This window comes from Musca vetustissima, unplaced genomic scaffold (assembly GCF_032173495.1).
Source record: "Musca vetustissima isolate MV318-11 ecotype Yass unplaced genomic scaffold, APGP_CSIRO_Mvet_v1 utg5922, whole genome shotgun sequence".
Classification (NCBI taxonomy): Eukaryota; Metazoa; Arthropoda; class Insecta; order Diptera; family Muscidae; genus Musca; species Musca vetustissima.
In genome coordinates this window covers 1-72,089 of record NW_026878185.1, presented here as the reverse complement: position 1 = coordinate 72,089, position 72,089 = coordinate 1, and the positions used below count along the sequence as shown (strand labels likewise).

Here is a 72,089-nt window from a genome sequence, read left to right as displayed (position 1 = left end):
ACGTACTGAATTGAGCCTAGAATTATGTCTGCCAAGTTTCGAGAAAATCGGTCCAGATTTAGATATAGCTCCCATGTATAGTTTCGTCCGATTTCATGTAAATGGTGCCCCAAAGTCCTTATATATCTTTCGATTTGCACGAAATTTGGCATAACGTACTGAATTGAGCCTAGAATGATGTCTGCCAAGTTTCGAGAAAATCGGTCCAGATTTAGATATAGCTCCCATATATAGTTTCGTCCGATTTCATGTAAATGGTGGACCAAAGTCGCTATATATCTTTCGATTTGCACGAAATTTGACAGACATAGCCCAACGGATGACCTATTTATATTTGTTTGAAGTCGATTTACATACTTTATGGATAGATCTAGGTAGATTCACATTTAGATAAATATCACATATTTTATTTCATCCAATTTCATGTTAATAGTCCTGTTTAATATACCCATAGTGGTGAAGGGTATCATATAGTCGGCCCCGTCCGACTTTACTACTTTCCTTACTGGTTTTAATCATAAGTTAGTTTAAATTTCACATCTCTATCCGTTTACTCAAATCTAAATTGTACAATTTAGTACACATAATGATGAATTTTCAAAACTACCGACATATCTAACTCCTGCACTCCAACTGTAATATTAATTCAAAATTTTAGAATCTCAGCCCTATCCGTTCACACAAAAACAATTTGTAAACTATTTGGTACAATTTATTACATTTTGTTTCTGTAATTAAGAATTTCCTAAACTATGTCAGTCCTAAATTCCAACAGTAATTTTAATTCCAAAATTCTTGAGTCCAGCTCTATCTGTTCACATATAATCAAATTGTACCTAATATAGTACCATTTAGTACACATATGTTCTATGCTTCCATATCTCAATTCTATATTCCAAAAGCAACCATTATTCCAAATTTTAGATTTCCACTTCTCTCTGTCACCCAAATCTAAATTGTACCAAATCTAGTTCTGTTTAGTAATTTTTGTGTACATTAATACGAATTTCCAAAAATGTCTCTATAGCTCAATCTTCAATAGTAATCTTAATTCTTAATTTCAGGTTTTCAGCTCTATCCTTTCAAGCAAATTCCAAATTAGTACCATATAGTACTTTTCGTACTAATAAGTACGAATTTTCTAAACTACTTCAATCCTACACTCCAACAGTTATTTTAATTCCCAGCTTTATCCGTCTAAACCCAACTTGCACCAAATTTATTACTATTCGTACACATAAGTACAATCCTGTACTCCAATTGTAGTCCTAATTTCTATTTTCAGGATTCCATCTCTTTACCCAACCTGTATTCCATATAAAATTTCAAGATTCTAGCTATATATGTTCAATATATATACAATAAGGACTAACTTTAGTAACGTTTAGAACACTTATAGGTCGAATTTCCAAAAACCCTTTTCTACATCTTTCCAAAAACCCCTTTCTACATCTTTCTATCTTTCCATATGTGACCCACATTCCAAATTTCTTCCCGTTCGCCTAGTACAAAGGGTACCAAATTTGGTACATTTTCGGACTTTTCACAACCTTCTAGTTTGAATTTCCAAAATTTTCCCAGCCTTATCTTACGCCTACACACCAACAGCAACCCACACTCAAGCTTCTAGCTTCAGCCGTTTCGTCTGGGCGATGATCTGTCAGCCAGGCAGTCACTCTAAGCTATTTTATATATTAAGATATGTTTTCATTCCGTTCAAATTCGAAGTCCCTATAATGTATATATAAATATATATTGTCCATCTGTCCAAAATGGCTATAATTCGGATTTTGAATTCTCATTGGTTAGCAAATCGTCCTACTGAGATTTCAATTTTGCTCAAAGGTTTGGACGAGTCCCCATTATTCGATATTTTGGGAATTATGAGGATTTCAACCAATGTTATTGGGTAGCAAATCGTCTTACAAAAAATTAACAATATTGGTCCGTATGTACCGACCGTATGTACACAACCTTCTAGTTCGAATTTCCAAAATTTTCTCAGCCTTATCTTACGCCTACACACCAACAGCAACCCACACTCAAATTTTCAAGTCAATTTTCAGTCAGTCAGTCACTCTAAGCACTTTTATATATTAAGATATATTGTCCGTCCGTCCAAATTCGAAGTCCCTATAATGTATATATAAATATATATTGTCCGTCTGTCCAAAATGGCTACAATTAGGATTTTGAATTCTCATTGGGTAGAAAAGCGTCCTACTGTGATTTCAATTTTGCTCAAAGGTTTGGACGAACCCCCATTATTCGATATTTTGGGAATTATAAGGATTTCAACCAATGTAATTGGGTAGCAAATCGTCTTACAAAAAATGATCAATATTGGTCCGTATTTCAGTTGTATTGACTTTAATTTCAAATTTTAAAATGATCAATATCGTTCTGCGTTTTGGTGAAGTCCGCCATTTACTGGATCTCCATTTTTTGGTGTCTTGGAAGTTTCTTAAAAGTTTTTTAAATCGAATTATATATTGCTTCTCTTTCTTACTAAAATAAAGCTCCTGCGAGTATTTTCCCATATACACTTTAGTGAATTATGTTGATGTTAGAAATTCAAATATTATTGCAACAATTATTTCCGCATAAATTTAAAATAATATTTACCATTTTATTTATTTGTTTCTTTTTTAAAAAACTTGCACACATGCTGCTACATCCGCAACTACATATTGCTCCAAAATTCACGATTATACATTTTTGATTAATTTGTCATAAATCATTAGCATAAGTAGTTAAAATGCGATTACTTTTCTATTGAATTAAAAATCACAAAACCGATAAATCATTCGGGTGAAATAATTAATGAAGCTATTTCGTATTATTTTCTTCCTTTGGCGCTCATCGTTTGATTGATTTCATTGGGTGGGGTGACTCGTGCCACCACCTATTGCTTGGTATTCATTTACAGAATATTAAAATAATTGAATTCATTTGTTAACTTATTTTTAGGCTTAACAAATGTATTTCCTAAATTCAGAAATTACTAAATAAAGGTATTATTTCTTCACATAGTTTTTTCATTGTTAGGTATTTGAAATAATTTGAAAAAAAAAACTATTAATATCTCAAAGCACGTAGCAAATTTTTTGGTAATTCGTCTTACTGTATTCGGTTTCTTCTTCAGTGATTTCAAAAGTTTAACATAAGCGACAACTTTTTTAGTATATAAACATTTACCGTTACCCTAAATAGACATAACAGTATTACACCTTCATCGAAATACATTCAGTTATTTGAAAACTAAACATCCAATTCAAAATGTTCAAATTCGTAAGTTTCGTATTTTATTTTAATTTTTTTGCTGAAATTTAATTATTTGGTTATTTTTTGTGAAGGTCATTGTCTTTGCTGCCTGTTTGGCTTATGCCAGCGCCGGTGTTTTGGCCCCCACTGCCTTAGCTGCTGCTCCCGCTATTGGTTATGCCAATGCTCCTTTGTATGCTGCCGGTGGTAGCAGCCAGGTCGATGTACGTCACAACTACGACGGTACCTTGTCTTCATACACCACTACCCCCTTCGCTTATTCCGGTCCTTACTCAAGCCGTTATGTAGCTGGTCCAGCTGCTTATGCTGCCCCCACAGCTTTTGCTACTCCTGCTAAGGTTGTTGCTCCTGCCACCTATGCCGCTGCACCAGCTCATTTCGCTGCTCCCGCTAAAGTTGTAGCTCCCTATGCTGCTCCTTATGCCACTCCCTTCGCCGCCCAATATGCTGCTCCCTATGCCGCTCCTTTCGCCGCCCCTTACACCACCTACGGTGCTGCCCCAGTAGCCGCTACCTATGCTGCCCCCGCACCTGTCGTAGCATAAGATATTTATTATGAGGTGAATACTTGTTATAAAAGAAATATCTATATTGTTATTTAATTTCGTTTTATTTGTTGTTAAATAAATTAAAATTGTTGTACATAAAATTTGACAATTTTGTTGTTATTAATATAAAAACACAGAGAAGAATGTATGGGAAAAAATGATAAAGACGTTTAATTTTTTTTATTACAAGCGGTTAGTAAAAATAAAAAAAAAATTCTTTTGATTTTTTGTTTTATCTGAAATTGAACATGCAGCTTTTTTCAACGCCCACTGAATTCTTGAAAATTAAAAAAAAAAACACACACCACGTCGACTAAGATCCATGTACTTTTTTATTGATTTTTTCATCAATTATCTGGTATCAAAAAAATCCTTCATCATATTATTTTTATTTCTAAAAAATCTATGCCCCATACATTTTTAGAAAACTACAAAAACACAGCTCCCAGTACCCTGGTTGTCACTTTAGATCGCTACAGGGTCTATGTTCATCAATATTCAGGCACAATTTTTTTAATATTTTTAAAAAATCCACGCACAGTAATTTGTAAAATATTAGAACAAAATATTGAATTAAATCCGCGCATAATAATATTTCCGAATATTTTTTGAACACACCTCTTGCCAACTTAAAAGACGACTCTAACTAAGATCCATGTAAAATGTTTTTAAAGCAAACAGGTCTATGAACATTTGTTTTAAAAAATCCAAACCTACTAAAATTCCAGAAAAATATTTCTTAATAAAAACTCACTACAAATAAGATCCCGAATCCGATTCCTATTAAAAATAATTCCTCAATTAGAAAAATCCCTGAAAAAAAATTTTTGAAAAACTCCTCGCCTAACTAGGATCCCTGATTTTTTTACACAATTCACGCCTCTAAGATCCTTTAAAATATGGCCTGGACATTATTTCGTGAAATGGGACCAATTAGAGGTCAACAGCTTCTCTTTCTTACACCGGCATGTGTTCAGAATCTTGTTTTCCAGGGGCGAACATAATGGGTCTCATGCATAAAAACGAGCAAAAGCGATGAGTTAAGTCAAGCTAGCAATTGCTCGTAAGTTGAGTTAGATCGAACAGGAACTGCTTTTGCTCAATTTCGTATGCATAAAAATGAGTTCAAACCAATTGCAAATACTTGAGCAAATTGAGATCAAACTTCTAATTGTTATAGTGGAAGTGAATTAGAAGTAATAGTAAATACTAATAATAAAATAGAAACTGACGATATATCTTCATTTTTAGTACAACAAAAATTAAAGAAAATAAATATTTACTTTGAAAAAGTCAGTTACCAAGTGTCAAAGAAATGAAGCAACATTTGGAATAGAAATAACGGACTATATTATTATTATTAGGGTTTATATTATTATAATCCACACCATAAGGCGGGCGAAGACCTCCTAAAGTATATGTATTTTCCTGATCAAAATCAATTATATCCATACCCGTCTGTTGAAACCCGAATATTTGCAAATACTTGGCTAATATTCCTCAATTTTTTATTCCGTTTATAACATCTCGAAATATTCACCTAAGACCCCATAGAATATATACACTGGTGACCAAAACTAAAGCAACTGAAATTGCAAACTGAATTAATGACCCGTAACTTTTTTTTTTTTTGAAAATAAAGTTATAGAGAAAGTTTTTTTAAGGATATAAACGTGACATTTATTTCGAAATAAAAATAAATTCTATGGAAAACTACATTGACCCAATTTTGATTTTATTTTTTTTTTTATAAATAAGCAAATTTAGCTAGTAATCGACAGCAAACCCGTTATTTTTGATTACACCTACGAGACATTGAACCTATACGATCCAAAATTTGATCCTTTGATGCACTATTATTCACATCCTGAACCTTTGAGAAGAGGTTATGTTTGTTTGTTAGTGAATCCCTTTGAATTTTGCTATCGATGATGATACAACGATTTTTCTATAGGGTGAAGATCTGATGATTATGTTGGCCATCATAAAATCCGGATTTGAGACTCCCGCAACCAATCGCTGACAAGTTTTGGTTTATGTCTGGGGGTTATTGTCAAGTTTCAACACAAAATATTCATGGAATATTTTTCCAAAATCATTTTCTGTGATAAATTATGTTCACAATCACTGATAATTATTCATTTTAGTGTACGCGAGTCAACTAAGAGGCATGCTCAACAAAAGTTAAGCAAGAGCTCACAAATGTAAGCAAAAGCTTGTTATTATGCATGTGAAAATGAGAACAATCTCATCCAACATCAATTTCTAAGTTCAAACTGAGCAAGAAGAGATCAAACGTGAGCAGTGAGTAAAAGCAAATACATCAAATTTTATTATGCATACGACAAGCACCTTTTACTCAAAAAATCGAGTCCGAGCTCAAGCTCACGTTTTATGCATGAGACCCAATGTGTATTTTACTTAGAAATCTCTTGGTTGTTTTGACCCTCTGAATATTGACCGATTATTAGCAAAACAGCCCTTATGATTATTTGACCAGATTCCCTTCCCCGTGTCTTGTGTTGTGATGTTCGGCATATAATTGTGGTCTATGGAGCTACTTGAAAACAAACGTTTTCTGTGCATTTCATTCTGTAAATATCATCTGACCTTTACCGAAAATGGTAAGCTTCGTCCTTGACCATAATCGGAACCTCATGCAAAATTTCCTTGCCAACAGTGCGACATTTCCTCCCACTAGAGTGGTAATGGTAGATCTAAACAATTTCAGAATAGGTAGATTCGACATCCGAGAACACACAACAATGTAATAGGTATCAATTTAAAGGTCAAGCACACCTCTTTGATATACAATCAACTACTAGGCTCAATATTTTTCAGGAGTAAATATATACGCCCCAGAATACAAATATTGTAATTTTTCACATATAGGTCTAGGCCCATTTAATACGATAGATATTGAACGATCTCTATAAAAAGAGTTATGCTTATCCCCCTTTCTCTGTGTAAGATTTCGTGAGGTTCTGGTAATAACTGCGGCCTCTAGAGCTACCTTAAAAACATACAAAAATAAAGCTTTTGGTCCATTTTTTTTACCAAAAACAATAGGGGTCTTCTTTGGCCAGAACCCGTCCTACATCCAAATGCTCCTTTGTATGCCAGATTTCTTTCAGGATTTTGGATTGTCGGTGTGTAGAATTCCTACCCACGTTGATCTCCAATTGCGGACCGGTAAATGGTAAACTACTTCGTACTTAAACGAAGTGAATGTATATTGGCGTCCTGTATTTGCAGAGATTAGCAAGTGTCCTCCCAGAAATAGGTAAATATTGTTCAATTTATAGATTATTTTGTAGAATATAACCCCAAATAATATTTTTTTTGACCTATATTGACTTTCAATGCAAAAGATAGTGGAAATTTCCATATTAATTATTCCATTCGTTTCTATAATTTGAAATAATATCTTCTAGTGAGATTGACATTTCAAATTTATTCTATCCAAAATACAAAGGATGTACTTTCAGTGCTGCCTTAAAAAAACACCCCCTACTAAAAACTGTAAACGACATTAATTTTTATTTATATTGGGGACATTGAACTAAATTTTCAACGACACAACCTTTTATTTTTAGATCAACTGTGGTTTGATTGCTCTAGTTTTTTTATTTCCATTACTTATTTGCATTGCATTGGATATAATTAAAGGTCATTGATGGATGCAAATGCAGTAGATAGTCCAAAACTTCAATGCACATGGTTCCACTCACAATGTACTCAAATAGTAGGGAAACCATGTTTCACTTTCTATTTACTTTGCTCGTCACGTACGACACATGGTAATTTGACAACAATTGTCTAACCACAAACGATATGAACAAACATGGTTTACTATAAAAGCTTAAATCATGACCCTAAATAGACACAACACAGTTACACCTACAACTGAAAACATCCATCCATCCCCTCCCAAAAAAAGCCAAAAAATGTTCAAATTTGTAAGTTTCAATACAATTGTTTCGTAATTCACTTACTTGTATGACTTAACACTAAATGTATTTTTTGTCTCCACTCATTGAAGGTCATTGTCTTTGCTGCCTGTTTGGCATACGCCAGTGCTGGTGTTGTGGCTCCCACTGCCTTCGCTGCTGCTCCAGCTGTCGGTTATGCCAATGCTCCTTTGTATGCTGCCGGTGGTAGTAGCCAAATCGATGTACGTCACAACTACGATGATACCTTGTCTTCCTACACCACTACCCCCTTCGCTTATTCCGGTCCTTACTCTAGCCGTTATGTAGCTGGTCCAGCTGCTTATGCTGCCCCCACAGCCTTTGCTGCTCCCGCTAAGGTTGTTGCTCCAGCTGCCTATGCTGCCCCTGCCGCCTTCGCTGCCCCAGCTAAATATGTTACACCCGCTGGCGTTGTAGCTCCTTACGCTACTCCTTATGGCGCTCAATTCGCCGCTCCCTATGCCACCTACCCAGCTGGTGTTGCCGCCACTTATACTGCCCCAGCTGTTGCCGGTCATGCCCATGTTGTAGCTTAAGAGCTTACAAAGACAATTGTTATATGTATGTGTAAATAGGCGAATTTTAGTTATTTAATTGATATTGTTTCTTTTATTTTGATTAAATATATTTGTTAAAATATTTTATATGTAAATGTGTTTGTGATGTTTTACGGTTGGACTGACTGAATTGTATATAATTTACCATTTCTCCATACGCAATTTTTCCCATACAGGTAGCACCTGGTACCGACAGAATTAGGATTATTAGTGAACCATTTATATCTGAAATATCTATCTGAGATATATCTAAATCTGAATCGATTTGAACGAACTTTACAGTTAGCGCATAGCTTCGCTGTTAAAAAAATGCCAATGATAATAAGACAGGTTTACACACATCACTCCAGACTCATTTCAGTACACTATGCCAAATTTTGTGCAAATCGAAATATGTATAGGGACTTTGGTACTCCATTTACATTAAATCGGACTAAAATATATATGGGAGCTATATCTAAATCTGAACCGATTTTCAGGACATCATTCTAGACCTAATTCATTACGCTATGCCAAATTTCGTGCAAATCGAAAGATATATAGGGACATTTGTACACCATTTACCTTAAATCGGACGAAGATATATATGGGAGCTACATCTAAATCTGAACCGATTTTCAGGAAACTTAACACACATCATTCTAGACTTAATTCATTACGCTATGCCAAATTTCGTGCAAATCGAAAGATATATAGGGACTTTGGTACACCACTTACCTTAAATTGGACGAAAATATATATGGGAGCTACATCTAAATCTGAACCGATTTTTCCCAATTTCAATAGGGTTCGTCCTTTGGCCAATTAAGTGACCTGTGCCACCTGTACTTTTTTAACAAAAAAACATGGACGGACGGACATGCATTAATCGATTCAGAAAGTGATTCCATGCATATTCTCAAAAGGAACCATGGGTCTATCTCGATTATTTTTGCCTGTTACAAACATATGTACAAAGACATAATACCCTGTACCACAGTGTGGTTAAGGGTATAATAACTGGTATTATTCTAGGCTGAATGCGGTACTCTGTGAAAAATTATATCTCAATCGGGAAACCTTGGGTCTTTGTTATCCTCGCAATATTCTACAAAAACATTGCATATAAAATTTTAAATGCCAAATAAGAAATGTTCACTCCTCAAACCTTGACCTTGATTTTGTCTAACAGTGTAATATACAGATAGTCCAATTAATAATGGACAGATGTACCATCGAAATATCAATACGGGTCTCCACACGGTTCTGGTGAAGGAAGACTCCTATGAGTAATGATCCGTTAAAATTTAGGCGATCAAATGGACTAAAAAATTTATTTTTGTCTGATTTTGTGGTCACTTCAGTGGCCGCAATTATGACCTGAACATCATGAAATAATACATGATGAAAGGCAAAAAATTTACAAAATTTATATGCCGGAGAAGTTACTAGTCTATTCGAGAGGACTTTTAAATTAAAAATAATTAGTATCAATCTAAAGAGACTCGTATGTGGGAGTTATAGCAAATATTTACAGGGTTCGACAAACTTTTTAAACATTACTCCAATAGAGGACGGAAAGGTCGCGCGTATCGCTTTGAAATTTTACATGAAGTTCAGGTTATGGTCAAGAACGACGGCTATAATTTTGGGTGAAGAGCAAATGATATTTATGGGATTAAATAGACCGAAAACTTAATTTGTATGTGATTTTTTAAGTCCACTATATCCCTAAATTATAAACCGAACATCACAACACACGGTGATGGGAATCTGTTTAACTAATTAGAAGGGCTGTTTTGCTAATGATCGGTCAATTATCAGCTTGTCAAATCAATCAAAATATCTCTGTGTAAAATTCACGTTATGGTGTAGATGTTCACCCCGGGGAAAAAAGGTTCGGAAAAGATGCAAGGATAAGAAAGAAGAGATGTTGACCTCTAATCGGTCAAATACCGTAAAATAATGCCCAAGCTTAAAATATAGATTTGCTAAAAGTACCCTGGTCTATCATATGATGCACTTATGGTCGGCCCCGTCCCACTATTCTGCTTCGTTCACTGGTTTTTAGCTACGTTTTGTTGAGTAGGTTCGAAATACATAATGTGTTATTTATGGAATGGTCGTCAGCCCATGCATTCCGTACATTCAATAAAACTACATAACCAACAAATAACATAAATTCATTACCAAATTTAATATATAAAAACAATTTGTGACCACAGATAACTTGTAAATCTTATCACGTTCAAATGCGGAGTAATAGCTTGCATTTGGTAATTAGGCATGTAAATAAGTAACTATAGCATAACAAAATAGTTAAAAATTATATTTTATTATAAAAGCTTTTATCATCGACCAAAAAAGGCATAACACCGTTACACATTCAACTGTAAACAGTTCGATTTTTAAAATACAATCCCATCAAAATGTTCAAATTTGTAAGTTTAGAAGTTATTTACAGTTATTTAAGGCCATACTAATCCAAAATGTAACTATTTTATTTCCACAATTCAAGGTCATTGTCTTTGCTGCTTGTTTGGCTTATGCCAGTGCCGGTGTTGTGGCTACCACAACTTTCGCTGCAGCTGCTGCTCCCGCCGTAGCATACGCTAATGCTCCTCTTTATGCCGCCGGTGGTAGCAGCCAGGTCGATGTACGTCACAACTATGATGGTACCTTGTCTTCATACACCACCACACCTTTTGCCTATTCTGGTCCATACTCCAGTCGTTATGTAGCTGGTCCAGCTGCTTATGCTGCACCAACTGCCTTTGCCTCTCCTGCTAAGGTTGTTGCTCCAGCTGCCTTTGCTGCCCCTGCCACCTTTGCCGCTTCAGCTAAATATGTTACTCCTGCTGGTGTTGTAGCTCCCTATGCCACCCCCTATGCTACTCCTTATGCTGCTCAATTCGCCGCTCCCTATGCCACCTACCCTGCTGGTGTTGCCGCAACTTATGCTGCCCCAGCTGTTGCTGGTCATGCTCATGTTGTAGCTTAAGTGCTACTCTTATGTGTAAATAGTTGAATGTTAGTTATATAAATTGTGTTATTTTATTGAATGAAAATATATACAAACATAAATATATGTACCGTTTTAGAATAACTTAATTAAAGATCATTCCCAGTACAAAGTGTCTTGCAGACAACATTAACAAATCGTGCAAGACAATAGCAATTCCTTGAAGACACTTTGCAGAGAACAATGTGAGATCCTTGACGAAACTTTCACACAAGTGTCGCAGTATTCATGCAAGACAACTTGGGCGACTGGGTAAGCGAAGTTGTCGTTGACGACAACTTCGGCGACAAAACTCCCTACTTTTCGTTGACGACTATCATAGACTATATCGTATACACAGTCGTTGACGACTGAATACCCATTGTCATCAATCATACCCCATTAAAACTTCAAATAAAAATATACACATACATTTTCAATTTATATTTTTATAGCATGTAATTTATTATATAACAAGAAATATACATTGCATTTACGTTTATAATAATATAAATAAACACATTGCCTGAGAAGTTGTCGAGATGATTTTCTCCATTTTAAAATCATCTCTAATGAAAAAACAACATTAAACGCATTAAAATATGAAACGTCCTTCAGATATTACTTACAATATTTTACCAATTGCCATTTATTTGCCCCATGCTAAGAGCAAGAGAAAGCAGTTAAACTTGCCTATTTTAACCAAGAAAACACATTGTTTTCCTTATCCTAAATGTCTTATATATATATTTTCAGAAAAATTCTTCTATTTGTTTCAGTCAATATTTTATAGTACACTCGATTCAGACTATTTTTGTTTTCATATTTCGAGAAGAGCGACATTTTCGACGACATATCATGTGTTTAGTCATGAATGACAGTTCCATAAATTTCGTCAACGTTTCGTTAACGTGGAGCTTATTTTGAGAAGTAGAAAAGTAGATTAAAAATGCGTAATAAAGATACTAATTAATATTAAAATATGACAGATTATCAATTTCACTCTAAATGGCGCCCAACGTACTGTTAATTACTTTTCTTACGAAAATAAAGGCAAAACACTTAAAGAAAACAAAATATGAAAATCTCTATCACATTTAGCAAATTATGAATATTTTGCACTAACATGAACCAACTTGTTAATATTAATGGCACCCAACGTGTAGCAAAATACCACATTTATTGATATTAATTTTAATAAATATCAATTGGGTTTAATAAATAACATGGGTCCTGTAATACCTTTTTATACCCTTCACCACTCTGTGGTACAGGGTATTATGTCTTTGTGCATATGTTTGTAACAGGCAAAAGGAAACGAGATAGACACATGGTTCCTTTTGAGAATATGCATAGAATCACTTTCTGAGGCGATTTATGCATGTCCGTCCGTCCGTATGTCTGTCCATGTTAAATTGTAAACAAAGTACACGTCGCATTTATGATCCGAATTTGATGAAATTTGGCACAGCTAGTCTATTTGACCCAAGGACGAACCCTATTGAAATTGGGATCGGTCCAGATTTCTATATAGGTCCCATATATAATTTCGACCGATTTAATGTAAATGGTTCACCAAAGTCCCTATATATCATTCGATTTCCACGAAATTTGGTATATCGTACTGAATTGAGACTAGAATGATGTGTATACATATTCCTGAAAATCGGTTCAGATTTCGATATAGCTCCCATATATATTTTCGACCGATTCATTGTAAATGGTTCACCAAATGGTTCACGTGATTTCCACGTAATTTGGCATAGCGTACTGACTTGAGTCTAGAATGATGTGTACGTACTTAAGATAGTATAGTTTTATAGTCAAGTTTTGTTGGAATACGTCCAGATTTAGATATAGCTCCCATATAGTTTCGTCCGATTTTAAGCGGGATCCAAGGACCCAAAATATGTCCATAGGAACCAAACGTGCATAAATTAGTCTAACTTAGTATATAGCTTCCATATCTATTTTCGTCCTATTTTAAGTAAATGGTGCACCAAACTCTTCATGTTTTTCAGAATAGAATGACGTAATTGCGTGTTACTTGGGCTTTAAATATTCAACGGGTGCGCGACTGATATTTGCTTTAAATCGGTTTACAGAATTTGGTCCCATTATAACAAACGAATGACATATTTATGAATTGATCTAAGTCGGTTCACATTTAGATAAAGGTCATATATTTTAGTTCATCCAATTTTATGTTAATGACCTTTTTAATATACCCATAGTGGTGAAGGGCTTCATATAGTCGGCCCCGTCCGACTTTACTACTTTCCTTACTGGTTTAATTTGTCGAAGTCATAATGAGACACTCTGACACAAAATCGAGCTCATAATTAGAATCAAAATTCTTAGCAAGGAAATGGACAAAATTAAAAAGGATTTCTCGACTTTGATTTTTTTGTAAAATATTTTATGGCAAAAAATCTGGTCTTGTTGTATTTAATTTACGATTCATGAATATAAAGACGAAAAAGATGCAAAAGAACTCAAGATAGCAGGAGGAAAAGTTTTACAAAAATATTCATCATTCGATTTAATCTGTGTCGACACATTGTAACTAATTTTCTTGTTATGATGTAGGTCGTGATGTAGGAGTTTTGAAAATTTGTCCATCAAAAACAGCTACCATTTAGTATTTCTGGAGTGGTATATTCTTAGTTTGGTGCAAGTGAGTTTTGGCAACTTCATTGAAAATAGATGTTCAAAACATCAACTATATCAGTCACAAATCAATATAAAAAAGAAATTATTACTTCTTTAAGTTATAAAATAACAATTATTTTTTATTAAACATTTAAAAACTATTTTTTGAATAATTTACAAAATAATTGGCTTTACAAGCTCTTAAGCTACAACTTGGGCAGGGGCGGCAACAGCTGGGGCAGCATATGTAGCAGCAACACCGGCTGGGTAGGTGGCATAGGGAGCGGCGTATGAAGCAGCATAGGGAGTGGCATAAGCGTTAGCATAGGGAGCTACAACACCAGCGGGAGAAACATATTTAGCTGGAGCAGCAAAAGCGACAGGAGAAGCATAATTAGCTGGAGCAACAAACTTAGCTGGGGCAGCAAAGGCAGTTGGGGCAGCATAAGCAGCTGGACCAGCTACATAACGGCTAGAGTAGGGACCAGCATAGGCGAAAGGTGTGGTGGTGTATGAAGACAAGGTACCATCGTAGTTGTGACGTACATCAACCTGGCTGCTACCACCAGCGGCATAAAGAGGAGCATTGGCATAAGCGACAGCGGGTGCCGCAGCGGCAGCGAAAGTTGTGGGAGCCACAACAACAGCACTGGCATAGGCCAAACAGGCAGCAAAGACAATGACCTTGAATTAAGGAAATTACAAGAGTTATTCTGAATTTCAAACGCAAACAATTACAAATAATACTGAACTTACAAATTTGAACATTTTGATGGGAGTGTGTGTTAATGAAACTGTTTGCAGTCGAATGTGTAACGGTGATATGCCTTCTTTGGTTGCCGATAAAAGCTTTTATAATGAAATATATTTGCTTCTCTTTGCCTATTGGTCATCAGGTCATTAGCATACACTTATACTATTCAAATGCAGGCTAGTATTCCGAATTATTCGTGATAAGAATTAATTGCGATTAATTACCGATAATACGTAAGAAATACATTTATTAGTGCCATCTGGAGATTATTGATCCATATTACTGAACATGAACAGCATGAACGTTTTTAACTCATCCTTAAGAATATATATTTCCCCATGCATGATTTTAATTTGTTGTACATAAGGAAATTCGATGAAAAAATCTTTGAAGTTAATAATCGTTCAATTGTCAAAAAGTCCAGTGGGCCAAGACTACTGTTTGAGCAATCATTGTAGTAGGACGTAATATATATCAATTCAAATAAAAAGTAATGCTTAATTTAATTTGCAATTTTGGTTCATAATTTAAAATTTGCGAATTAAAACCTATGTAACAACCCTCTATCAAATACAGTCGATTAAAAAATAGGTATTCATGATACTATGTAGATGGGAAAATGTGCCGAGACTCTAGTGTATTCCGATGTGCACAATTATGCATCAAATTGGGTACACCATTGACCTTGAAATTTTGCGGGGCGTTCCATCTTCCATCGACCAAATTGTTACGAAGTGCCACAATGAGTGGCATGATATTCCCAATTTTGAAGATGATTAACCTCGAAAGAATATTAGAATGTGAAAAGTTGGAATAAAATTGAACAGGCTTGCTTTAACAATAATAATGTGCTTTACATTAAAAAATATACTCTTCCTATCCTTGTCCCTCTTATTCGTCCTTAGTCTCTTGAATTGCAAGGCAAGATTTTTTGGCATCCAATTTTTTACAAAAATTTCACCAATAAGGTTTTAGAGAGGGTTCTCAAATTCCAAAATTCGAATTTCGTATGTTTTCATCGTCCTTTTTCACTTGCATACGATCGTAGCTTAGAATTTTTTTATCATGAACAGATCTCACTATGCCAAAAAAACGACAATAAAATTCCAATATCGATTTCTTCGACATTGTGCTACATTTTTATAGAATATATGGATGTCAAAAAATCATGCCTTGTGATAATGACATTATGTTACAAGAAAAAATAGACAAAAAGGCCCACAAGGACTCGAAATAGGAGAAGGATATGTTTTACAAAAATATTCTTCATACCTATAATAGACGTAGACAAAAATATAAACAATTTTTTAAAAGATTTTAGTGTTACAAGCAAAAAACTTGACCTGTAGCGAATTCGTCCATTTGAGTTCCTGATATACCCGCCAAAGGCTTTCATCCACATAAGGAATTTTCATTCTCCAAATCATTAGCTCGATTTTCTAATAAGTTCCCAAAATTGTGCCCTACCTTAAAATATCGTCATGAAAATACGGCTAGAATCTTCAAATTAAGGCAGGACCCTATATTAAGTCCAAATCTATGTATGTAACTTTATTGTAAATTTTCAGACGAAAGGATTTATAACATTTATAAAAAAAATCCTCAATTTTAGAAATATACTTTCAAACACATTAGCATAAATTAAAGCCGCCTCTAATCGTGCCTGAAATCAATAATAGCCAATAAAATTAGCATTGTTGCCCTTTTTTCCAGAGGGCTTGGCAAAGCGTAGAAGAAATATTTGTAACAAATTAAATAATTACAATAATATAAAACTTTCATGTCGCAGCGTGTTATAAATCGTATCACGTTTCAGCCAAATAATTGTTGGCACTTGGTAAACATATGCCAATGGTAGATTATAAAAAACATATTTTTTATTATAAAAGCTTTTATCAACACCTAAAATAGGCATAACACCGTTACACATTCATCTGTAAACATTTCCATTAATCCACTCTCATCAAAATGTTCAAATTTGTAAGTTCAATACCATGTGTATTGTTTGCTTCTGTAATTCCAAAATAACTGTTGTAATTCCCTCAATTCAAGGTCATTGTATTTGCTGCTTGTTTGGCTTATGCCAGTGCTGGTGTTTTGGCCCCCACTGCTTTGGCTGCCGCTGCTCCCGCTGTCGCCTATGCCAATGCTCCTTTGTATGCTGCCGGTGGTAGCAGCCAGGTTGATGTACGTCACAACTACGATGGAACCTTGTCTTCCTACACCACTACCCCCTTCGCTTATTCAGGTCCTTACTCTAGCCGTTATGTAGCTGGTCCAGCTGCTTATGCTGCCCCTACTACCTTTGCCGCTCCTGCTAAGGTTGTTGCTCAAGCTGCCTATACTGCTCCTGCCACTTTTGCTGCTCCGGCTAAGTATGTTACACCCGCTGGTGTTGTAGCTCCCTATGCTACCCCTTATGCCACCCCATACGCTACTCCTTATGCTGCTCCATTCGCCGCTCCCTATGCCAGCTACCCAGCCGGTATTGCTGCTACATATGCTGCCCCAGGTTTTGCCGCTCCCAACCAAGTTGTAGTTTAAATGTCTACAATGGCAATAATTTAATTAGTTAAAAAATAAATAGATATATATTTTTTAATAACTTAAAAATCCATAATTTTTTTATTCCTTAAAAATCTTTTCGATAAAACCAATTTTATTGTAAATCCACGTTTTTGTTGGTTGTTGAAAAACATTTTTTTTGGTGGCAAATAGCACAAAAAGTTAGATTTTCGGTCGACTTCATCCCAAAATTATTAAGTGATCATCACCGAAAATTATAGGCGTTGTCCTTGACCATAACCGGAATCTCATGGAAATTTTCAAAGCGATCGGCGCTATATTCCCGCCCTCTAGTGTGGTATTGGGTTACTAAATAATGCTTGAATACGTAAACATCTGTAAATATTTAAGTGTAACTCCCACATCTGAGTACAAACGACCATATAATTAGTATCAATTTAAAGGTCAACCACTCTTCTTGAACACACTATAAACTTCTCGGGCCTTGGTCCTTCAGGTGCAAATATATACGCTATAGAATACAAATTTTGTCATTCTTTACACAAAAGTCAGGGTTCATTTGACCCGCTAAATATTGACTGATCTTTATTAAAACAGGCATGCTTATTCTCTGGCCCGATCCCCTTCTCCATGCAAAAATTCGCGGTGTTTGGGCCATAATTGCGGCCTCCGGAGTGACCAGAAAAACCGACAAAAATAAAGTTTTTGGTCCATTTCATCCCCTAAATATTAACTGATCTTTTCCAAAAACAATAGGGGTCTTCATTGGTCAGAACATGTAAAAATTTCGTGTTTACAAATTATAATGGACAGACGGACGGACGGACACACATGTCTAGATCGACTCAGCTAGTCGAGATATTACGATCGGTATACTTAAAGGTGGGTCTAGGACCAATATTTCGCGGCGTTACAAAATTTTGGTGCTGCACAAAGCTATAATACACTGACAACATAGTTGTGTAGGGTATAAAAATGTTTTCGGTAAAACCAATTTTAAAAATTTTTTTATTGTAAATCCCCTTTCTTGTTGTTGTTGAAAAACATTTTTTTGGGTGGCGCCAAGATTTTGTAACGTCGGTCGCTCTAGAGGCAAAAATTATTACCCGAACATCACGAAATTTTATACAGCAAATGGGGTCTGACCATTGAATAAGCTGTTTTGAAAATAACAAAATTTGTATAATTTACTCCGAGAAAACATGCCGCAGATGAGCTGTTGACCTCTAGTCGGTCATGAGTGCAAATATTGAGAAGTATTACCCAGGCTCGGAATATAGATATATGATCGGTCTCGTCCGACTATACTGCTCTGTTCACCGGCTTTTTTTATTGCAAATCACCTTCCTTTATGTTGTCAAGGTCACTGGGTATTCATAAAAATATTATTACTTAATGTATGTGATCGCCTGTTAGGTATGTTATATTTCTGTTTATGTAATACTAGCAAACATATATAGAAAGTCTCAATTACATAATATCTTGATTATGGCTCAAGCCAATACAGACACACCAACACATAAATGTCGCCCACTTAATTGGGTTATTAACCCATAAGTCCATAAATGCAAGACACCAACAACCCAACGGCAACTTAAATGCCACACTGCGTTTAATGCCGTTCGCTCGATTATGACCAATTCTTGTGGCGTGGAATTTTGTGGTTTTGGGCACACAACAAATGGTCGGGGTGGCGTTAGGCAGTCACGACTTATTTCACAGTATTTCATTTTTAGGCAAATTATATAGCAGCCGCCACGCACTTACAAATGGAATGGGGGGAAGAGGTAGGCTCTACCCACACCCTGGGCCACCACCACTCCATGAACAAAAATGATGGCATTTAGCTGTGTGCTTTTTGCCAATCTAAGGTATTTGTAAAGTGCAAAGAAGAAATGGACACACACACCCACAAACCAAATCAACCCCCCTCCAAAAAAGGCTAATCAAAAATGGTAACCATTTGCCCAACAGCAATGCAAGTCGCTAACTGAAAGAAAAGGGAATTGTGGCCATTGAAAATAAAGGTGATGTATCAAACTGTGAAAGAGACACAAAAATTATGAAAATATTAAAAATTATTAACAACCACCGTAGAGGAAATATTATGTGACAATGGCTCGGGGGGTATTAGCAGATTTTTCGTATAAATTGTTGACAGAAAATTAATTATGCATTAGTTCCACAACATTTGCATAGACAAACAGTTGTCTTGGGATTTGAACAGTTAATTAAACGGGGATACGTGAAAACAAACACAAGCAGGATGATGCATGTTAAACTGGTAAGATCACATCATTAAAATTAAAAATATATAACCACATTAACTTCCTTTCCCCCTCCCCCATTCAGACATTTGTATTGTTGGCTTTGGCTGTGGTCTTGGCGCAGGCAAAACCATCACTGCCCTATGGATTCCCTCATGGAGTACCTGATCACATTGATTTTGCACCACCAGCTCATTTACATCAAGAGGTATTGGCTGCCCCCACCCATTTCCATCAGGCTCCTCCAGTATTGCCACCAGCCCACTTCCATCAGGCTCCACCAGTATTGCCTCCAGCTCACTTCCACGAAGTACCCGCCCCAACACACTTCCATGAAGTAGCTGCCCCCGCACAATTTGTACCAGCTCCTGCTCCCTTCGTTCCTGCACCAGCTCCTCTACTACCCGCCCCAGCTCCCCTTTTACCCGCACCTGCTCCCCTCCTCCCCGCTGCTCATGCTCACTTTGTCCCTGCCCCCGCTCCCGTAGTACACACCCATGTGTTGCCTGCCCCAGCTCCAGTTGTACCCGCTCCCGTTCAAATTACCAAAATCCTACCTCCCGTCTTCGAAGCTATCCCCTTCACTGCTCATGTGCCCAGTTACCGTGCCATTCCCGGACCCAAGACCACCACCCATCATGTCTCTGTTGGTTATGCTTTCCCTCATGCCCATGCTCACAGTCATGCCCATTTCGCCAAAGCCATAGTTGCACCACCTCATCATCATCACCATGCTCATTTGCATGCTGCCCCCTTGGCCATAGCCCATCATCACCACACCCTTTTCTAAAAGGTTCCCTTTTGTTGTAGTTATGCCCAGTGGCATGCAAAAGGTCATTTTTCAAGGACAGTTTTAAGATAAAGGGTGTTTTTGTGAATGCTGGCCAAAGCTAAATGCAGATTTGGGCTATTTGTATTTTTTGTATTTATATACCAAAGAAATTCAAATGTTCTGTTATTGTTCTTTTTATTAATATTTATAATTTATTTAACCAAATAATTTGTTTATGTTTTTTTAAGTTATTAGTTAATAAATAAATCCAAAGATTATTTATCTTATAATTATAAAGGATATTATTTTAGAAACGTGGCCTTTTAAAGAAAATAGTTTTCTCCAACGAACAATTACAAACAAATTTTTCTCAAAGTCCAAAAAGATTTGGATTTAAAAAAATTACCTTGAACAATTAAAGAAAATAATAATTTTCCAAGGCCTGGTATTTTTCACAACCAACAATTTAAAAAAACCAGTGAGCGGAGCGGACGGTGCCGACCATATAATACCCTACACAACTACCACGAAAAACACACTTCGGATTATAGATCAACGACCCCTCTTTCTAAGTCTTGCATATTTTCCAAAATGTTTTTTCTTGAATTGAATTTTTACGCAATAAAATTCTATGACGTCGTAAAATTCTATGACGTCTGTTGTAATCACTCTAGCGTCTAAACGAATTGAGATAGATCGCCAAAATTTTACATAGAGTCGTCTTTTGTCTGCAGGCAGGTCAAGTTCGAAGATGGGCTATATCGGTCCAAGTTTAGGCATAGCTCCCATATAAGGGTACCCCCCAATTTTCGATATTTTGAGGTTCTTGAGTGCGTTTTTCAACTGAATTCGCCGATATTTGGTGCTTTGAGTTCTTCTTGGGTTGCAAATCTCCCCACTTAAAATGATAAATATGGGTTCATTTTTTCGTATAGCCCCCATATAAGGGTACCACAATTTTCGGTATTTTGGGGGTTTTGATCGAATTTTTGACCCAATTCGCTAAAAGGTGTACTTTTAGTTCTTATTGGATAGCAAATCTGCATAATGAAAATTATAAATATAGGTTCTTTTTTTCGGATAGTCCCCATATAAGGGTACCCCCAATTTTCGGTATTCGCACACATAGTGTTCTTATTGGGTACCAAATTACTCCACTAAAAATTATAAATATAGGTCCACTTTTTCTGGTAGTCCCCATATAACGGTACCCCTAAATTTTCCGTATTTTGGGGTTCTTTGTTGTAATCATTCTACCTAAGGAGGATATCGAGATAAAACATTAGAACGTGAGCTTCGAGAATGGACCTCACCGACTGACCAAATTGGCTGTAATTGAGAACTTCGAATTCATATTGGTTAGCAAATTTGCCCACTAAAAATTATAAATATAGGTCCATATAAGGGTAGCCAATTTCGGTATTTTGGGGTTCTTTGTTGAATGAATGAACTATATCCGAATGAACTATATCCGCTCGCAATTAGGTCTAGTCCCAATACAATGATACCTATATTTAACGTTAAGAAAGTTATTGTGATGCAAAAAATTTAGTTTCGAAATTGAGCTATATCAGTACTCAATTAGGCATAGCACCTCATGTAATGATAAGTTCAAATGTTCGAAATTGAGCTATATCAGTACTCAATTAGGCGTAGCATATACCTCATATAATTTTTTCTGATAAGTTCAAATCTTCGAAACAAAGCCTGTTGTGATGACCTTATATAACTGTAATCTAAATATTGGTCCATCTTAAGGTATCGCCCCCAGGGGTTTACGTATCTCAAATAAATTTTTTCTGTATTTCAGGCATTTAGGCATCTCCTTCATATAATTATACCTCCTGAAGGGACGAATGGAGATACATAACTAAAATATTGGCTTCGAAATTGAGCTATATCGGTCATTAATTAGGCATATCCCCTCATATAATGATAATCCCAAATATTGGCTAATTCCTAGTTATATAATTAATATTGGTCCACCTTTAAGCGTTGCTTAATATAACTTTGCACTCTAAATTGAGGATTTTTTAAACATGTTCCACTCTACCATGCTTTATCAATGTCGGTCCACGTTTTGGGGCTTTCAGATTTTAGGAAAAATTCCCATTAAACACAATGCACATAATGGTTTACATAAATCGGTTTGTAGAATTGTCGGTATAGGCCCACTTTTTGGTATGTACTCTATATTTTCATTTCAAGCTAATTTCAGTACAGCTATGGTGGAGGGCGGGCCGAACTTAACGCTTTTTCACTTGTTTATATTAAAATAGTTTAGGTGATTTGTTCCGTGTCTTGGAGTTGTGCCCATATAGGCGTATTCTATCATAGTATGGGGGATAGTCGGTACCCGAAATACAGAAAATTAAGCTATCTGTTGTAATCATTCCACCTTCTTAAGTTATCGTGATAAAAAAATCGAACCTGACGATAATGAAATAAAATGTCGGCCAGCATTTCGGCATCTTCTGCGTAAGATACCTCCTGAAGGAAATAATTGAGATACGGAACTTAAATATTGGAAATATATATATATATAAATCCCCATTAAAAATTGCTGACATTTATATTTGGTGTACATAAATTGGTTCGTAGAATTATCTGTATAGGTCCACTTTTTGGCATGTGACCTATCTGTTCATTGCCATTATCTGTCAGTATACCAATGGTGGAGGGTATCCAAAGTTCGGCCAGGACGAACTTCCCTTGTTTTTTTAATACTATTTTCGAACCTTAACCACTATAACCTTAGCGTTGTTTAAAAAAATTTTATAGAAAGTTCGTCAAGGAGAATCTTCGAAGGTATAGACGTGAATATTATAGGAAACTTTTTTAAAATACACTTTTGGAGCTAAAGGCGCATATTTTTCTTAAGAGAACCTTTACAGGTATAGGAGTGGATATTTTGACCACTAACCTTTCTTTCATCAACATTATAACTTTTGGTGCATTTATTCCCCTTCAATTTCCGGCCAGCTGTATAAATTATCACTTCAGGTGATATTGACCTCAAAATGGCAAATCATGCTACCAACTGCTTTGATTTCAAAAACAATATATCTTTCAGTCGACATATATGAATATCAACATATTTCGGAAACAGGTCACGGATATATATTAAAATCCAATTATTTTACACCTTTAAACGCAGACATCTTCTAATTTGTAGGCCAATAATTCAATTTTATATTACAAACAAATATTTTAAACGCTTGAAACAATCACTTTTTTCTATTTGCATTTTTTTATTTCAAAAATAAATAATAAAGTCATGTTGTTGCTGTTAAATTGTTTATGAAACCTGGCTGTTGTCAGTGCAAAAATTTAGACTCACAAATCACGCAAGCAACGCACTTACTTTGATTTTAGCCCAAATCCGAGGAAATATGGAACGATTTTTTTTTGGTTACTTGTCCCAAGTGACTCAACACAAACAAAAAAAAAAAAAACACACACATTTTATGCGAACAAGAATTGTTGTCGACACAAAGCTGAATTTGATGGTTTGCTTTGGTTGGTTGTTCGCTTGCTAACCTGTCCGTTTGCCAATTGCACGCAACACTAATTTTGAAAATAAATGAAACGCATACAATCCACGCAATAAAATACCAATACAATTTAGTTTTGTTGTATCTACCCAAAACATATAAAAGTGACCAATCGATAATTGAAAATTCAAAATTACATGCCGTACATACAAAATGCTACTTAATGGTGTCCCAATGTCTGTCGTTTGGCCATTATGACAATGCATACCACTCTTATGCGGTAATGAATGGATGGAACTGATATATTTGAAAAAAAAACATGTTACACTAAGAAGGTAATGGTAATGGTTGTAAACAAAATGCTATACAAAATATGTATATCGGGGTGAGAAGAATGATTAAAATACACTCTTTTTCACGGCGAGAATTCGAATGTTTTCAATTTATCGCGAATGATAAAGTTACAATTTATGAACAAGCATTTGCATTCTCTTGCGAATGTTTGCATTGTACGAAAAATTCACGAACGATAAAATTTCGCTGCAAGTGTTCGTTCTTTCGCGAGCATTTGCTGCTGAAGAACATTCTTTGAAAAACAAATGTTTGCGAATGCTCGCGAGCACTTTTAAAAACAACAACAAACAAAAATATCATAAACAAAGTAAACACACACAAACAACGAAAGAATATGTATGTGTAGCAGAAACACATGTCCAACAACTATTGAGTTTACGAACTTTGTTGTTCTTGTTGTTAGTGTTATGAGCATTCGCGAGAATTCGGGAATGTTTGTTTTCATTCCTGAGAGAATCTCAGAAAAAATTTCAACAATCAAACGAAACGAACGATCGTTGTTGTGTGCTCTCACTCGTTTGTTATGTGTGTGCGAACATTCATTGGCGAATGCTCGTTAGGTAAAGAATTTATCGCCATAAATTCATTCGTAAAATGAGCACAAAACGAAAAGAATGTATTTTGAATAATTCGCGAGCAAATTTTTGCGCACCCTGATTTATATGTACTTAATCAAATATTGCAACTTAATCAGCTTCACTTTTTTGTTTTCTTGCCTTAGCTGCAGTTTCTGTATTTTATGTATTTTAAGGCTTTATTATTATCTATCCAACAAAATACTTTTAATTTGGCATTTCAGATTCAGGTTCATTTAAATGCAAAAAATCGGTTCAGATTTTGATATGGCTCCCATATATATTACTGTCTGACTTTATGCAAATGCCACAGCAAAATTTCGTACAAATCGAAGGATGTATAGGAATCCTTCGATTTGTACGAAATTTGGCTTAGCGTTCTGAATTGAGTCTAGAACGATATGTGGTAAGTTTTGGGAAAATCGGTTGAAATTTCGATATAGCTCCCATATATATTTTCGTCCGATTTTATGTAAATGGTGCACCAAAGTCCCTATATATACTTCGATTTGCACGAAATTGTGGTAAGTTTCGGGAAAATCGGTTGAAATTTCGATATAGCTCCCATATATATTTTCGTCGATTTTATGTAAATGGTGCACCAAAGTCTCTATATATCCTTCTATTTGTACGAAATTGGGCTTAGCGTTCTGAATTGAGTCTAGAACAACATGTGGTAAGTTTCAGGAAAATCGGTTGAAATTTCGATATTGCTCCCATATATATTTTCTTTCGAATTTAGGTAAATGGTGCACCAAAGTCCTTATATATCCTTCGATTTGCACGAAATTTGGCATAGCGTACTTTATTAAGTCTAGAATGATGTGTGTTAAATTTCTTAAAAATCGGATGAGATTTAGATATAGCTCCCATATATATTTTCGTCCGATTTTATGTAAATGGTGCACCAAAGTCCATATATATCCTTCGATTTGCACGAAATTTGGCATAGCGTACTGTATTAAGTCAAGAATGATGTGTGTTAAATTTCTTAAAAATCGGATGAGATTTAAATATAGCTCCCATATATATTTTCGTCCGATTTTATGTAAATGGTGCACCAAAGGCCCTATATATCCTTCGATTTGCACGAAATTTGGCATAGCGTACTGTATTAAGTCTAGAATGATGTGTGTTAAATTTCTTAAAAATCGGTTCAGATTTCGATATAGCTCCCATATATATTTTCGTCGCATTTTACATGAGTGGTGCACCAAGCTCCTAATGTTTGTCCGATTAACACAGAATTTTGCACAACGTATCAAATTGAGGCTTGAATGGCCTTATTGGGTTCATGTTAGAAATATGGGTCCATGTTTCGTTATAACGCCTATATAAACGTATCGACCCGTTTTCATTATTTTTAAAATGTTGGACCAGTCGAAATTAATAGTTTTTTGCTTGTTTTATTAAAATACTTTAAAAAAAGTTTACCCGCTCTAATATATCAGCCTGATATTATGAAATTTTGATTTCGTTAATAAAATATGCGCGATAACGTGCATACGGCGATGTGTTGGGGCAGGTTATGAGCGTTTTAATGAAAACTCGAATTTGTTTTTATTTTTCAGTTTTGTTTTGTAAAGAAACCGAAATTTTCAAATTGAATGACAGAAATATTGGTGACAAGTGAATTGGGGGGATCAGTAATGACAGAAGTAAACCAACAAAGTGTTACAAACGTTGATAGGTATTTCTCTACATATCGATGTGTGGGTGTGTGTGTTTATAAATTTACTTAGGCTTTTGGTAAAGGGAAATGAAGAAGTCCCAATCAAAGAAATTAATATGCAATGAAAGTCGCCGCTAAATATATGTGAATGTGTGCATTTATTTTTGTAAATATGTTTCAATTATTTTAAACACAATTGCATTTATTGAACACTTATGTTTGCTGGATTCAGTTTTTTTTATAAAAACTTATAGTTTCCAGCTGTATTGTCATCATACCTTGTTTGGATTTTCAACTAAACACAACCATTTCCCTTTTCTTTGGAAACCACATCTTCCCTAACCCCCTTCATATTTTCATATACTAACAAAAAATGGCTGCTAAATTTGTGGTAAGCATATACTTTTTTATTATTTCAAAGAAAATATTTTTATAAATGGTGTTTGTCCTTTTCAGATCCTTGCTGTCTTGGCTTTGTGTGCCTCAGCTCAGGCTGGTGTTACCACCTTTGCCTCTTCGTACAATGCCCACAGCATCAATCATGCAGTGGCTTATCCAGCCGCTACACCTGCTACCCCAACCTTGGCAGCACCAGCTGTAGCTCCTGCTGCTCCAGCGGCTAAAGTTGAATATACTGCTCCAGCTGTTGCTGCTCCCGTCAATCCTGTGCCTGTACCTGCCAAGGTTGGTTTTGCTGCCGGCGCCACTCTTCCCTATGGCAGTCCATTTGTTGGTCAAACCTTTGCTGCTCCAGCTGTAGCTCCCTTCACACAATTTGCTGGTCCAGCTAATGTATACCCTGCTGCTGCTGCTCCAGTTCCCGCCACCCTGCCATTTGCCGCTCCTGGAAAATTTGCCTTCCCAGCTCAACCAGCTGCCTTGCCTGTCTTCAATTATGCCTATCCACCCACTGCCTTTGCTGCACCTGGTAAATTTGCCTTCTCTGCCCCCGCACCAGCCCCTGTCTATGGTGCCGCCTATGGTGTACCAGCCGCTAAATTGCCCAATCCTTACTTTGCCTAAATTCTAAATTTAAATTTCATCCCCCTATTCACAAAATAATTTAACTCATTCATTAATTAAATTACGAAAAACAACAAAAAATAAATTTAATTTATTTATTGATAATTGTAATTATTTTTATTAGCTGTTTTTTATTTAAATTTTTATTAGCCACCGGGCAAATTATCATTGGTTTACGATACAAGTTTTTCGTATGTTGTTGTTGTTTCCAATTTCTGCTTGTTTGTCAGTTTGAATTCAAATCTATAGGCCAAGTTCAAGTTTATTATCATTCGTTTGCTGTTGCTGCTTTTGTTGTTGTCGTTGCTTCGTTTTGATCTCCACAGCCACCATTGGTATGCAAATATTGAGCGCATTGAGCTTTTATTTCCACTCTTGGATAGCTTACTTCAGACCAAGAGTCCAATATTATTATCATTATTATTGTTATTGGCGCTTAAATTTCAATAACTCATGGCCTTTGGTTTATTCGAATCCACTTGTCCGGTTATATTTGCCACTTACTTTTATCTCAATTATTGGCATTTATATTCCAAATCAATTGACAGAAATTTGCAATTTATTTATTTGTTGATAACTCTTTTGACAGGAACTCAATTTGTTGCCAATTCAAATGAGATCATGAAGTGAATATAGAAATAAGTGAGCACAAATAAGGAATTAATTTCAACAACAATTTAAAAAAATAAAATAAACATAATTTAAAAAAAGTCCCGCATAAAAAAATCATTTTAAAAATCCAAATATTGACATTTTTTCAAAAAAAAAAAAAAAAATAAATAAATAAATCCCCGCTTTGATATTTCCTAAAAAATATTTTTTTCGATTTTTTTAATAAATATTATTTTAAAATATCCCTGTTCGATATTCATCGAAAAAATATTTGTTTAAAACATGCCTGCATTGATATTCCTTAAAAAAACAGTGAGCGGAGTAGTATAGTTGGACGGGCCGACCATACGATACCCTACACAACTACCACAGAACTCTATCTTTCTGCGGATTTTTATTCCGAGCCTGGGTAATATTTCGTAATAGTTGCACCTTCTTGCCGATTATAGGTCAACAGCACTTCCTTACTTCCTTACACTGATATATTTTCCGAATATTACCAATATTCAGTACAGCCCTTCTAATTACTTGTCCGTATTCCCTTCACCGTGGTTTGCGTTGTGATGTTAGGCTTATAATTGTAGCCTACATTAAAATTAGAAAAAAAATATAAATCCAATAAAAATATAAAAATCATTGAAAAACCAGTAAGGAAAGTAGTAAAGTCGGACGGGGCCGACTATATGATACCCTTCACCACTTTGGGTATATTCAACAGATGAATCCAAGCAGATGTAGCGTGTTTGTTATATCTATATCTGAACCGACTTGCCAAAGACTAATTTATATTACTTCAGTACGTTGTGTCAATCGGCCTAGCAACATCATTCTAGACTTAAGGAAACTCCACCCATTCTCGATTTTAATTTTTCAAGATTTTCAATGGGCTGGTAAATCAATACCAATGCTTGTTAAGGTTTGTAACTTTGCACATATATATTTGAAGATTTAAAAGAGAAGAAAAATTATTTACAAAAAAATTGTGTAATTGTTTTGTTGTTGTTTTTTGTAATTAAAGAGAAGTCCTTATTTTTGATGGCGGGCATGATAACTCCCCACTGGAACATCGGAATCCTAAAATTCCAACGGTGTTAGAAAGAGTACATGTCTGGCTCTCGTATGAACTAGGATTATTGACTTCGCTCTAAAATTTTGTTAATGGCGGACCTTTGAAAAAATATTTTTGAAAAATCGCCGATTTTTGACCAAAAGCCAAGTTAAAAAATATGGAAGATCTTCACAGATTGGCTTTATCCTAGTTCATACGATAGCTATACACTCACAGAGAAACGTGTAAAAAATTGGAATCGATTGGGTTATTAGTTTTTGAGTTATCGTGCCCGCCATTCACAAAAGAGAAAAACGCGTTTAAAGTTATATACTTGATGCTGACACAATAAATCGGCTATATCTTCAAGAGTTCTTGAGATTTTCACTTTTGTAGAGACATTCTTGAATTAGTGTAGAATCGAATTAAATCAAAAAAGAAAATTGACCCCGAGAATGGGGGGGGGGTCCCCTTAATTCAGTACCCTATACCAAAATTCTTGCTAATCGAAAGATATATAGGGACTTTAGTGCACCAATTTCATAACATCGGACGAAAATATATATATGGGAGCTACATCTAAATCTGAACCAATTTTCACGAAACTTTGCACACATCATTCTAGACTTAATTTAGTACGCTATGCCAAATTTCGTGCAAATCAAAAGATATATAGGGACTTTGGTACACAATTTACCTTAATATATAAGAGCTATATCTAAATCTGAACCGATTTTCACGAAACTGGGCAGACATCATTCTAGACCTTATTCACTACACTGTGCCAAATTTCGTGCAAATCGAAAGACATATAGAGACTTAGGTACACAATTTACCTCAACTCGGACGAAACAATATATGGGAGCTATATCTAAATTTGAACCGATTTTTCCCAATTTTAATAGGGTTCGTCCTTGGACCAAACAAATGAGCTGTGCCAAATTTCATCCAATTCGGATCATAAATGCTTTGCTTACTATTTAACATGGAGAGATCGACTCAGAAAGTGATTCTATGCATATTCTCAAAAGGAACCATGGGTCTATCTCGATTATTTTTGCCTGTTACAAACATATGCACAACGACATAATACCCTGTACCACAGTGTGGTGAAGGGTATAAATATTCTCTAAAGTAACCACGCCAGTTTGGCCATTGAAAATATATTTTTTAAAGTAGTCACACCTGTTTGGTCCTCGAAAAAGATATTCGTTTGGTCCTTAAAAAAATAGTATTCAAAAATGCCAGGCATTACTTGATCTATAAAAAATAAAAAAATAATAATATAATAATAATAAAAAATAAACTCCAAGCTTTGGTCCTGGAAAAATTATTATTAAAAAAATATTGAAAATATTACTGAAAGAAAAATTAAGACGTCAAGTAACGAAACGGAAGTTTTTCCACTTCTTTGATTATTTTGTTGTTATTAATGTCTTCATCATTGCAATTACAATTTACCACTCCCAATTAAATACTTACAAAATGTTGTTGCAACAAACTATGCTACTGAAGTGCTATACATTGTTTTTATGTATATCTCAAAACAAACAAATCTACAAAACACACACACACACTCGTTCATACAAACATACCTACATATGTCATAAGTCGGCTAACTTTTCATTCATTCAATCTGCCTGTACTTTCATATTTGTTTCAGGTTGTCTAATAGTTACCTTGTTTTTTGGACTGCGTATTGTGTAATCTTGTTGTCTTTTTTCCAGTTGCTCTAATCCAGTTGTGGACACGCTCCTATAAGCGACATATAGATCGGCCATTGCTCGTGCAATCTTGTAAATGTATTACAAATCAAATATTCCGTCTACATGAAGTATAGAGCATTAATACGCTTGATACTCTTAATGCAGTACGGGGCAGAGGGGACTGTGTGTGTGTTGGGATGGCCAACATTACGTTAACGTTGTCATAGCCACCTAGTATGCATTATGTTAAGGAATAATTCCATTATGTGTGTTAGTAGTTGCAGGTATACATTTATTAATGAGATGTTGCCAAAAGTTTTCTGCAGGAATATTTACGAAAACAGAGTTTCTTAATATTCTGGTAAATGCATTAAACGTGCATGTAGGCTGCCTCTTATTCATCGAATTTGTGGAAACTTTTATGTCTGCTTAATATGATTTACGAGAACCATAACATTTATTTATATTCTCAATATTATGACATTAATGTGATATTCGAAAGAGCACTTTTATTTATTGTTGTGTTAAATATTTGAATTTATATTTTATTAAATTCAATAGAACATCAGTTTTTGGATATCGAATATCAATATTTAAAAGAATATCAAGAACAAACAAGGCGTGGATTTTTAAATAACATTTCTTTCCAAGGATAAAAAAATATTTCTAATATTTTCGTTCAAAAAAAAGTAATTTTTTAATTATTTGTCGTTTTTATACCCTACACAACTATGTTGTCAGGGTATTATAGCTTTGTGCAGCCCCAAATGTTTGTAACGCAGCGAAATATTGATCCTAGACCCACCTTTAAGTATACAGATCGTCATATCTCGACTAGCTGAGTCGATCTAGACATGTGTGTCCGTCCGTCTGTCCATTATAATTTGTAAACACGATACAGGCCACAGTTATGGACCAATCTTCACGAAATTTTGCATGTAGGATGGGTTCTGGCCATTGAAGACCCCTATTGTTTTTGGAAAAGATCGATTAATATTTAGGGGATGAAATGGACCAAAAACATTCTTTTTGTCCGTTTATCTGGTCGCTTTTTCTGGCTCCAATTATGGCCCAAACACCGCGAATTTTAGCATGGAGAAGGGGATCGGGCCAGAGAATAAGCATGCATGTTTTGATAAAAATCGGTCAATATTTAGCGGGTCAAATGGACCCTGACTTTTGTGTGAAAAATGACAAAATTTGTATTCTATGGCATATATATTTACTGGAGGATGTAGACCCGAGGAGTTGATAACATATCCAAGAGGAGTGGTTGGCCTTTAAATTGATACCAAATATAGTGATGTATCTACTCAGATGTGGGAGTTACAGTCAAATATTTACTTACGTATTCAGATATTATTTAGTAACCCATTACCACATTAGAGGGGGAAATATCGAGCTGATGGCTTTAAAATTTTTCATGAAGCTCCAGTTATGGTCAAGAACAACGCCTACAATTTTCGGTGATGATCAGATTAAAATTTTGGGATGAAATCGACCGAAAACTTAATTTTTTGTGTGTTTTCGAATCGAGTATAATCCGAAAATCACAACACAACCCACCGTGAAGATAATCTGTACAAGTAATTAGAATGACTGTACTGAATATTCGAAAAAGTAAGAAAGAGGTGTTATTGACCTCTAATCGGGCAAGAGGGGGCAAATATCACGAAATATTACTCAGACTCGGAATAAACATCCTCAGAAAGTTAGAGTTCGTGGTAGTTGTGTAGGGTATCGTATGGTCGGACCCGTCAGACTATACTGCTCCGCTCACTGGTTATTTCCTATTTTTAAAATATCAGACATCTTAAAAAATGCTTACAGCTATGTACCTTTGTTTTTTTTTTTTTTTTGGTTTTCCTTTTTATTTTCTTCTAAGTGGAAACAAATTGTGAATGGTTCAGCTTGTAGACAATATCAATTTACAACTTTTCACCATCTCCCCTTTTAATTTTTGTTTTTTTTTTTTTTTTTTTTTTTGTAAAATGTCAATTCGTTTATATAATTCAGGGAAAGGTCAACTCCGATTGTTTTACAATTGGGACGCATTCAATTGTCTTTTCCAAGAAAAATCGAATTAAATCTAGCTGGATGGAGAGCCGAGTGACTGGCAGCCTGGCTGGCTGTGAAATTGAAAACACATTTGAAATTTCCTTCTACCATGGCTGTAAATCATGTTGCCACTAGAAACCGGCAGTGGTGAAGACCACTCCACTAACCTAATCCATAGCGACTAGACCAGTTAACCACTTGTTACAGTTATTGTTGGCCTTTTTCTGGGTGGTGCTGTGCTGTGTTGTATGGCTGGATATCAGGCGAATAAAAGTCAACATTACCGGTATTGGTGACGACCGGCACAACGGTGTGGCAACAACGATGATAAAGATGGCAATGATGATGTAAAATTATAAGACATGTTATGCTATTAAATAATATAGGTAACACAGTGGGGCGATGAAATATTTTTTTGTTTTCTATTTATGAATTGATATAAACCTGTACTGCGATGACAAACGTTGACAATAATTTCCTTGAGTAAACATTCATTGGAAAAGTAACCTACAAAATTACAATGAATAAACAAAAAAATAATAATAATTAACTTCCTATTTTGGAATACAAGACTTAAATAATATGATGATAGCATGCTTTTAGGCATCAAATATAAATTATGCACGAATAAATTTGGTTGCGTCCAACATCAGACTGCGTCCAACATCAGACTGTCTATTTTTTTTTTTTTTTTTTTGTGTCAGATTTTCTAGTCCCTCTAGATGCCATTATTATATGCAGAACATCACATATTTTAAACGGTGAAGGGGTATCTGAACAGTAATTTAGAACAGCTGTTTAGATGATAACCGGTCAATATTCCGAGGGTCAAATCAGCAACAACCTAAAGTGGCCACATTTTTATTTTACGGGTTAAATATTCACCTCGGGAAAACAAGATTTGGAAAATATGCCATGGTTAGAAAGTGGAGCTATTGACTTATAATCGGCCAAGAGAGTGCAAATATCTCGAAATTTTGCCCAGGCTCAGAGTATAGAACCGCAGAAATTATAGTTTGGTAGAAGTTGTGTAGGGTCTCACATGGTCGGCCCCGTCCGACCATAACTGCTCCGCTCACTGGTTTTAAAATGTGTTCGTCTATCAAAAAGCATGGATTTTTAAAGTATTTTTCTATATTCTATCAAGAATCGTGGATTTTTTATCATATTTCAAGGCCTATCAAGCAGCTTGAATTTTGAAGTCTTTCACAAGGTCTACTATGAATTGTGTGCTTATTCTTCCAAATATTTGCTTAACGTCTACTTAAAAACATGAATTATTTTTGTTGACAATTTTTTGATTTTAGTAATAGAATTAATTAATTTACCTATTGTCCAAATTTATGTACCCATTATTCTCATTGGAAATGGTGTAGTGGAAAATAAAAATGTGATCAGTTTACATAAGCATACTTTTAGGCATTTCCAGTTTATCCACGAAAACATTTTAATTAAAAAAAATACGCCTTGTTGAATATTGAACCATTAAGGAAAGTCGTAAAGTCGGACGGGGCCGACTATATGATACCCTTCACCACTTTAGGTATATCTCACAGATGAAACCTAAAAGACGTCGAATTTAAATCTGGACCGATTTTCACGAAATTTAACATACATCGTTCTAGACTTAATTCAGTACGCTAAGCCAAATTTCGTGCGAATCGATGCATATATAGGGACTTTGGTGCACCATTTACAGAAAATCGGACGAAAATATATATGGGAGCTATATCTAAATCTGAACCGATATTTACCAAATTTAACACACATATTTCTAGACTTAATTCAGTACGCTATGCCAAATTTCGTGTAAATCGAAGGATATATAGGGACTTTGGTGAGCCATTTACATGAAATCGGACGAAACTATATATGGGAGCTAAATCTAAATCTGGACCGATTTTCACAAAACTTGGCAGACATCATTCTAGGCTCAATTCAGTACGTTATACCAAATTTCGTGCAAATCGTCAGATATATAGGGTCTTTGGTGCACAATTTACCTTAAATCGGACGAAAATATATATGGGAGCTATATCTAAATCTGAGCCGATTTTTCAAATTTCAATAGGGTTCGTTATCGGTCCAAATGAATGAGCTGTGCCAATTTTCATCCATGTCGAATCAAAAATGCGGCCTGTACTTTATTTACAATTTAACATCAACAGACGGACGGACATGCATAAATCGACTCATGCATGTGCATATTCTCAATAGGAACTATGGGTCTATCTCGTTTCCTTTTGCCTGTTACAAACATATGCACAAAGACATAATACCCTGTACCACAGTGTGGTGATGGGTATAAAAATAATTTTTACGTTTTTGGTTGTTGATAAAATATGTTCTTTAAAAAGCCACGCTTTGTTGCTCCATCCAACATATTTGCTTTAAAAATTCCACACCTTGCTGGTCCTTGAAAACATATTTTCAAAATAAAAAATTGTTGAAAAAAATTCTTCAAAACATGCACTCATTGCTAGCCTCTGAAACAATATTTCCTCGTTTAATGGCTTGTGAAAAATATTTCATAAAAAATTAAAAAAAATAATTGGGCACCATTTTTATCTATGGTCCCATTGTGCATCCAAGTAATATCAAACTTTACCCAACAGTTGTGATTATATGGCATTATAAATTATTTTGTGAATACCCTGTTGTTTACCATTAAAAACCCGTTCATTCGGCTTGTTTTTAAACCCACATAGTATTCCTCTATGAAAAACAATAACAACAATCCATCAATGAACACAGACTCTTATTGATTTCCCAGATTTTCACGTGGAAATGGGCTCGTCGATTGTTACACTTTCGCTTTTTATGGAAATGCAACGCCTTTCGGAGCGATGCAGTTGTTGCCAAACACAACGCAAGTGTGGCCAAAGCGGAATCAATGAGTCCATAAAATTTATACTGGAATCCTTTTCGAGATTTATTTTTCGGACCAGTTTTGGGTTGTGTGTCACAATTACTGCAAATATGTGGACGTATATACGTACGTACATACATATGTAAGCCAACTGCTGCTACCTGTTTCGATTTGATGTTATTTGGACCAATTTTATTTAGAGGCTTTTCTTTTGTAGTCGTTGGTAAATTTTTGCTTTTTTAATTAATTACAAGTTGGTGGCAACCAAGGGGGGTTTGTGTGTGTGTATTTAAAGAAGGGGAAAGACGACTATTTATCTGAAAATAAAATTATTCAATTGAAATTGTTTTTACAGCAAATCATTGAATTGTCTTCACTATAAAAACCGCATGATGTCCAATGACAGTTATCACAACACATTGTGGACACCATTGTAACAGAGAATAATCAAAAGCAACGCCACAAAGGATATACCGCGAACAACCGTGTTAATTGTAATAAAAAATCTTTAACAAAATATATTTATTTTTCTTGTTAAGAAAATCATATAAAAAGAATAAAATATGTTTAAATTGGTAAGTCCTTTCAATCAACAAGTTAATTAAAACAATAATAAATTGACAGAAAATTGTGGTATAGTTGTAGAAGTTAAATATTTTAGACAAAAAAGTGGTAAATATGCCGCCTTGTTGGTATTGGAAAACATATTTCCTTAAGAAACTTAAAAATATATTTCCCTTTAAAACGCCTTGTTGACATTTAAGACAAAAACATTTAACAATTCATTTAACAAGAATATTTTCTAAAAATTCATGCCTTGTTTTATCCTTGAAAAAATATTTTCATAAACCAGTGAGCGGAGCAGTATAGTCGGACGGGGCCGACCATACGATACCCTACATAACTACCACGGAACTCAAATTTTCCGCGGATGTATATTCCGAGCCTGGGCAATATTTCGTGATATTTGCACCCTCTTGCCCGATTAGAGGTAAACAGCACATCTTGCTTACACTGACATATTTTCCGAATATTACGAGTATTCAGTACAGCTATTGTCCAGATTCTCTTCACCGTGGGTTGTGTTGTGATTGTTGGCTTTCATTTAGGGTTTATAGATCGACTCGAAAATAACACAAAAATTTATGTTTTCGGTCCACTTCATTACAAAATTATTATCTGATCATCACCGAAAATTATAGGCGTTGTCCTTGACTATAACTGGAACCTCATGGTATTAATTAGTATTAATATAAAGGTCAACCACTCCTCTTGGATATAATATAAACTTCTCGGGTATATGTCCTTCAGGGGTAAATATATACGCTATAGAATACAAATTTTGTCAATTTTTTTTGCCATTTGACCCGCTAAATATAGACCGATCTTTATGAAAACAGACATGCTTATTATTTGGCCTGATCCCCTTCTCCATTGATAATTTCATGTTCGGGCCATTATTGCGGCCTTTGGAGCGACCAGAAAACCCGACAAAAATTTAGTATTTGGTCCATTTCATCCCTAAATATTAACCGATCTCTCCCAAAAACAATAGGGGTCTTCATTGGCCAGAACCCACCCTACATGCAAAATTTCATGAAGATTGGTCCATAACTGTGGCCTGTATCGTGTTTACAAATTATAATGGACAGACAATGGACACAAATCTAGATCTACTCAGTCGATCGTCGAGATATGACGATCGGTATACTTAAAGGTGGGTCTATGACCAATATTTCGCGTCGTTACAAACTTTTGGGGCTGCGCAAAGCTATAATACCCTGACAACATAGTTGTATAGGGTATAAAAATCCACGCTTTGTTTGATCGTCCAAAGAATATTTTCTTTCTTTCCACGCCTTGTTTGATCCTCAAAAGAATTTTTTCTTTCATTCCACGCCTTGTTTGATCCTCAAAAGAATATTTTCTTTCATTCCACACCTTGTTTGGTCCTTCAAAGAATATTTTCTTTCATTCCACACCTTGTTTGGTCCTTCAAAGAATATTTTCTTTCATTCCACACCTTGTTTGGTCCTTCAAAGAATATTTTCTTTCATTCCACACCTTTTTTGGTCCTCGAAAGAATATTTTCTTTAAAAATGCACGCCTTGTTTGGTCTATAAAAACATGTTTTCTTTAAAAAATTCACGCCTTGTTTGGTCCTTGAAAAACTTTTTTCTTTAAAAAATCCACGCCTTGTTTGGTCCTTGAAAAACCATTTTCTATAAAAAATCCACACCTTGTTTGACCCTTGAAGAATATTTTCTTTAAAAAATCCACGCCTTGTTTGGTTTGGTCCTTGAAAAACTATTTTCTTTAAAAATCCACACCTTGTTTGGTTTGGTCCTTGAAAAACTATTTTCTTTAAAAAAATCCACACCTTGTTTGGTCCTTAAAAAATATTTTCTTAAAAAAATTCACCACTTTTTGGTCTTAGAAAAATTATTTTCTTTAAACATCCACCCCTTGTTTGATCCTTGAAAAAAATATTTCCATTAAAAATGATACGTCTTGTTTTGTCCTTGAAAAAAAATTTTCTTTATAAATCCACAAACTTCGAAAAATATTTCCTTTAAAATATCCATTCTTTGTTGGTAAAATATTTCCTTAATAAACACGCCTTGTTTGGTCCTTGAAAAAATCCACGCTTTGTTTGATAAAATTAACGCTTGTTTGGATCTTGAAAAAATAAACGCCTTGTTTGGTCCTTGAAAAAATCCAAGCCTTGTTTGTCCTTGAAAAAAATCCAAACCTTGTTTGTTCCCTGAAAAAAAACACGCTTTGTTGGAAGTTAAAAAAGTATTTTCCTTGTTGGAACTTGGAAAAATATTTCCTTTAAAATAAATCCAAGCCTTTATGGAACATCCATAATATTTTCCTTTTTAGAACTTGAAGAAATATTTTCTTTATATAAATATACGTCACATTATTCCTTGAAAAAATATCTAAAATATGCACGCCTTGTAAGTCGCTTAAAAATATATTTCAACCAGTGAGCGGAGCAGTATTGTCGGACGGAGCCGACCATACGATACCCTATACAACTACCACAAAACTCTATGATTCTGCAGATTTTTATTTCGATCCTGGGTAATATTTCCTGATAGTTGCACCCTTTTGCCCGATTAGAGGTCAATAGCACCTCTTCCATACACTGACATATTTTCCGAATATTACTAATGCTCAGTACAACCCTTCTTATTACTTATCCAGAGGCCAACCACTCCTCTTGGTTATACTATAAACTTCTCGGCTCTATGTCCTTCAGGAGTAAATGTATACAAATTTTGTAATTTTTCACACAAAAGTCTGGGTCCATTTGACCCGCTAAATATTGACCGATCTTTATCAAAACGGGCATGCTTATTCTTTGGCCCAATCCCCTTCTCCATGTAAAAATTCGAGTTGTTTAGACCATAATTGCGGCCTCTGGAGCGATCAGAAAAACCGACAAAAAAAGTATCTGGTCCATTTCATCCCCTAAATATTAACCGATATTTACCAAAAACAATTGGGTCTTCATTAGGCCGAACCCTTCCTATATGCAAAATTTCGTGAAGTTTGGTCCATAACTCAGCTAGTCGAGATATGATATATGATATGAGATCGGTATACTTAATCGTGGGTCTATGACCAATATTTTGCGGCGTTACAAACTCTTGGGGCTGGAAAAAGCTATAATACCCTGACCAGGGACGTACGCAGGGGGGCGGCCCTGGGGGCCCGGGCCCCCCCCGAAATGATGTTTTTTCACAGTAAATTTATATTTGCAACAGCGAATTTTTTCATTTTGTACTACCGGGCCCCCCCGAAATGAAATCCTGTGTACGTTGCTGACCCTGACAACATATTTGTGTAGGGTATAAAAATGTCGCCTTTATAGCAGTGATAGTCCTTTAGAAAAATGTATTTAATTTTCTTTATTATTTTTCTTTTAGTGTGTCCTTGTGTTGGCTCTTCTCTGCAGCTGTCAGACATCACTGGCCGGCTTCCTTGGCGGCTACGGTGGTTACGGCGGCTATGGCCATGGCTTTGGTGGTTATGGTGGACATGGTTATTATGGTGGTGGATATGGTCATGGTTTTGGATACGGCCATGGCTATGGTGCAGCGGTTGTTGCTGCCGCTCCCGTTGTTAAAGAAGTTGTTGCTGCTCCTGTGGTAAAGGAAGTTGTTGCAGCACCGGTTATTACGAAAACAATAACACCGGTAATTACCAAAACAATTGCTGCTGCTCCTGTGATTAAAGTTGCTGCCGCTCCCGTTTACTATGGTGGCTATGGAGGTTATGGACACGGTTATGGTGGATATGGTGGTCATGGCTATGGTGGATATGCCTTGTCTTATGGTCATGGTTTCGGTGGTTATGGAGGTCATTATGGTGGTTATGGCCATGGCTGGTAATTTGTTTCTGGAGGAATGCAGGTTTTCTTAAGAAAATAACTTCGTTATCCTGCTAAGAACAATTTATTTTATTTTTTTTTGTATAATTATTATTTTTCATTTGACGTTACCAAATAATCAAAGTCATATTAATTGTTAATTGTAAAACAAGAACGTAATCAACGAAATGTTTAAGAAAAATATTTTGTTTAATATTCAATTTTTGTTTAGCTTCACACTAACTCTTAAAACATGCATTTTTTCTTGTAAAAACAAATTCATTGTAAATATTTTTACATAACCACATCATATTTGTGACTCGATCAATGATTAGTCATATTATGTTTTATTTTTAAATATCACTTTTAAAGTGCAAATTTATTTTTGTAAATTTTTAATAACTTTTTTTTTGTATTTAAAAATAAAGCTAATTGCACTAGGCATAAGTGCTGCGTAATATTTGTTGATAATGTCGTTGCATTTGATAATACGATTTTTGGATCCATAAATATTTACTTGCCCTCATTATAAATTACATGATGCTGGCATGACAATGATTAAGAGTGACACGAAACACGGTCTTATCCAAGATTTTTGTATATTTGGTTACCATAAATTTTACCGCAATAACTTAAATGAAATTAAGTAGGGAATACACCAAATTTGGATGGTACCGACTAATTGATACACAACAGATGTTCCGAAGATTTTAATTTATTTATGCTGCAAATTTAAAATTTCATAAATATATTTGGTAGCTATATATGAATCCGAACGGATTTCCACAAAAATCAATACACGTTGTTCTAGTTTTGATTAGGTAGGCTGTACAGTCGTCGAAATCATCGATTAAAAATTAAACTACAAAATTGCGATTTTTTCATTGCATCGACTGCAGCCCCTTTCTTGACTCAATTTTTGAATTGGCTTTTATTTTATTGACATTTATTTATGAGTTATTGGTTTTTATTCGCATTAGGGCGAAATAAATACAAGTTATTTCCTTTTCATAGCAAAATATAGGCCATTAAGCTCACTTCATTTCATTCAACTAATCACTGCCCTTACAGGTGAAATTCAAATAATAATAAGGGAAAAAGCGTTAAGTTTGGCCGGGCCGAACTTTGGATACCCTCCACCATATACTGACAGGTATTTGAAATGAAAATATAGGGAAAACACCAAAAAGTGGACTTACACCTACATTTTTACAAACCTATTACGTAAACCATAATACAAACATCAGAAATTTGTAATGGATAATTATACCTTCTGGTACCACCCACACAGGGGATATGCCTAAATGCGGGTTATAGTTCATATATATTTCATTATCGAACCTTGTGTTCTAGTTTTTTATCTCGATATCCTCCGCGGAACAAGTCAGATAACTATTTTAATATAAACAAGTGGATTATATGGGGATTACCCCAAAAAGGAGGCGAATATTAATAATTTTTGGTAGGGAGATTTGTTACCATATTCGACTACAAAATACCAAATTCCAGCGAATTCGGTTAAAAAAAAAACGATCATTTGGAGTACCGTTATATTGGTGTTATCCGAAAAAATGGACCTATATTCATAATATTTTGTGGAGAGACTTGGTACCTATTAAGAACTCAAAATACTAAATTAGAGACAATTCAGTGGAAAAAAAGCGCTCAAGAACCCCAAAATACTGAAAATTAGGAAGTACCGTTATATGGAGGCTACCAGAAAAAGTGGACCTATATGTATTTTGTGGAGATATTTAGTACCCAATAAGAACCCAATGTACCAAATTTCAGCGAATTCGGTAGAAAAATGCGCTTAAGAACCTCAAAATACCAAAAATTGGGAGGTACCGTTATATGGGAGTTATGCCTAAAAGTGGACCGATAAAGCCTATCTTCGAACATGCAGACAAAAGACAAAACTATGCAAACAGAAGACAAACTAATGCAATTTCAGCACCCTATCTCAATTCCTTCAGAAGATAGCGTGATTACAACACACGGTCAGACATGGGTAGATCATCTTAGAATTTTACCCTGATCAAGAATATATATACTTTATAGGGTCGGAAATGAATATTCCGATGAGTTACAAACGGAATGTTAAAATTAATATACCCTCCATACTATGGTGGAGGGTACAAAAAATTAATTCATCTGATCACGGCTAGGGTTCGAACTTAGGTCCTCAGAGCAACACAAATGTTACCAGACCTCTTAACGTTCTGAGCCATCAACACACTTCCAAACATGTTGCGTGAAAAACTACATTTGGGCAGCCAATACGAGTATCTGCCACTCAGGGTGATATTTGTTAAAAATTCTCAAAATATATAAATTTGAGTGGTATCGTAATGTGCCATCAAAAAAATGTGAATAAAATTGATTTGATACCCAATTGGAACAAACATTCGATCTAATAACAATTCGATCGAATTACGGGTTCAAAATCCTCAAAATGCTGAAATCCAAAATCTTCAAAATATATATGAGGGGTATGTAGTATGCCACCCAAAAAAATTTAAAAACATTGATAATTTTAACAGGAAGATTTGGTACCCATTTAGATCCCAAAATATCCAACTATCGTGTAATCGAATAAAAATAAATATCTGATATCTAAATCTGATCAAATAAATTGGATGTGTCAAACACCACTAAGGAGCATAAATATGTACGACCTGAACTTAATGTTCAACAATATATAGACATACAGATGGGCGGACAGAAAGTGATTCTATGTATATTAAATATTATATACAATTATAAAAATACACAATTTACAGTTTGTTGAAGTGAATTGTAAAAATTCCATTTTTTATTACAAAAATTAATTTTTATGCAACCTTTATTTTTACCAACACAACAAAATTAATTACATAGTGTCTATAAAATCACAAATATAAAATAAAACAGATTTAAAATAGATCAAAATCAACCAAGAAATTTTATAAGCTTTTTCAATTTGATATCGCTTATATCATTGACTCTCACATCCATATAGTGTCAATCCACCAATCCATGCATTGCATTTCTCATAGTAAAGAATAAAATATTACATATCAGAATTTCATCACACCTTCACTCCCAAAATCGGAGAACTAAACTTTTTTATGTAAGCTTTTGAAGAAAATTCCTGGAAGTAGCTTCCAATTTTCTGCTGTCGCCTGGTATATGTCAAGGTAAATGACTGTTGCGCTTATGTTATATTTTTCGTGACAGATGACACCTAACGCATTTTGATATTGCAATAGCAGCCACCTGGTTTGCTACTGAAGTTTCGGAAATTTTCCGATTTCATAAGAGACGTTCCTAGGAAAGGCGAGTGTACATCTGCAGAAATTTTTATATTGTTCCAGAAGATAGCAAGACATAAGTGAACAAAAATCAAGGCAACGTAATGGACAAATGAACCCGAAAGTGATATAATGCAATTTTTTATTTATTTTTTCTATATATATATATATATATATATATATATATATGTCTGTGAACATTTGTTTATTCCCTGTGACAACACCCGTAGCAAAAAAACTGTTACGAAAGGAAGAAGAAGGTTTGTGAGTGAAGTATCAAAATAAATGCATTGTATATCACAATGTCATAATTTAATAATTCAGTTTACACTTCGGTAGAGGAAAAAATCCAAATGTCAAATATGGGTTCACCCAAATCCAAATTTAGTAACAGGTAGCACATATTAATATAACATTTCCATAACTACTTACCTTAGCAATCATAAGTAGGGGAGAGGGGGGCATCTTTGAACACTTTTCCCTTTCAAACCTCATAAAATTTTTATACCCTACACAACTATGTTGTCAGGGTATTATAGCTTTGTGCAGCCCCAAGAGTTTGTAACGCCACGAAATATTGGTCATATACCCACCTTTAAGTATACCGATCGTCATATCTCGACTAGCTGAGTCGATCTAGGCCACAGTTATGGACCAATCTTCACGAAATTTTGCATGTAGGAAGGGTTCGGCTCAATGAAGACCCCTATTGTTTTTGGTAAAGATCGGTTAATAATTAGGGGATGAAATGGACCAAATACTTAATTTTTGTCGGTTTTTCTGGTCGCAATTATGGCCCAAACATCTCGAATTTTTACATGAAGAAGGGGATTGGGCCAAAGAATAAGCACGCCTGTTTTGAAAAAGATCGGTCAATATTTAGCGGGTCAAATGGACCCTGACTTTTGTGTGAAAACTTACAAAATTTGTATTTGGACATAGAGCCGAGAAGTTAATAGTTTATCCAAGAGGAGTGATTGGCTTTAAAATTGATACCAATTATAGTGCCGTATGTACACGGATGTGGGAGCTATACGTAAATATTTACAGGTACTTACGTGTACAGATATATTTAATAAACCATTACCACACTAGAGGGCGGAATGATAGCGCGGATCGCTTTGACATTTTCCATGAGGTTCCAGTTATGGTCAAGAACAACGCCTATAATTTTCGGTGATGATCAGATAATTATTTTGGGATGAAGTGGACCGAAAACTTATTTTTTGTGTTTTTTTTTTTTGATTCGATCTATAGGCTACTATTATAAGTCGAACATCACAACACAACCCACGGTGAAGGGAATGTGGACAAGTAATTAGAAGGGCTGTACTGAATATTGGTAATATTCGGAAAATATGTCAGTGTAAGGAAGAGGTGCTGTTGACCTCTAATCGGTAAAGAGGGTGCAACTATCACGAAATATTACCCAGGCTCGGAATAAAAATCCGCAAAACAAATAAAGTTCTGTGGTAGTTGTGTAGGGTATCGTATGGTCGGCCTCGTCCGACTATACTGCTGGCATGTTCAAAGGTGCCCCACCCATGGCATTTTACGGAAATGTATAATAACTTTTTTGTAATAAATATATATGAAAGAAATAACATTAGTTATGTTTGAAATGATTATTGGAATGCAAAAAATTTGTTTAACGAATAAAAACTTTCACAGAATTCTTCCTGCGCCCTTACAACCAAACGAATAAAAGTTTACAATTACACTGCGAAAACCTGGTCACCCATGTACAATTTGTCGACAACTGAAAAAGCTAGCCAAAATGATCTACGCAGATAATGAACAAGATTGCCATATACAAAAATGTGGTAGCGGGTCGGAAAAAATTTAAACCAAGATTTTATGAGCGCTGTTCAAAGGTGCCCCCCTCTCCCCTACGAATTTCCAAAACTTCCCATATACCCCAATATTAATTCTAAATTTCAGGATTCCAACTCTATCGGTTCACCTAAATCCAAATTTTATGAAATTTTTTACCATTTAGAACACATAAGTACAAATGTCCATTATTACCTACATCCTACACTCTAATGGAAATCTTATTATCCAGTTTAAGGATTTCAGCTCTATCGTTTCACTGTAAATCCAAATTGTACCAAATTTTGTGTCATTTAGTACAGCCCAATCCAACACTCTATTGCTTCACCAAAAATGCACATTTCCAAAATTACACACATTCCAAAATTCTACGCTGCAAATTGTATCAAATTCAGTGCCATTTAGTACCCATAAGTATGGACTTTCAAAACTTCAACCATAACCTAATCCTACAATCCAACAATAATCTTATTTCCACATGTCTGTGTTCCAGCTCTATCGGTTCGCCTAAATCCACATTGTACCAAATTTAGTACCATTTAGTACGCATTAGTAGAAATTTTCAAAACTTCCTACATACCCCAATCCAAAACCCCAAAAGTGATTCTTACCCCTAATTTCAGGATTCAAGCCCTATTGGTTCAACCAAAAATTCATACAGTATTTTTCGGTTAATTGAACCTACGGTTAATTGGTTTCCACGCTTAATTGAACCACATGATGGGGCAACAAATATTTCATAGGAAAATACATGTAAATTTTCTCGGATAATTAAACCCTGTTAATTGATTTTCCCGCTTAATTGGTTCAAAATTCATGTCATCAAAAATAAATTTCCCTTTACTTTTCACCGTTAATTGCACAATAATAATTAAAAAATAATCTGCCATTTTTTACATACATATTTGACATAATTTGTGAAAAAGTGTAGGTGGCATCTTTACTAATCCAAAACATGTGTTTATTGCTAAGGGAAAACTTCGAGAAAGCGTAATTTGTATTTGACATTGGATTTTTTTAAATCATTAGTAGTTCCAATTATACGTGATTACTGTAATTGAACCAACTATTCAATTAAGCGGGTTCGGATAATTGGTTCCTCGGTTAATTGAACGAAAATTTGTGCAAATTTTGATGTGCAATTAACCGAAAAATACTGTATAGTACCAAATTTAGTACACATAAGAACGAATTCCCCAAACTACCAACATTCCTCAATTCTACAATACAGTAGTAATCTTACCTGCGCAATCCATATTACAAAATTTCAGTATTCAAGCTCTATCGGTTCACTCAAATCCAAATAAAGTATCATTTAGTACTTTTCAAAATACATTACATACAAACTATCGCTATCCTATACTCCGACGGTAATGTTGATTTCAAAATTCAGGACTTCAGTTCCATCCGTTTCTCCAAATTCAAATTGTACCAAATTGAGTACTGTTTAGTACTTTTCGTATAGATGAGTACACATTTTCAAAACCACCTCCTACTTCTCAACCTTCGCATTCCTCAATGACCCTAAATCCAATTTTCTAGGTCCACCGGTTCGCAAAATATAAATGATACCACGTTTAGTACTTTTCATGCCGTTCTACTCCGAATTTCCAAAAATCTAGCCTTATCTGACACCTTTGGACTAAGAGCGATCCTCACCCCAAATTTCAAAATTCTAGCTTCAGCCGTTTCCTCTGGGCGTTGATGAATCGTTAAGTCAGTCAAAATATTTACACTTGATCCTTGTCGGGGAGGTACCAGAAGGAGAGGACCGATAGGTCCTACCTTCGGACTTGATCTTGGCTTGGTATACTTAGTTGCAAAGTATGGTTAAATCGCACATTCCATTTGCCTGATATTGAATTTATAAATATTGAAAATTTTGACTATTTGTGTGGTAGGTAGCAGAAGGAGTAGACCAAATGGGTCCCATCTTTCGACTTTATCTAGGCTTGGAAAAGATAATAGATTGTACAAAAGATTGATGCAAATCGGACATGTCATTCGCCTGATTTTACATTTATAAATATTGAAAATTTTGACCATTTGTGGGGTAGGTATCAGAAGGAGTGGACCTAAATATTAACCCATCTTTCCCCAAAACAATAGGGGTCTTCATTGAGCCGAACCCATCCTACATGAAAAATTTCATGAAGATTGGTCCATAACTGTGGCCTGTATCGTGTTTACAAATTATAATGGATAGACGGACGGACGGACGGACACACATGTCTAGATCGGCTCAGCTAATCGAGATATGATGATCGGTATACTTAATGCTGGGTCTAGGACCAATATTTCGCGGCGTTACAAACTTTTGGGGCTGGACAAAGCTATAATACCCTGACAACATAGTTGTGTAGGGTATAATTAATTATTAGTACAATTTTTACCAAATTATGGGGAGATACCAGTAGGAGTGGACCGATATTCCCCATCTTCGCCATTACGATGTGCAAAATTGGCAAATAGCGCTAGCTCCCTTCGAGAGTTATTGTGCCCACCAGCCAGACTGACATACGGATATTTTTAAATCGACTCCAAATTGTCTGAAACGGATTTGCTCTAAAGAAACATGGGGTCTAAAAGCAATATTTCGATGAGACACATTTTTGCCGTATCAAAGTACTATTCTATGTAGGCCAACTAGAGGTGCCATCCTCCCCAAAATACCAAGTTACATATTTGAATTGGGCGTTTATTTTATTGTCATAGCTATTCGCCCATCATTCGTCACCAGTTTTAGACATTTTGAGGTAACCTAAAGCGTCGTTGACGATGATCAACAATTCTTGAACTCCTGAGAAATGGGAATAACACTAACATTGATTCTAATATAGGCGAAGTCTTTACATTCGAAGTGATGTCCAGGGATTTTAGCAATAATTTGTATATATTTTTGTAGTACTGACCTTGTTGCTTCCCACTGTACATTGGAGTTTCGCAAACCTTTTGGCAATGACCCCGAAAATGTCCGAAATCATCATAGTTGAATAAATTACAAACCTCGTAATACAATTTGTGACACAGTTTCCAAAAATTAAAACTCTTCCGCATTTTATGTTCCGATGCACTTTCTCCATTTAATTTTTTCTGTCGTGAAATTTCAACTATTTTTTTTTATTTTCTTCTTGTTACCGGTGGCAACCTAATTAATTGTGTGGTTCCACGTAATGCTGCCAATGAAGCCATCTGTAATTAATTGAAAAAAAAAAATAAATAAAAATAAAAAACAAATGGACTGAACAGCAAACAATGCATAGGAGCAAATCCTTTTCTGGCCACAGGTGGTCATTAATCTGGATTTCACTCAAGCAGGTCTAAATGGGTTTTAATTGTCGCCTCACTTTTTGTTAGCTTTCCTTTAATTTGGTATGCATTTTTATTGTCTTGTTAATTATTGTCTGATATGTTGTTATACACGAAAGCATTTCTATTAAAACAAAAGTTGTAGTTCCCTTGAAATTGTTTGATGCGGGATCGGGGGAATGAACAATGTATTGTTCATATAAAAACAGTTTGATCTATCATCTGTCATATTAGATTGTGTTCAGATCGCCTACAAGTCAAACAAAACAAAAAATAAATTCATCTTAAAAGTAGATAATCCCCGACATTATTTCAAGTCTATCGAAGTTGAAAAAATGATTAAGTCGGTAAGTGAGAAAAATTATAAGTAATATTAATAAATTATACCAGTAATCGGAGCAGTGTAGTCGGACGGGACGGTATATATGATAACCTACACAGCTACCTCTGAACCCATAAATTTTCGCAGTATTTACATTTTTGTATTGTGCACTTAAGAAATAAAAAGATATGTTGACTCCATTAAAAACCAGTAAGGAAAGTAGTAAAGTCGGACATATGTATCCGAAAAGACGTCGCCTTTTTGAACGAATTTAGACATGAAATTGAACGAACTTAAATATGTCTTTCTGGAACCTATGCTATGCGATTGCGCACAGTGGGACAGGTTTATGTAAATCGATTTAAAGCAAACTTGACACATTCTATTCGGTATGCTGCACTGTTCAAAAATTTAATCTCTATCAGACACCTATTGATTATTTGGTGAACAATTAATAAGTCGAAATTATATATGGAAGCTACCATATATTTATATCTGAACCGATTTGAAGCAAACTTGCCAGAGATTAATTTATATTAATTTCAGTACGTTGTGTCAATCGGCCTAGCTGTGGATCTTTAGTGCACAATTTACTTAAAATCGGACGAAAATATATACGCTAGGCCAAAACTCGTGCAAATTGAATGATTTTCAGAGACTTTGGTGCACCTTTTACCTAAAATCGGACGAAACTATGTATGGAAACTATATCTAAATCTAAACCGATTTTCACGGAACTTAGCGCACATCATTCTAGACTTAATTTAGTACGGGACTTTGGTGCACCATTTACCTGAAATAGGGCGAAACTATATATGGAAGCTATATCTAAATCTGAACCGATTTTCAGGAAACATAGCACATGTCATTCTAGACTTTATTCAATACGTTATGCCACAATTCGTGCAAATAAAATGATTTTCAGGGACTCTGGTGCACCATTTACCTAAAATCGGGCGAAACTATATATGGAAGCTGAACCGATTTTCAGGAAACTTAGCACACGTCTTTCTAGAATGAATTCAATACGCTATGCCAAAACTCATGCAAATGAAATTATTTTCAGGCACTTTGGTGCACCACTTACCTAAAATCGGGCGAAACTATAAATGGGAGCTATATGTAAATCTGAACCGATTTTCTGCAATTTCAATAGGGTTCGTCCTTGGGCCAAATAAGTGACATGTGTCAAATTCCATCCAAATCGGATCATAAACGCGACCTGTACTTTGTTCACAAAAATACATGGACGGACAGACGGGCGGACATGCATAAATCGACTCAGAAAGTGATTCTATGCATATTCTCAAAAGGAACCATGGGTCTATCTCGATTATTTTTGTCTGTTACAAATATATGCACAAAGACATAATACCCTCTACCACAGTGTGGTGAAGGGTATAAATATGCAAAAAAAAATGTCAAACACTCCTCTCGGACATACTGCCAACTTAAGTGTTCTATATATTTCCGGTGTATTGGGTGAAAAGTCTGTGTCCAATTGAACTCCAAAATATTAAAGGATTGTCATCAAAGGGACATGCTTATATCCTCACAATATCCGCTCTCTGTTAAACCACGAAGTGGATATTCAAAATACTTATAATCGAATGGGGGCTAGGAGGAAACTACATACTAAACTCCAGACATCCGGCTATGACACATGGTCGACCAAAGGATATTTATAACTCCGATATAGAAATTTGTCACTCGATTGGAGTTAATATTATACAATTACAGACAATTCGGTTGAAACGCGTGCTCAAATACCGAATATTGGTGTGTAAAGCTATATCCGGGCTATAGGAACAGATATTGATAATTTCACACCCAATAAAAACTTAAAAGGTAAATTAGAGCCAATTCCTTTGAAAAACACCTCACAATTTCCCAAAGAATACCGAATAGTGGGGGTACCGCTATATAGGGGCTATGCCAAGAAACCAAACATCCAAGGTGCAGTAACAATGTGTTCAAAATTTCAAAGCTTTACCTTAAATATTGCTAGGTCTATCGTGATTTTAACGATATAGAATTTTCAAAATAGCAATGAGAGACCTATTTTGAAAATTCTATATCGTCCGTATGTTGAAATGATGTTTTTTATTTCCACTAAGTAAATCCATATATTTTTCCATTTCCTACTTAGGGTATTCTACTGGTACTTGTCTGCAGTTATCATTCCTCGTTGGCTGGATATATTGGTGGCGGTGGCGGTTATTATGGTGGCCATGGAGGAGGAGGTGGTGGCGGAGGCGGTGAAGGTGGATATGGTTTAGTAGCTGCTCCGGTTGTGGAAAAAGTTATATATGCTAAAGTGGCCCCAGCCCCAGTAATCAAAGTGGTTTATGGCGGTTATGGTGGTGAAGGAGGTTTTGGTGGCTATGGAGGTGGCGGTGAGGGTGGTTATGGCGGTGGTGGAGGAGGAGGCGGTAAAGCTGGTGGTGGAGAAGGAGGTTATGGGGGCTATGGCGGAGGAGGTGGTGGTGGTAAAGCTGGTGGTGGCGGAGGAGGCGGTGAAGGAGGTTATGGTGGTTACGCTGGTGGAGGAGGTGGTAAAGGTGGTTATTCAGGTGGATTTGGTTTTGGCAAAGGAGGTTTTGGTGGCTACGCCGGTGGTGGTGGCGGAAAAGGCGGTTATGGAGGCTATGGTGGCGGAGGTGGTAAAGCTGGTGGTGGCGGCGGAGGTGGTGAGGGTGGTTATGGAGGCTATGGCGGTGGTGGCGGAAAAGGCGGTTATGGAGGCTATGGTGGCGGCGGTGGTAAAGCCGGTGGTGGTGGCGGAGGTGGTGATGGTGGTTATGGAGGCTATGGCGGCGGTGGTGGTGGTGGCAAAGCTGGTGGTGGTGGAGGAGGTGAAGGAGGTTTTGGTGGTTACGCTGGGGGTGGAGGAGGTAAAGGAGGCTATCTCGGTGGTGGTGGCGGAGGAGGCGGTGGTAAAGCCGGTTATTCTGGGGGAGCAGGTTATTATACTGTCTCCTATGGCGGTTGGTAACATGTGATTTATTTTTGTCAATAATAATTATTTTTAAAATTTTATAACAATTAAATCAATTCATAATATTTGTTATTATATAATTACTAAAATTGCTCTGTTAACGACATTTATTAATAATAAATATATTATTTTTGGAAAAAGTAAAACAAAACAGAAACCCAAGTAAAAACGAGACCAAATTTGTACGGTGGTTGTTTAGTTAAAATAAGGGCCATGGTTGAAAATTGCACCCAATGGATTTTTAATCATTTGGGTTGCAAATCCTAGGGCCATCTACCAAAATTAGGGGAGAATATTCTGTCGAGTTTCCCGTGGGAAATGTATTGTATTGGGGTCTATAATAATATCAAATCCTGGATGTAGTGCTACATAAGCATTTTTTTTCATAGAATACCTGAATATGGGCTTTCTTCAATCAATGATCTACAGGATGTTGTCTATATATAGTAGATCCACTGAATGTATTTTTTTTTAGTTGAAACACTACTTACACTATAGAAGATCTACTAGAGATATTTTACCTATGGAAACTTACTTCTGTAGATAATAAACATCCAATAGATCATTGACAGGACATCTATAGGTTTTACTCCAGATGGCTACTTTTCATAGAAGAATACCTCCTGCAGGTATGGTATTCATAGAATTCATACAGAAATTATTCAGTTCATAGATGACCCATAGAGGATATTATTTCTATAGAATACCTCCATGGGAAGATAGTATATCCATTGTTGCAATGACAGAAGGCAAACAGGATGGCGCCCTGATACTAGGAGGACTTCTTTAAATAGAACAGACGAAATTATATCAGCTGGTTTTCTATCGAGGGTATAGGTGACCTACAGAAAAATTACTATTTATATAATATCTGTAAAAGGAATCCTGGGCGTTACATATGTATTGAAGATTTGCCTAACTTTGGCTAACAAATCAAATACAATTGCATTTTTATACAAATTTTAATTATTATTCTTTTTTATATTTAAAAAAATCGAGGACTTTTTTCTTCTACAACAAAACAAAATACAAACAAATAAAATATTTAAATGGAAACATTTTCCAACATTACCCAGCTGGCATATTTACGACTTTCGATTGCCTGAGCCGCAAACTTTTTACCAACCATGACCATAACCCAAACCACCATAGGCCAAACCATGACCATAACCTAAGGCGGGTGCAGCATAACCTAATTTAGCAACAGGAGCTGCATAGGATATAGCAGGAGCGGCAGCGTATTTAGTGATGGCTGGTGCAGCATATGAAATAGCAGGGGCTGCGGCATACTTAGTTATAGCAGGAGCTGCATATGAAATAGCAGGAGCGGCAGCATATTTAGTTATAGCGGGAGCGGAATATGAAATAGCTGGTGCAGCATAAGAGATAGCAGGAGCCGCAGCGTATTTGGTAATGGCTGGAGCAGCATAAGATATAGCTGGAGCGGCAGCATATTTAGTTATGGCTGGTGCAGCATATGAAATTGTAGGGGCGGCAGCAATTTTTGTGTAGGCCGGAGCTGCATATGAAATTGCAGGGGCGGCAGCAATTTTCGTATAGCTTGGGGCAGCATACGAAATGGCTGGGGCGGCGGCATATTCAGGACCACCCAAATATCCGTGATCAAGTCCACCCAAATAACCTGGAGTTGCAGCGGCGCTGGCAACAAGTGCTAAGGACACAATTACCTGGAAAGTCATACAAAAAATTAAAGGTATTATAATTAGTATATTTTATTTTACACATACATATGTAATACAAGGATATTTATAATAAACATAGTTTTATTTGCTTTTTTTTTAATGCGCTCAAACAAATTTGTCGACTTCGGTGGAAGTTATTTTTATCGATGTCCGAAATTTCGTTGTCCGATGTCCGCGAATATGAAAGTCACTTACGGCAAATTGCACATCAATTATATGTTTTGGTTTCAACCGATGTGGGAGCATGCATTGTCATGATGGACAAAACGTCGTCTTCTCCTGTTCGTTTTTTCGAACTTCTTCGAAGTTTTCAGGCAAACAAATTGTGGTGTACACCGCAGAATTGAACGTTTCATGTTGATTGAGCGGAATAATTTCCATATGACCAGGTTTACAGGAGAAACGAAATTTAAAATTTGTTTCAATGCGCTTTTTCTACGAAGAAATTTCGTTGGATTTTGGATCCAATAATAGCTAACCTTTCTATCGATCAGGTGTTTATGAAATATCGAATGTATGCTGATAGAATAAATGTTTTGGCGTAGTCCCCATACAACTTGTTAAAACCCAATATTAGTACTTTTTGAAATCGAATTTGCTGTAATTTGGTATCTCATTGTATAGCAAGTCTTCCTACCGCAAAATATGAACATTAATTTACGTTTATTTACGCGCGATCCGCTGTATTATAGATATACTCTATATTTCCAACAAAAATGCTGTAATGTGACATTCCGGGTTCATGGCGTACCAAATTTTGGTATTTTAATGGTTTTATTAATTAAATTTCCCACCGAAGTGGTTGTAATTTGTAACATTGCACCACAGATTTAACCGAATTTTCCCACCAAAGTGACTGTAATTTGGGACCTGAAAATATCTGTCCAGATGCGTTCATCTTTTCCATTAAATGAAGAACTTGAATCTTTTTCGGTATTTTGAATGTTTAGACCTGCAGACCGGATGTAATGTGACATTCTAGGTTCCTGGTGAATAAAAACCTTTTCAAAATATGTTCCCATATAAAGGCACCGCTTAATTATACCCTACACAACTATGTTGTCAGGGTATTATAGCTTTGTGCAGCCCCAAAAGTTTGTAACGCCGCGAAATATTGGTCCTAGAACCACCTTTAAGTATACCGATCTCAAATCTCGGCTAGCTGAGTCGATCTAGACATGTGTGTCCGTCCGTCCGCCCGTCTGTCCATTATAAATTGTAAACACCATACTGGCCACAGTTATGGACCAATCTCCACGAAATTTTGCATGTATGATGTGTTCTGGCCAATTAAGGTCCCTATTGTTTTTGGAAAAGATCGGTTAATATTTAGGGGATGAAATGGACGAAAAACGTTATTTATGTCGGGTTTTCAGGTCGATCCAGAGGCCGGTATGCCAATGAATAAGCATACCTGTTTTGATAAAGATCGGTCAATATTTAGCGGGTCAAATGGACCCTGATTTTTGTCCGAAAAATTACAAAATTTGTATTATATGGCGTATTAATTTACTCCTGAAGGATATAGACCCGAGAAGTCGATAGTGCATCGAAGACGAGTGGTTGACCTTAAATTGATACCAATTATTTTGTCATATGTACTCGGATGTGGGAGTTACACTTAAATATTAACTGGTGCTTACATACTGAAATTTTATTTAGTAACCCATTACCACACTAAAAGGCGGAAATATAGCGCTGATCGTTTTGTAATTTTCCATTAGATTCCCGTTATGGTCAACGACAACACCTCTAATTTTCGGTGATGATCAGATAATAATTTTGGGATGAAGTGGACCGAAAACTTATTTTTGTGTTTTTGTTTTCGAGTCGATCTTTAGGCCACAATTGAAAGCCCAACATCACAACATAACCCACGGTAAAGAGAATCTGGACATTTACAACCCTCGTCTACTGAATATTAGGAATATTTGTTGACATATAGTCGGTCAAGAGGGTGCATTTATTCGTGGAAGTTGTGTAGGGCATCATATGGTCGGCCCTATCCGACAATACTGCTCCGCTCACTGGTTTTAGATATGTTGAAGTCAGCTTCCCAACCTGTGAGTTCGTATACACAAAGTTATTTTCGGGACCGAAGTCGAGTTAAAAACGCAGTTTACCCAAAATCAGAATTAGCCAAAAGATTACGTATTTTCCGATAGCAGATAGAATATCGAATTTGCAGAGTTCAAAAATCTCCCATTTTCAATATTGGGGTCGTTTTTTGGAATAGTCACACTGAAATGCATTTTCCATCCGATGTTGCTGTAATTTGGTATTTTTGGTTCTCCAAGCACCTCAGAAAATATTATCGATATTGGACCGTGTTTTCACATTGCATCCATGTTACAGTTTGGCCCGATTTTCATTGTATTGAAGGTACCAGTCATATTTTTAAAGTCATCTAGTTTGTATACTGGGATCTAGGAGGTTAAAAATCCTTTGGTTATGATCCCTGACATATGTCGCGAAATTTAATATAGGCTTTTAATTCGGATAAAATAATCTCTATATTCATTTGTTGCAATTATGAATATTGAATAATATTACCACACTTTATAGTCCTTTACTATTCTTTTCCAATGCAAAATGTCTTGCACTATTTATCCTTACAAATTTAAATTTTGTCTGCTTCCGTTTTCCAGAAACATTTCACATACACAATTTATTATTTACGCAATTCACAATTTTTTCTTTATTTCATAATTTATCCTTATATCCTTTTCACACATTTTTTAAATCTTACTTACAAACTTAAACATTTTTTTTAAGGGAATAACTATTCGCTGTTTTATCGAATTACTGCCGAGTTCTTTATGCTAAGAAAGCTTACTGGACTTTGGGTTTCTTGTTACAGTTGCCTATAGTATTTATAGCCGAAATATTGTGACTAGCTGTTCGTTTAGGTTAACAAAAAAATCACAAATAATAAAACAATAACAAAAACAAAAATCTTATGAAAAATCTATAAAATCTTGCAGTAACACCATGACCAGTCACCATGGCATCACTCAGTAGGCCTACTTCTAAAAGGTGTGCTAAAAATGTTGCAGCTGCGACATCGAACGACATACGGTGAGAAGTTTTATTCGTCATCTTCTGGTTACAGTTCGAGTTGAGTCGCGAGCAAATTTTGCACACATAACCCCGAAAATCAGCTGGTTTGAATGGCAGAATGTGGCCCCACCAACAACAAAACACTTTTACTTTGTTGTTGTTGTTGTTGCATCCACCTTTAACAATGTATCAAAGCCAGTGGCCAGTGATTTCAGTTCACAACATTTTCAATTGGTAACAATATTCAGCGGATTTGCAATTGTATGAAGATCAATGCAAACAATATTCAGGTGGAGTTTTTTTTGCTTTTCTTGGAAACGGACAAATGTTTGTTACGTTTGTGTGTGTCTTTATAATATATAAAATGATAATATGTAATAAAATAATACAAATGCTCATGTTTGTTTTTTATTTTCTTGGTATTACCAAATTAGTGGAAAACAATTTAAATTATTTTAATTGTGTTGCTGAAAGTAGAACTATTATTTGATTTTATAATAATTTTTGGTTCATTATTTTATAATAATTATACTAAATGTAGTCTAATTTGGATTACAAAATATGGTAATGACTAATTATTTTTTTGCAAAGGTGTGTGGTGTTATAAGCGAGGAAATGCAGATTTTTTCCGATTCAAAAGTTTAATCTTGGAATCATATTTGGACCCTCGTGAATTTATAAAACCCGTCCAATTTCAACGATTTTATTTAAATAAGAACTAGACAGTGGCGCAGTTTTTTAGCAATATTTTTCTAATATTGGAGTGATTTTTATACTCTACACAACTATGTTGTCAGGGTATTACAGGTTTGTGCAGCCCCAAGAGTGTGTAACGCGCGAAATATTGGTCCTAGGAACACCTTTAAATATACCGATCGTCATATCTCGACTAGCTGAGTCGATCTCGACATGTGTGTCCGTCCGTCCGTCCGTCTGTTCAATATAATTTGTAAACACGATACAGGCTACAGTTATGGACCCATCTTCGCGAAATGTAGGATGGTTTCGGCCCAATGAAGACCACTATTGCTTTTGGTAAAGATCGGTTAATATTTAGGGGATGAAATGTACCAAATACTTAGTTTTTGTCGGGTTTTCTGGTTGCTCCAGAGGCCGCAATTATGGCCCAAACATCTCGAGAAGGGGGGAGAAGGGGATCGGGCCAAAGAATAAGGATGCCTCTTTTGATAAAGATCGGTCAATATATAGCGGGTCAAATGGACCCTGACTTTTGTGTGAAAAATTACAAAATTTGTATTCTATGGCGAATATATTTACTCTTAAAGAACATAGAGCCGAGAAGTTAGTACTATATCCTAGGGGAGTGGTTGGCCTTTAAATTGAATTATAATTAATTAAATTATATTGTCGTATGCACTCGGATGCGGGAGTTACACTTAAATATTTACGGGTGCTTACGTATTCAGATATTATTTAGTTAAACATTACCACACTAGAGGTCGGATATATAGAGCTGATCGCTTTGAAATTTTCCATGAGCATCCAGGTATGGTCGAGCACAATGCCTATAATTTTCGGTGATGATCAGATAATAATATTGGAATGAATTTTCGACCGATTTAATGTAAATGGTGCACCAAAGTCCCTATATATCGTTCGATTTGCACGAAATTTGACACAGTGTAATGAATTAGGTCTAGAATGATATGTGTTAAGTTTTCTGAAAATCGGTTCAGATTTAGATATACCTCCCATATATATTTTCGTCCGATTAAATGTAAATGGTGCACCAAAGTCCCTATATATCTCTCGGTTTGAACGAAATTTGGCACAGTATAATCAATTGGGTCTAGAATGATGTGTGTTAAGTTTCCTGAAAATCGGTTCAGATTTAGATATAATTCCCATATATATTTTCGTCCGATTAAACGTAAATCGTGCACCAAAGTCCCTATATATCGTTCGATTTGCACGAAATTTGGCACGACGGTGTGCTCAATTGAGTCTAAAATGACGTGTGTTAAATTTCGAGAAAATCGGTTCAGATTTAGATATAGCTCCCATATATAGTTTTGGCCGATTTTATGTAAATGGAGCACCAAAGTCCCTACATATCTTTCGATTTGCGCAAAATTTAGCATAGTGTACTGAATTGAGGCTAGAATGATGTGTGTCAAGTTTCGAGAAAATCGGGTCAGATTTATATATAGCACCCATATATATTTTCGTCCGATTTAAGGCAAATGGGCCTCCAAAGTCCCTATATATCTTTCGATTTGTACGAAATTTGGCATAGGGTACTGAATTAGGTCCAGAATGATGTGTGCTTAGTTTCGTGAAAATCGGTTCAGATTAAGATATAGCTCACATATATATTTTCGTTCGATTTAATGTAAATTGTGGCCGACCGGCACAACAACCTCTTATATATTCTTTCTCTCATGACAAGTGTATTTACAGAAGTTTTCTGGCTTTTTCTGTATTTGTATTTACACTCGATGTTGTTGTTCTGCATGTTTATGGGGATTTTCGTGCTTTGAGATGCAAATCTGTCCCTACCATAGCTCGTGTGTTAAGTTTCGAGAAATTCGGGTTAGATTTAGATTTAAGTTCGTCCAATTTCATATCAATGTTCCTTCGAGAAGGCGACGACTTTTAGAATACATATGTAGAATATACCCCAAGTGATGAAGGGTATCATATAGTCGGCCCAGTCCGACTTTACTACTTTCCTTACTGGTTTAAAATATTTTTGCAGCCACCGAAACAAGGCATGGATTTTGAAAAGTATTTTTCAACCACCACAATAAGCATGGATATTAGGACCAATACATGTTTTTAAACATTTTTTCAAGGACCAACGCTAAGAGTTTTATTTTCAAGGACCCATCCAAAGCGACGATAAAGGATCAACAGAAGCCGTGGATTTAAAAAAAAAATATTTTTTCAAATGCCTCCTACAGTCGAGGATTATTTTATAAATATTTTTTCAAATACCTATTACAGAAGTGGATTATTTTTCAAAGGCCTAGTACAGACATGAATTTTTATACCGTACACAACTATGTTGTCCGGGTATTATAGCTTTTTGAAGTACCAAGATTTTGTAACGCCGCGATATATTGGTCCTAGACCCTAGATCAAATGGACCCAGACTTTCGTGTGCAAAATTACAAAATTTGTATTCTGGGGCGTATATATTTACACCTGAAGGACATAGACCCGAGAAGTTGATAGTATAATCAAGAGGTGGTTTATCTTAAAATTGATACCATTTATATGTTTGTGTGTACTCGGATGTCAGGGTTATACGTCAGTATTAAAAGTTGTTTATACACCATTTGAATTCGTTATGCAATATTTTATATTTTTATTTAAATCGAGGAAATTTCCAATGAATATTTTACACAGTACAAATAATTCCGCTTTTCAATTAAATTTTTTCGAAGATCTATAAGCCCATAACTGGAATATTTTTTCATCCACTTTACCAAACATGTCCCAAGCCACCATAAGCCAAATTATGACCATAGCCTAAACCCAAGGCTGGTGCAGCATAACCAACATTAGTCAGTGGAGCAGCATATGAGATGGCTGGAGCACCAGCAATTTTAGTAATAGTAGGAGCAGCAAAAGTATTAGCATACGAAATGGCGGGAGCAGCAGCTATGGCATGACCACCCAAATAGCTGTGTGCCAAACCACCAGTCACATAACCAGGAGCCGCAACGGCACTGGCAATTACAGCCAACACAACAACAAGGATCTACAGATACAAAGGATGTACTAATTGAAAATAATTCGTATGTGGTTTAATTAAATTTACTCACAAATTTAAACATTTCTGCTGTCAAAGGATATCCTCTATTTGGGTGAGTTTACACAATGAATGTTGAATAATGTTTGCATATTTTGTTGAATTTACCAAAGGTTTATATAGCTAAGAAGTTTTTCATAAAAAATCTACTAGAATATTAGAAACTTTCTAAACTATTTGCAAATATGAACATTGTCATACATATCTCTATGTACATGTATTTACATATGTTTAATTTGTATTAGTAAATTGCAGTCGTATGAATTTATTTTGATAGAATATTGTCAAGAGCAACTGAAAATTATAGCTTTGATTTTGGCTTCATCAAAACCCAGCAATTATTTCGGAGATTAGAAATATAAAATCATGTTGAAATTAATTGAATGTCGAATCATTTTTTGGATAAAGTAATTGAGCAATTGAATTGTTTGCCGACGGTTATAATTTATGTTTGAAATTAATCTCCTCAATATGTGGTGCTTACGATTGGTATTAATAACATTGGTCTGAATGTGGAGGTTAATGGAGGATAAAACCCTGGGGGTTATGTGGTATGATTTAGATATATGGCTCATGTTTATAAAAGAAAATTGCACATGAACTCGTAGAAACATTATCCATGAAGTAATGGGATAGTATCCGAGGTTTGTTCAAGCTTGTGTGAACTCAGGAGTTTGTAAGACCACTAAAAATTTGTCCATATCCACCTATTTCTTAAACCATCTATGTCGATTTAACCGTTCTGTCTGTTGAAATCACGATGGAAATTGCAATATTTAAGATAGAATTTGAAAATTTTTCATTGGCATTGCTATTACTCCTAAGATGTTTGGTTTTGCGAACGAGATATATCGCTCGTTTTGGTATAACTCCCATACTACGATACCATTAAATATTTGGTATTATGGGGATGTTTGGCACATCTTTGACACGAGTTGGCTGTAATTTCCTATGCTTGGTTCTTATTGGGTATAAAATCTTCCTATCGAAAATGTTCAATGTTGGTCCACCTTACTTGGTATTTAGTAGAGTTTTGACATGATTTTTAACCGAATTGGATGTATTTTAGTACTTTGAATTCACATTGGTGATGCACTTTTTACAATAGTCCCAATATAATGGTGCCCGCCATTATACGGTTTATTGATGGTTCTGGATAAGTTTTTCAACAGAATCGGCCGTAATTTAGAACTTGGATTTATATTGGGTACCAAATCTGCCTACGAAAAATTATCAATATTGGCCTATGTTTCGGGGTAGCTCCCATATCACCGTACGACCCAATATTCAGTATTTTTATGCTTTTCAACCCATCCAGCTGTGATGTAGTATTTAGGGTTGTAACTGGGGTGAAAATCTTTCTACTGAAAATGATCAATATTGGTCCACTTTATATAGTATTCCCCATATAACGATACACGCGTTTCAACCAAATTGCATGTAATCTTATAATTTATTCTCTCATTGAGTAGAAAATCTCCCCACCAAAAATTAAAATAAAATATTGTTCCAGTTTCCAGGTAGCCCTCCTAATATGTTACCCCTATTATTCGATGTTCTGGGAGCTTGGACACCTTTTTCAGCCGTATTAACCCTAACGTGTTTTTCAGGTTCTGATGGAAAACATTATAAATTTTGGTTTACGTTTTTAAGGGCTCTAATTTTGCATTATGAGATTTCCGAAGTTTAAGGTCCAAGTTTTGATATAACCCCACATATCTGACCCGCGACCCCAGGGAATGATCTGTTTAAGGGACCAAAACCTTTTTTCTTTTTTATCTGTTGTAGTCGTTGCAGATGCCACAATTTTGGCACAAACATCGCAAAATTTTACAGGGGAAAGGGATCAAATCCACGAAGAAGCACGACAACTTTAAAATTTAGCAAATCATATGGACCTAAACGTTGTGTATGAGACATGAAAGGTAACTCCTTCTCGTAGATACCATGACATCTTGAACCATGAACCATGTCTCTATGAAATAATTTTACTAATTTTCACGCCAATGGAAGGTCCATTTTATCCGCCTAATATTGACTTATCATAATCTCCTAAACTAAGCGATCTTGATCACAAATTAAAGCTGTCGTCTTCGCCCTAAACCAAAACGTGGATCTAAGACCAATATGTTGTTTTCGTAGAGACTCTAAAATCGAAACATTTTGTAGGGAAGTATGACAAAACATAGGCATATATTTATGACAGTTGCACCCTCTAGCCCGATTAGAGGTCAAAAGAACCTCTTCCTTACACTGACATTTTTTCCGAATATTACTACTCATATTCGGCTTATAATCGACTCGAAAAAAAATTAGGTCTTAGGTCAACTTTATCCCAAATTTACTATCTGATCATAAACGAAAATTATAGTCGATGTCCTTAACCATAACTGGTACCTCATGGAACAAAAGTCAGGGTCCATTTGACCCGTTAAATATTGACCGATCTTTATCAAAACAGGCATGCTTATTCTTTGGCCCGACCCTCTTCTCCATGTAAAAATTCGCGATGTTTGGGCCATAATTACGACTTCTGGAGCGATCAGAAAATCAGACAAAACTAAAGGTTTTGGTCCATTTCATCCCCTAAATATTAACCGATCTTTATGAAAAACAATAGGGGTCTTCATTGGCCAAATCCCATCCTACATGCAAAATTTCGATTCATATATAACTGTTTACAAATTACGTGTTTACAAATTATAATGGACAGACCGACGGACGGACACACATGTCTAGATCGACTCAGCTAGTCGAGATATGACGATCGGAATACTTAAAGGTGGGTCTAGGACCAATATTTCGCAGCGTTACAAACTTTTGGGGCAGCATAAAGCTATAATACCATGACAATATAGTTGTGTAGGGTATAATAATTTATTTGTAAAATGTAGATAATCTTGTTCAGCTTTAGCCTTTAAATATATGTATATAACATAACGTCTTTAACCTCTTTTCTCTAGATTAACTTGTCGAAATATTTTGCTTGTTAAATTTTCATTTGAAAGTTATTTCTGGTACAGTAAAATAAGAAAAAACTCAAATATTATTGGAGTATTTAATTAGATGTCTTTTATTATTATCATTATTTACAATATATACACTCATTTAATAAATTGTCAATATAAATTTTTGTTTTAACCAAAAGGCACAACAATTCTCTCCTTCACACTCCATCCATCTCGCGCTCCTTCATTCTCAAGCATTTAAATTTAGTTTATTTATTTATTTTTTTCTCTCAAAAAGTAATTATAAATACTGTTAACAGTTTTCATGTTGGCACAAATTACCAACCATGACCATAACCCAAACCCAAACCGTGACCATAGCCCAAGCCATGACCGTAACCCAAACCGCCATAACCCAAACCATGACCCAGACCCAAAGCGGGAGCAGCATAACCGATTTTGGCAACTGGTGCAGCATACGAGATGGCGGGAGCAGCAGCAATTTTGGTAATGGCAGGAGCGGCATAGGAGATGGCAGGACCATGAGCAAGAGCTGGAGCGGCATATGAAATGGCTGGAGCGGCAATTTTAGCTGGTGCAGCATATGAAATGGCAGGGGCAGCAATTGCATGACCACCTAATAGACCATGACCACCGCCATAGCCTCCCAAACCACCCAAATAACCGGGAGCGGCAGCAGCGCTAGCAACCAAAGCCAAAGTGACAAGAACCTATGGGGAAAAATAATTTTGCGTTATTTATTAGCAAAAATTAATTAATAATTATAAAAGATATAATATTAGATATTTTATATAAAACTATCACCGAACTTCAAATTTCGGCAGAACTAAATTTCGAATCTTACATTTTCACGAAATTTTCATTTTGCATTATAATTTGTATAACTCACATATCTGAACCCTTACATCAAATAGATTTAATATCAGATTAGAGGTCCATAATTTCTCTTTCGTACACTGAAAACTTTTCAGAATCATATATTTCATTGTCGAGAAATAACGATCGGTATAGTATACCGATTTAGGGGTATCGTTATATGAGGGCTTACTCAAAAGTGGATCAACATTGCTCATTTTTCGGTAGAAATACTCGTTGAAAGTCGTGCCCACAAAAAAAACTGAAATTTATAAAGTACCGTTATATAGTTAACCAACTTTTGGGAGGAAAATGTATTACCCACTGAGGACACAAAATACCAAATTTTAGCCAATTAGGTGGGAAATCGTGCCCAAACTCCACAAAATATCGAATGTTTGGGGATGGCGTTATATAGGGGCTACCCGATGGGAATTATAACCAGTGAGCGGAGCAGTATAGTCGGACGGGGCAGACTATACGATACCGTACACAACAACCACGGAAATCTAACTTGCTGCAGATTTTTATTCCGAGCCTGGGCAATATTTCGTGATAGTTGCATCCTCTTGTCCGATTAGAGGTGAAAAATACATCTTCCTTACACTGACATTCAGCGTGGTTTGTGTTGTAATATTCGGCTTATAATTTTTGCCTATAGATCGACTTGTTTACACAAAAGTCAGGGTGCATTTGACCCGCTAAATATTGACCGATCTTTATTAAAACAGGCATGCTTATTATTTGGACGGATCACCTTTACCATGTAAAAATTCGCGATTTCGAGACTGGGCAATATTTCGTAATAGTTGCACCCTCTTGCCCGGTTAGAGGTGAAAAGCACATCTTCCTTACACTGACATTCAGGGTGGGTTGTGTTGTAATATTCGGCTTATAATTGATGCCTATAGATCGAGTTTTTTACACAAAAGTCAGGACGCATTTGACCCGCTAAATATTGACCGATCTTTATCAAAACAGGCATGCTTATTATTTGGCCGGATCCCCTTCTCTATGTTTGGGCCGTAACTGCGGCCTCTGGAGCGACCAGAAAAAACCGACAAAAATTTAGTATTTGGTCCATTTCATCCCCTAAATATTAACCGATCTTTACCAAAAACAATAGGGTTCTTCATTGGGCAAACCCCATCCTACATGCAAAATTTTGTGAAGATTGGTCCATAACTGTGGCCTGTATTGTGTTTACAAATTATAATGGACAGACGTCCGTCCGTCTGTCCAAATGTCAAAATCGACTGAGCTAGTCGAGATATGACGATCGGAATACTTAAAGTTGGGTCTAGGACCAATATTTCGCGGCGTTACAAACTCTTGAAGCTGCACAAAGCTATAATACCCATACTTGTGTAGGGTATAAATACCGAATATTTGGGGGCTAAATTGACATATTGACCGATATATTTTATTTTCAATATCAAACAAAATTTCAAAGCTCAAAACAAAATTTCAGATAGACACATAGATGCATAAATCGAAAGACATAGCTAAATCGAAATCGAGAATTTTATTGTGATCATGAGAGTATTTTTTATAGGATCTCCCATCTTCGCCTTGACAGAAATAAAAGCCTTCCTGCAGTTCGGCCAGACCGTACTTTTAATACCGTCTTAGAAAATTAAATACCAAATTACAGACAATATCTCACATAAGAGTCTTTTCGGTTAAAATGCGGCACACCTCAAAATACCGAAAAATTGGCGGGGCCTTTATATAAGGAGGTTATGTCAAAACACAATAATGATTATTTGCAGCCACCAAAATCCCGTATGCCACATTAGAGCCCTTTCGATTGGAAAATGCGATTAACCCCTTCAAAATACTAGAAATTGGGAGTGTCCTTTGTATGGGAACTATTTCAAAACATAAACGTGTGTTGATAATTTTTTCGAGGAATAACAAATTTAATATACAACCTACCTTATGGTATGAAAATATATATGACAGGAAGATATAAATATGTATATTCCACTCTTATAAAAATTCACATTTGTGAAAATATTTGAAAAACAATTTGACCATCCCTTTTTTAATATTTATTGTGGTCAATTTCATTATACCCTACACAACTATGTTGTCAGGGTATTATAGCTTTGTGCAGCCCAAAAATCGTCATATCTCGACTAGCTGAGTCGATCTAGACATGTGTGTCCGTCCGTCTGTCCATTATAATTTGTAAACACGATACTGGCCACAGTTATGGACCAATCTTCACGAAATTTTGCATGTAGGATGGGTTCTGGCCAATGAAGACCCCTATTGTTTTTGGGAAAGATCGGTTAATATTTAGGGGATGAATTGGACCAAATACTAAATTTTTGTCGGTTTTTCTGGTCTCTCCAGAGACCGCAATAATGGCCCGAACATTTTGCATGGAGAAGGGGAATGCCTGTTTTGATAAAGATCGGTCAATATTTAGCGGGTCAAATGGACTCCGACTTTTGTGTGAAAAATGACAAAATTTTTATTCTATAGCGTATATATTTACCCCTGAAGGACATAGACCCGAGAAGTTGATATTATATCCAAGAGGAGTGATTGACCTTTAAACTAATACCAATTATATTGTTGTATGTTCTCGGATGTGGGAGTTACACCTAAATATTTAAAGTTATCTCCGTATTCGTATATTATTTAGTAACCCATTATTACTCTAGAGAGCGGAACTATAGTGCTGATCGCTTTGAAATGTTCCATGAGGTTCCGGTTATGGTCAAGGACAACGCCTATAATTTTCGGTGATGATCAGATAATAATTTTGGAATGAAGTGGACCGAAAACTTAATTTTTTCTGTTATTTTCGAGTCGATCTATAGACCACAAATGAAAGCCGAACGTCTCAACACAACCCACGGTGAAAGGAATCTGGACAATAGCTGTACTGAATACTCGTAATATTCGGTGTAAGAAAGAGGTGCTGTTTACCTCCAATCGGGCAAGAGGGTGCAATATCACGAAATATTGCCCAGGCTCGGAATAAACATCCACAGAAAGTTCGGTCTCCGTGGTAGTTGTATAGGGTATCGTATGGTCGGCCCCGTCCGACTATACTGCTCCGATCACTGGTTTTAGATTTCTTTTTGGATTATATAGTTCTCTGGGGAGTTTCACACAAGCGAAGTTACATTTTTTCACAAAAACAACAAATACCAGACTAAATTTGTTTTTATAAAAATATTCACTGTCCATTATTTGGACATTATTATCACTTTATTTTAAGGATATTTATCCCTTTATTTCCTGCGCCGATATCAAAATTGTGCAATGTGCGTTGGCATTATTTCGATACGAAATATTTATTTATATTTTTTTATTATTTATCAACAGGATTTTTCACACTTTACTTACAAACTTGAACATTTTGTTTAAAAAGGATTTTTTTCGAAAAAAAAAATAAAATTTGTTGGAGATAGTTCTGATGGCTAACAGAGTTAACTTGAGTTTGGATAACTTGTTCCAATTGCAAATAGTATTTATAGCCGAAAAAATAATATGCTTAACTTATATTTTTTTCTGCCGAACGCTAAATGAAAATGAGGGAAAAATCTTAGACATAAAGTAAGGCAGTAATCTGAAGCGGCAGTAGTAACAGCAGCGACAGCCAACAGTCAACATAACCGCTTCTAGATGTTGCTGCAACAGCACAGTAACCGGTATCGGAATTGGTGGTGGTTGCTTGAACTGCAACATTTTGTTGCTGACACATTATCAACACGAATAACAATTTAAGAAGTCAAGAAATTCATTGCATGTTGTCCTCTTTAATTTTTATTAAAGACCAACGAGAAAAAATCCAAAATCGCCAAGCTGGAAAAACAGCTGTTGTTTGGGAAAAAACACAGCGAAATAAAATTACTTTTACTATTTCAAATTATTTTTTATTTCAGTGTTATTGTAATGCATTGTTTTAGAGGCAGTTTAGTCACATAAACAATATTTGAATTGGTAAGAGTTTGGGATTTTTTTTCTTCTTTTGGCCAGAGTAAAATACTCTTATGATGATCTCGAGTTGTTGTTAATACTGGGTGTTAGCTGTTCACCGCTGTACTTCGCTGCTATTCACTTGGGGTTTGGTTTGGCTCAGTGTCAGATTAAAGTTAATTTGAAAATAAACACAACAACAAAGACAGAATATGACCCGGTTAAAAGGAAGTTGTTTTACCAAATTGGACAAAATATAATTTGAATTGCATATTTTTTGTTAAAAAAGCTTATTGTTACACAAAAATCAACATTCACCATATTTGGTGAGTTGTAGCTGTGGTGGCAAATATTTCGTAATTTGCTTTATTAACATAGCAGTGAAATACTTTTTTATGAACTCATTTATTATTGGTGGAGTCAATTTGTTGTTTTGTAGGGCAGGTGAAAGGTTACTGGAAATTTGTAGTTGTGTTGCATAAATTGCATTATGCCACATAATTTGTAAACATAAAATGATTAATTTGGCAGGAAGCAATATTAGGAATGAGGTTTTGATAAAACGCAAAATATTTATTTCAGGATCACAATTATTATACTAACTTCTTTCTGGATCGGGGGAATATTTAATTTAATTTACATTTTTTCATAGGCCATAATTAGGTATAATACTTTTAAATATTTTATTATGGGATGTCATTTTTAAGACCACACTGTGGTACAGGGTATTATGACTTTGTACATATGTTTGTAGCAGACAAAAGGAAACGAGATAGGCACATGGTTCCTTTTGAGAATATGCATAGAATAACTTTCTAAGTCGATTTATGCATGTCCGTCCGTCTGTCTGTCTGTCCATGTTAAATTGTGAACAAAGTACAGGTCGCATTTATTATTCGAATTGGATGAAATTTGGCACAGCTCATTCATTTGGCCCAAGGACGAACCCTATTGAAATTGGGAAAAATCGGTTCAGGTTCAGATATAGCTCTCATATATAGTTTCGTCCGATTTTATGTAAATGGTGTACCAAAGTCCTTATATATCTTTAAATTTTGCACGAAATTTGGCACAGCGTACGGAATTATGTCTAGAATGATGTGCGCTAAATTTCGTGAAAATAGGTTCAGATTTAGATATAGCTCCTATATATACTTTCGTCCGATTTGATGTAAATGATGCACCAAAGTCCATATATATACTTCGATTTCCACGAAATTTGGCACAGCGCCCGGAATTATGTCTAGAAAGATATGTGTTAAGTTTCGTGAAAATCGGTTCAGATTTAGATATAGCTCCCATATATAGTTTCGTCCGATTTTATGTAAATTGTGCACCAAAGTCCCTATATATACTTCGATTTCCACGAAATTTGGCATAAGATTCTGAATTAAGCCTAGAACAACGTGTGTTAAATTTTCTGAAAATCGGTTCAGATTCAGATATAGATATAGCTACCATATATATTTGCATCCGATTTTAGGTAACTAGTGCACCAAAGTCCCTATATATTTCGATTTGCACGAAATTTGGCACAGCGTTCTTAATTGGGTCTGGAGTTATGTCTGCCAAGTTTCGTGGAAATCGGTTCAGATTTTAATATAGCTCACATACATATTCTCGTCCGATTTTGTGTAAAAGGTGTACCAAAGCCTCTACATTTCTATCGATTTGCACGAAATTTGTATAGCGTACTGAATTAAGTCCAGAATGATGTGCGTTAAATTTCGTGAAAATTGGTTAAGATTTAGATATAGCTCCCATATATATTTTCTTTCGATTTAAGGTAAATGGTGTGCCAAAGTCCCTATACACCGTTCGATTTGCTCGAAATTTGACATAGCGTACTGACTTAAGTCTGTAATGATGTGTGTTAATTTTCCTGAAAATGCAGATTTAGATATATCTGCCACATATGTATTTTCGTCCGATTGTAGGTAAATGGTGCACCAAACTCCTCCGATTGACACGAAATTTCAATCAACGTATTCAATTGAGACGCCACACTAGAGGGCGGAAATATGGTGCTGATCGCTTTAAAATGTTCCATGAAGTTCCAGTTATAGTCAAGGATAACGCCTACAAATTTTGGTGAGGATCAGGTAATTATATTGCGATGAAATGGACAGAAATCTTAATTTTTTGTGTTTTTCGAGTCGATCTAAGGCTCCAATAGGAATAAGAAGATCACAACACAAGGGAAGGAAATCTGGACAAGTAATTAGAAGGGCTGTACTGAACATTAGTTATAATTGTCGGCCTCTAGTTGGTCCAGATGTTTCAAATATCGCGAAATATTGCCCAAGCTCAGAATATAGAGTATCATATGGTCAGCCCCGTCCGACTATACTGCTCCGCTCACTGCTTTATGGATTGTATACATATTTTTTCGATGACGTGGATTTTTTAAACATTTGATTTTTTTAAGGATCGACCATAACCATGTTTTTTTTTTTAAATCCAACTATATACATATGTGGATTTTTTGAAAATAAATTAAAAATCCGTTTTTGTTCTCTGAACACTATTTTTAAAGGCGTGGATTTTAGGTGTAATTTTAAATAAAAGTAGTAGTTTATGATTTCGAGCCTCTAAATATTTTAATTTATCATAGTTTATGAGCCTGATCACAGTTCTGATAAACTCTAACCCCCAATAAACTGTAATGCATGCTTTCTAGCGATATCGTATCATGTTATTAAATACGATTTGAATCAATTCCCAAATGAGTAATTGATTTCAGTTTTGAAGTTGATTTTCGTAACATAGCAAACCAATAAAAACATTCGATTAAATGTCAATTTGTTGCAATAGATTTTTCTTTAATGAATGTCAAAAGTATTTCTTTAATTGTTTCAATAAAAAGCGTAGCAATAGAAAAATAACCTTTTTTAATAAAAACATAGAAATGAAATACAGTATGGGGCATTCCAAGAAACAATTTAATATAGGCCCAATAATGTGGGTAAATATTAGTAAGTAAAATTGGGAAGTATGGTTATGCTATGCAAAATTTATGTCTTCTAATAGAAACCCCTCAATGAGACCAATAAATTCGGAACATCAACGATAAGATGAATTTCTTGCTGTTGTTTTCATTTGGACTTCCAAGAGAATAAACTTGCTGGTCTTGAAGAAGATAACCTTCTGGTCTTTAACGGAAAAATGCCTTCTGAACTTCTGTAATGCTAAGATCTACCGGTTATCTTTGAAAGAAAGACTCCTTTGCCTCATGGAGGGGTTTCTAATAGAAAACCCTCCATGAGGCAAAGAAATTCGGAACATCAATGATAAGATGAATTTCTTGCTTTTGTTTTGGAAGAATTTCATTTGGACTTCCAAGAGAATAAACTTGCTGGTCTTGAATAAGATAACCTTCTGGCCTTTGACGGGAAAATACCTTCTTAACTTCTGTAATGCTGAGACCTACCGGTCTTTTTTGACAGAAAGACTCCTTGGTCGAGAAAAATGCATTTTGGTCTTCTATGTGCAAAATGAGGACATTTGAGAAGAAAACTATTGGATTCTCTATGACAAAAAACCTTCTGGTCTTCTATGGGAAGAAGTCATTACGTCTTTCTATATAAGAACACCTTCCGATATTCTATGAGAAATAATTATATAATTTTTTATCACAAAAATCTTCTCACATTTTATTTTATTTATTTATTTTTTGTCTATAAGAGGTCCCTTGTCTATATATTAGGTATCTTATAGAAATAAACTCCGATTTTCTATATTAACGTTACCATTATAAACATGAATATTAAATGTCATAAAAAATATATTTCTCACCAGCACTACCACCATAACATCATTTGTCATGTGGCATTTTGTGGCCAAGACTCGTCATAGCCACAAAAACAAGATCGATTACCACCTTTGTATATCTGACTGACACTACACCCTGAATTATGGAATGACCT

The 72,089-nt window shown here is 35.5% G+C and overlaps 11 protein-coding genes across 11 annotated transcripts; 8 read left to right on the top strand and 3 right to left on the bottom strand.

Moving 5' to 3' along the window:
* The first annotated feature begins 3,269 nt into the window (after positions 1-3,269).
* LOC133322981 (cuticle protein 38-like) lies at positions 3,270-3,830 on the top strand. Its single transcript, XM_061531931.1, has 2 exons — positions 3,270-3,291; positions 3,357-3,830. The coding sequence occupies exons 1-2, from the start codon at positions 3,280-3,282 to the stop codon at positions 3,828-3,830; spliced, it is 486 nt and encodes a 161-aa protein (XP_061387915.1). The 5' UTR covers positions 3,270-3,279.
* Positions 3,831-7,760: 3,930 nt separating this feature from the next.
* Positions 7,761-8,340, top strand: LOC133322980 (cuticle protein 38-like). The gene is made up of 2 exons (XM_061531930.1): positions 7,761-7,792; positions 7,876-8,340. Exons 1-2 carry the CDS (start codon positions 7,781-7,783, stop codon positions 8,338-8,340), a joined length of 477 nt encoding a protein of 158 aa, XP_061387914.1. The 5' UTR covers positions 7,761-7,780.
* Positions 8,341-10,769: 2,429 nt separating this feature from the next.
* On the top strand, positions 10,770-11,341 carry LOC133322979 (cuticle protein 76-like). The gene is made up of 2 exons (XM_061531929.1): positions 10,770-10,781; positions 10,859-11,341. The coding sequence occupies exons 1-2, from the start codon at positions 10,770-10,772 to the stop codon at positions 11,339-11,341; spliced, it is 495 nt and encodes a 164-aa protein (XP_061387913.1).
* Positions 11,342-14,171: 2,830 nt separating this feature from the next.
* On the bottom strand, positions 14,172-14,761 carry LOC133322978 (cuticle protein 16.5-like). The gene is made up of 2 exons (XM_061531928.1): positions 14,750-14,761; positions 14,172-14,677 (listed from the first exon to the last, which is right to left on the bottom strand). The coding sequence occupies exons 1-2, from the start codon at positions 14,759-14,761 to the stop codon at positions 14,195-14,197; spliced, it is 495 nt and encodes a 164-aa protein (XP_061387912.1). The 3' UTR covers positions 14,172-14,194.
* A 1,948-nt stretch (positions 14,762-16,709) lies between these two features.
* On the top strand, positions 16,710-17,291 carry LOC133322977 (cuticle protein 38-like). The gene is made up of 2 exons (XM_061531927.1): positions 16,710-16,727; positions 16,800-17,291. The coding sequence occupies exons 1-2, from the start codon at positions 16,716-16,718 to the stop codon at positions 17,289-17,291; spliced, it is 504 nt and encodes a 167-aa protein (XP_061387911.1). The 5' UTR covers positions 16,710-16,715.
* Positions 17,292-19,841: 2,550 nt separating this feature from the next.
* On the top strand, positions 19,842-20,376 carry LOC133322976 (uncharacterized; the record flags this gene model as incomplete). Its single annotated transcript, XM_061531926.1, has 1 exon — positions 19,842-20,376. A coding segment is annotated over one exon (489 nt), but the record flags the coding sequence as incomplete, so codon positions are not given.
* Positions 20,377-26,780: 6,404 nt separating this feature from the next.
* LOC133322975 (cuticle protein 12.5-like) lies at positions 26,781-27,430 on the top strand. Its single transcript, XM_061531925.1, has 2 exons — positions 26,781-26,798; positions 26,864-27,430. Exons 1-2 carry the CDS (start codon positions 26,781-26,783, stop codon positions 27,428-27,430), a joined length of 585 nt encoding a protein of 194 aa, XP_061387909.1.
* Positions 27,431-36,286: 8,856 nt separating this feature from the next.
* Positions 36,287-40,126, top strand: LOC133322974 (cuticle protein 64). The gene is made up of 2 exons (XM_061531923.1): positions 36,287-36,298; positions 39,662-40,126. Exons 1-2 carry the CDS (start codon positions 36,287-36,289, stop codon positions 40,124-40,126), a joined length of 477 nt encoding a protein of 158 aa, XP_061387907.1.
* An 8,748-nt stretch (positions 40,127-48,874) lies between these two features.
* On the top strand, positions 48,875-51,856 carry LOC133322973 (uncharacterized). Its single transcript, XM_061531922.1, has 2 exons — positions 48,875-48,886; positions 51,011-51,856. The coding sequence occupies exons 1-2, from the start codon at positions 48,875-48,877 to the stop codon at positions 51,854-51,856; spliced, it is 858 nt and encodes a 285-aa protein (XP_061387906.1).
* A 1,121-nt stretch (positions 51,857-52,977) lies between these two features.
* LOC133322972 (cuticle protein 16.5-like) lies at positions 52,978-60,425 on the bottom strand. Its single transcript, XM_061531921.1, has 3 exons — positions 60,414-60,425; positions 60,080-60,349; positions 52,978-53,547 (listed from the first exon to the last, which is right to left on the bottom strand). Exons 1-3 carry the CDS (start codon positions 60,423-60,425, stop codon positions 52,978-52,980), a joined length of 852 nt encoding a protein of 283 aa, XP_061387905.1.
* A 3,255-nt stretch (positions 60,426-63,680) lies between these two features.
* On the bottom strand, positions 63,681-64,442 carry LOC133322970 (cuticle protein 65). Its single transcript, XM_061531920.1, has 2 exons — positions 64,275-64,442; positions 63,681-64,079 (listed from the first exon to the last, which is right to left on the bottom strand). The coding sequence occupies exons 1-2, from the start codon at positions 64,440-64,442 to the stop codon at positions 63,687-63,689; spliced, it is 561 nt and encodes a 186-aa protein (XP_061387904.1). The 3' UTR covers positions 63,681-63,686.
* Positions 64,443-72,089: the final 7,647 nt, after the last annotated feature.

Excerpts from the sequence above, each read along its gene's own strand:
- LOC133322970 (XM_061531920.1), bottom strand. The coding sequence starts at position 64,442 with ATGAGCAATGTTGATCCACTTTTGAGTAAGCCCTCATATAACGATACC. Across the intron at positions 64,080-64,274 it reads TGATATTAAATCTATTTGAT|GTTCTTGTCACTTTGGCTTT; the intron begins GTAAGGGTTCAG and ends TTTTCCCCATAG.
- LOC133322972 (XM_061531921.1), bottom strand. Across the intron at positions 53,548-60,079 it reads CTTATGGTGGCTTGGGACAT|GTAATTGTGTCCTTAGCACT; the intron begins GTTTGGTAAAGT and ends ATGACTTTCCAG.